Here is a 72,089-nt window from a genome sequence, read left to right on the forward strand (position 1 = left end):
TTGATGAAAGCAGTAGAATTACTCACAAAAAGAAGAAACAAATGGGAACTGGTAGACAAGTGTGAAAGTCTTTAAGAGAGGAAAGGGATAACGAAGCAATAAAAGTTAACATACACTAAAAAATATCTTGGATGTTTTGTCTAACTTCATTAGATTTTTGTTTGTTTGTTTGTTGTAATAAAGAAGTGGTATACCTATAATAACTGTCAAGAGGAAACCAATTAACTGCAGTGCTGAGGACTCTAGAAAAAAATGACAATCCATTATTCAAGGTATTTTTAAACTTCATGATTTTTTTAAGTTATAACATGAAAACTTTGTTACCATCAGTGTGATGCAAGAATTTTTTGCTTAGAAACTATCTACTGTGTTTGAAATCTTTACTCCACTGTATGGAAGGTAACACTCCATTTTATTGTTTATGATTTTCCCATTTCTGTTAGGTTTAAATATGTCGTTTCTTATTTTTATTTAGAAAATATTTCCTAATTTATGTAAACATTGTCACAGTTTTTTTTTCTGAGAGGCTTATTAAAGGGGGATATTTAGTAAAAAGCAGAAACCTTATGTTAAATACCAAATTATCAAGATGATAAACTGCAATGCCTGAATATTGCATATTGAAAAACATAAAACAATACTTAGTATATCAAAATTATCATAATGACTAGGAGCAAAATGTATTCCATGTAAAGAGTATAAATAAATTACAAATATAATACTAAATGTTAAATAACATTTATTAGTTTATGGAATTACTAATTTTAAGAATATAGACATGATCAAAAGGACACCTTATATTTTGCTTATTTTGTTGAGATTCATGATGATGTAGGACTCTTTCCATTGAATAACTCTCATATTCATATTTATGTACATTTTTACTGCTTTGCATTAGAGTCAGGCAATAGGCACATTTTAATTAATCAAAAACTTATTTGTGGAATGGGATAGTTACTGCAGAATTAGAGTCAGTAAAAAATCTTGGTTTAAATTTTTACCCATGTTTTATTTCTAAAGCTGTTTTTTGGTAGATTATAAATACTTTGCCCACATTATTTGCCTAGATTGAAGGACTGTGATCTCAGTGACCTTCCCCCCAGGATGAGTTAACTAAGTTGATTTAGAGTTCTGCCACACAAGCTACAAATCCTTGTCCAAATGTATTCGTGATTATGAGTAATTTATTAACATGAACATTTCACACAAAAGCCAAGAATTGACATTTTGTAATTTTAAGTCTGCTAATAAAATAAGCAATTTGTTCTTTATTGGATCAAGTATTTTATAACATAAATATTATACTTAATTTATATTTAAAAAATAAAGTGGCACAAAAATAAAATGTAATGAGCCTAAAATATAAGAATAGAATGAAACTAATCAATGTATTTCAATTTCTAAGTTATAATGTTATTACTTACTAATAAGACAAAGACTATACAAAGAGAACTTACAATAAATGTATATTTATTGTAAACATAATTTATTGTAGTTAAGTTTAGAAACAATGCATCTGATGGATAGGTACAATATGCACTCTATAAAATCTCAAAATAAAAACTCAAACATAAATATATATTTTTTCTCTTGTTAATTGTAAATTTATGGTGAAGTTTATTAACATGAAAAAATTATGAGCAAAATATTTTACTTTTTTCTCTTTTATTTCTGAAATCTCTTTTCCCTTATAATTTATTATGTTATACAGTTTGCATAATTTATGTGCATTGTTCTTTCTTTCTATCTCTTTCTTTCTTTAACAAATAGTCCACAAAGCTTTTTTACTTTATTTTATTTTTTTACAAAAGTTTAATAAATTCCATAATTCTCATTAATTTTCTTATGGAACTGTTTTGATGATATATTATGGCAATATATTATATGGTTACTATTGCACTACTATTTAAATATTGTAATGCATAAAAAGCCACAATGTTTTAGTATAGTACAAAACACCAGGTTTAGTTCTGATGTTACACTACAATAATAAATCATAAAAGTTATTCCAGCCGAACCATAATAATGGTTTTGTATTTTAAAATGTTCTGTTAAAAACTGAAGCAATACACTTCATTTAAGATGTGGACAAAATGAAAACTAACTACATATGCTACCGGTTTAGCAATAATTTGTACATATCAAAATGAAATAGAATTTTCATAGAGGAGTTTAATCATGTAGTTGGGGTGACTGGGCACTCATAAATTAAGTCACATGACTCTTCATTGGATTAATTACCCACTTCATGAACAATACAGTATAACCAAAGCAAACCCTGAAATATGCTGAAGTTACCATTGTAATAATTAAGCTACTTTTACTATTGCAAACTCTGTTCAATTTTTTGTGTAGATGTCCTGACACATTGCCATTAGGATGAAAACATATTAATATAATAATTGTATATGCATGAACTCAATTTTAATATTCACTTATGCTATTGATTTTATTCTTTTTAAAGATGAAGAAAGTCTACAAACTGGGGCACAATATATAATATAAAATATAAAATTGAAGTTTAATTTAAATAATTTTATCCAGGAAAACAAATTGGACACTTGTAACCATAGTGTAATGTAATATTAAAAAAAATGAAAAATAATTGCATTTGATAAATTTACTTCTTCTTTTTAACAGCTCATAAAGATTCTGGACTTTTTCTCAAGTAAATCAGAAGTCCCTGATAGGAAAAACTAGTCATAATTTATGTATATTAATAAATGATATTCAAATTTTCCTTTGGATAAATTACATTTTTTCATATCCTTGTGAGTTAGTGCCTATAAATAAAAACAATTGTTTAAAGAGCTTTGATAGTCACTGTCTAGAGCAATTTTATTTAAGCAACATTTTAATGAGAATTAAAAATATTGAAAGAAAAATTAAAGAAAAATATAGCAATATATTAAGGCTATTTAAACTTTAAAAGTGTCAATTTCTCACTATGTATGTATGTACAGACATCCATATATGATATATAGAGAATGTATACATTAGTGGAATATATTTACTAAAGTATGTATGTTTATATACTTATATATAATGTATGTATTGATTTGCACATATACATACATGTATATATGTATATTATAATTGTATGCTTGCCCTTAATTTTAATATTCACTTCTTATGCAATTGATTTAGATATATATGTATATATTTACATGTATATATGCAAATATAATAATATATGCAAGTAAATATATGATATATATACATGTATATATGCAAATATATGCAAGTAAATATGTGCATGTACATACATATTGTTTATATGTGTATATGTACTCATATACATATAATGTATATATACTCATTTAATAACATATATGCTTATATATATTATATATAATATTTGTGCTATCTATAACAATACTATAAATGTAAATTATACATGTATCTGTATATATGTACATTATACATATATATGTACATTTGTACATAGGTATATGTATACATGTGTATGTATTTTCATGTATATGAACACACATATTAATATATAAACATATATACTTAAATGTACATAGGTAAATCTATATTTATTAATATTATATATTTTAATTGCATTTAGTATAAATTGCATTTAGTATAAATCTCCTTAGGAAAATGAAATGCTTAGAAATAGATGGAATTTGCCTTGGTTGAAATACTTCTCAAGCCACAGTCAACATAGTCAATGTTACTTTCTTCAAACTGATCAGTTATAGGAGCAATACTTAATAAAAACCTAAAGTTGCAAATAATATAACAGATGAAAATGTAATTGAAAAAATAGCAAGAAATGCTCTAATTTAATGGTAAGAGAAATGCAGAGCTGGCAAACTCTATATACATTCAGGTGATAATTCCATGTGCTGTTGAACGGGAATTTGTATCATGTAGTTTTTGGAATGATGCTGAAAAGTTGACTTGATCTGGGGTGTACGTTCATTCAATTTGTGTTGTTGTTGTGGATTCTCTACTTAGAAACTAATCTTTAATGATACAGTATTTGTTTAAATAATCTTAAAAATATTCTTTGTGTGATTTTTAACTGTAGATATTGTATATACAACTATAAAAAAGTTTCCATTTTGATGAAGAGACAGGAATACCAACATCACCTTCAAGAACATGCCTCAAATGATGTCATTTCCTCCTCCAAACTTGCCTGCTAAAGGTTCTACTGCCTACCAATAAAGCCATGGACTAGGAACCAAGTCTTTAGAACATGAAGCTTTATGGAACATTTCAGAAATAAACTATGACACTGCTCTTGTAATAATGATTATTAAACATAAACTCCTTATTTTTCATTAATTTCATGGAGTCCAGATTCATTGAAAAAAAATTATGCTACTTTTTAAACTGAGAGTACTAGGCAAAAGATTTCATGAAATGGCTGAAAGTAGCATATAAAGGCTAACTAGCCAGGTGGAGTGATGCATGCCTGTAATCCCAGTGGCTCAGGAGGCTGAGGCAGGAGGATCATGAAGATCAAAATAGGGATGAGCATGTGGCTCAGAGGTTCAATCCTAGATGCCCCCTACCCAAAGCTAATTAAATGGTGAATACAAAATATAAATGGAGTTAGAAGAATTAATTTAAAAGTTTCATGGAACTCTTAGTGAAATTTAGGTAGGCTAAATTTTTATATATGTTGAAAATTATGATAATAATGACAATGATGTTATATTAAGTGAAATTTATTGTGTTTATAAATTGTGCTATCCAATACACATTTAATGAGGTATCTCAAGAAGTCTCATATCTACCCACTTAAAATTAGTCATAAATTGTCAAAATTTTTCCAATATTTTGTTGAATAAAACTTGATATATTTTCAGTATGTTTTAATTCATGTCAACATGTTTTGATTTCATTTCAATAATGCTTAGTGTGAAATACATGCATGAGTGCTTATAGATTGTTACTTATAATATGAAATACATAATTTAAAATAGGATTTTAAAAGAATTTTTAAATCTCTAAAATTCATGTAAATATACTTTATTTGCTAGGGAAAAGGTGTTGTTAATTTTTTTTTCTAAAACTGTAGCTTTTTTCTTTTCCTTTCTTCCTACAATCTACAATCTCAAAAGATTCTGAGAATATTATCTCATTAATCTGAGGAGATTTCTCTGACCTCAGTGACAAACGTTTTGCCCCCATTTCACAGATGGAGACCTTTCATAGATAAAGGTTAATTCATTCATGTAAGTTGACATATCATGTCAATTTGTAGGTTCTTAGAAAAATGTATGCTGCTTGCTTTCTTAGCTACAATATTACCCACTCCATCATTTCCACTACGTTGAGAAATAAGGTAACAGAAAAGGATCAAGTACCTTATAATCATTTGTTCCAAACCACCCTACATGCTTGAGGCTGCTTTTCCTCTACATATTCTCTTGCTAATTCCAATATTATTATTTTTTTACCTTACATCACATATCCTTAAAAATAAAAATGGCACAACAATTACATAACAGAAAGGAGTCTGGAGCAAGGTAAGAAGAAAGAAAGAAGAAACAAGAAAAAAGAGAGGGAGAGAGAGAGAGAAAGAGATGGAGGAAAACACAGGAAAGACATATTACCTTAGATCTTATAATTCATTCCTTGTTGGAAATCATCTACAAAGAGACCAGATACTCACAAAATAATTATCTCTCTTAAGAAAACTTTCAAAAATTGAATATGGGTAATTTTCTGTTTGAAACAAAACTGAGTAGAACATAATAAATAAAATTTGAAATAAGTCAGACTATAATAAATAAAATATTTGTTTCTCTGCTTTCCAAATAACCATACTGAAGTCCATATAAACAATCAAAATCTCTATTTTTATAAACCTTCACTACCTGGCAATGTAGCACAAGAAAATAAAATTAAATATTTAAAATTCTTAAAAAATTTATCTTTCGTAAAGCATTGTAAAATAGGAAGTTTAGGTGTGGTCAAGTATGTAACCATTGCAAACATATTAAAGTATACTTTTTTAATAAAAACAAATCCAAGACTAGGTTTATAAAACTTGTCAGAAATTAATAATTCCTAATTTAATCAATTCCTAAATCTAATTAATCCCAATTTATTAATTAGCTAATAAATGATCTATTCTTAATGTTTGTGTTTTAACCAATTATTAATCCCTGATTTAATTAATCCCTTAATTAATTCCTAATTTTATATTCCAAAATAACACTATCGATGCTTTCATTTCTGAAGTAAAAACTTTTCTTTTTTGTTTTGCAAACAGATGTACTAATGTTATGTTAAAAGGTGTTGTGGGGCTGGGGATGTGGCTCAAGGGGTAGTGTGCTCACCAGGCATGCATGGGGCCTGGGTTGGATCCTCAGCACCACATACATACAAACAAAGATGTTGTGTCCGCTGAGAACTAAAAAAAAAGGTGTTGTGGAGGCTGGGGTTGTGGCTTACAATGCTTGCCTAGCACATGTGAGGCACTGAGTTTGATCCTCAGAATCACATGAAAAAAATGAATAAATAAAATTAAGGTATTGTGTCCAACTACAACTAAAAAAAATATTAACAACATCAACAACAACAACAAAAAGGTGTTATGGTTTGGATATGAGGTGTCCCCTGAAAGCTCATGCATGAGAAATGTAGGACTGTTCAGAGGTGATATAATTAGGTTATGAGAGCTTCCACCTAATCAGTGGATTGATTTACTTGATGGTTTATTAATTACTACTGTATGGGATGGTGACTGGAGGCAGGTAGTGCATGGCTGGAGGAAGTCGGTCACTAAGGGTATGTCTTCAGGGTTATATTTTTTCCGTGGAGAGTGGAGCCCCCATGAACTCAGTGGCTTTCCTCCATCATGCCCATGACATTCTTTCTCACTTTGTGCTCACAGCAATGGAGCCAGCTCACCATGGACTGAACCTTTGAAACCATGAGCCAAAATAAACTTTTCCTCCTCTAAGTCGTTCTTGGAGGTACATTAGTCACAGTGACTCAAAGCTGACTAACACAACAGGAGCCACTTTGCATATATATTTAATTTAAGTGAGCCCAGAGACTCTGGAGGCTTAGGCAGGAGGATTGAGAGTTCAAAGCCAGCCTCAGCAATTCGGTGATCTCCTAAGCAACTTGGCTGGGATATGGCTCAATGTTTAAGTGCTCCTAGGTTCAATCCTCAGTACAAAAAAAAAAAAAAAAAATCAACCCTGTGGCAACCAGGGGACATTGTTATCTAACAGACTCACCCAACTCACTTGTAAATTGATGTTTGTGGTTTAGTCTTTTTTTTTTTTAATCTTTCTATGGGAAATGAATATAAATATAATATGGATAGTTGACTATTAGATACCAACCCATTCTCCTTAGCACTGCTACAAAGTTGGAGTAGAAGAGAGTGAAAAAACAAGTTCAAGCTGCACATTGACTCACAAATCCAATTTCAGGGGAACTCTGAGAAAGAGGAAAGTCACCTTATGCCTTGAGGTCACTGTCAAAGCCTATGTACTAACTTCTTCATTATTATCAAGGCCCTAAAGGCCCTTTGCATGTGTTCATCCTCCCCCCCACCACCCTTTTTTCCATTATCATACAGAGCATACGCCTGAGACATCTCCTTTCCGCCTCACCATATCAGATAGGTCTGATTCAGTTCATTGAGTCTGCAAAGAATAAGAAATACTAAGAAATATTTGATGATCTCTAGGTATATGAGCCTCACATAAAATGACAATTAGCTAATCCATATAAATTTGATATATCATTGAAAAAAATAAAGTATCTCATTTACAGCTCCATTCCAACTTTTCAATGTGTTTTCAATTTCTTTTGTCAGGAAAGCTTACCTCTCTATTGCTTAAACATTTGCTTTGAACAATTATTATCTAGTAGAAGTAACTTTGCCTGCACTCAGCCTAGGTCATTTCTACTCATTCTCTTAGAACCCTACCACATCATGTGGAAAATAAATGATGTCAGCAGGACAACAAGAAATCTTGTGGTTCTTAATATAGTTTACTGATTTATCCCAAATCAGGCCTTTGATGTATAAGAAAGCCCCCAAAAGGCCATGACATTTGTGCTAATTAACTTTTTGTGGCTATGATCAAAATACCTGATTAAAACAGCTTAGAATAGAAAAAAAAAAAAAAAAACTTGTTTCATGGTTTCAGAGGTTTCAGTCCATGTGGGGGCATGCCTACATTATTCAAGACAGACAGTTGACAACTTTGCCTGTGTTTACAGTTGCTGCTTACAGAACCTGACAGTTAGCTAGAGCTGAAGTATTTGGGCTACATCAGGTCTTTTGTAAACACATAGGTAGCCCTGGGCATGCAAACAACCCTTTACATGTGTGCCTTTGGGGATCCTAGATATATGACAGAGCTTCACAAATCCCTATGAACACCACATTCCTAAGCTTTTCATTTTAAGCTTTTAGTCTACTTTATTGATTGCTCCAGCTTTACGTGCTACTCAGGCAGGCACAGAGATAAACAATTGCCTTCAAGAAATTTCTCTAGAAAGAACTTTTTCAGTGAGTGAGCTCCAGGTCAGGTGAGTCAAATAAAGATGGGACTGAAATTGTGGTTTTTCCAGGAAACTGTCAGATAGCTCAAAGAATGTCAACTTTCTGAGACTGCATCTTTGAAAGAGCTCTGATCTTGTTTTGCCCACCTGGTGGCTGTCAGGCTGTTGTTTCTCAATAAGATTAAGGTATATTAATTTCCAGGACTACTGTAAAGTAGGCATTTGTGATATGAGACTAGGGCAAGTTAAAACTCCATAGAGCTCACTATTATTGCCAAAATACATCTCCAGATTACTGAAAAGTTTTATTAAATTTCCAAATTTCTGAAATTTAATGAGTGGCTATCTTATACATGGCATTATGTATTTTGAGGAATAGAAAAATGGTTATAGGAAAACAGTGAGTAAGAAACTTTAAAAAGAATTGCAGGTAAGAAGGTTTAAACAGCTTTCTAAGTATGCCATTAGAAAATAACAGATTTTGTTTGTGTGTGTGTGTGTGTGTGTGTGTGTGTTACTGGGGATCAATCTTAGGTATGCTCCCATTGAGCTACATCCTAGCCCTTCTTATTTTTTGAGACAAAGACTCATTAAGTTGCTGAGGCAACTTAATGAGTGATCCTCTACCTCAGCCTTCCAGTGACTGGATAATAAACATATACCACCACACCTTGAAAATGGCAGATTTTAAATAGATATGAGGTCTTACCTTTGGAATTATTCTTCTAGTAATTTTGGTATAATGCTTGCAAATAAATAACTTTTTTATTATTTTGGATAAAATGTTTATATATTCAATTTGACATCCACTTGACAGTTATATTATTAAAAATATTCTCTCACTATTTGTACGGTATGTTTGTGTGTATGGTTAGTTGATGCAAGAACTTACATATATGCATATGTATGTAATATATATATGTGTGTGTGTGTGTGTGTGTGTGTGTATATATGTATATTCATATATATATAATGTGTGTATGTGTCAAAGTTATCCATCTATATTAGATATAGATTGAGAGAGAGTAAGGAGAAAGAAATAACATTATATTATTCTGATATCTGAATATTCTTTTTTTAGTCTCTATGACATTATTAATTACAGCATCAATAACTAACACATACACATGTCTTGCACTCAAAATAAAGAAAGTAAGAAACTGTGGAGGTTGACGGTCAGAGGAAATAATGTTAAAAGAAATATCAAAGTTTATCTGTAGTCCAGTATTGGTTGAACTTAGTGATAAGAGAGGAATGTTTGAAACTAAGATTGTGGAGGCATTCGATTTTATGGTAAGGAGAGGCAGATGAATGCAAAAGTTATGCTTGGTGATACCTTATAATAATATGAAATTTAAAAAGGGGTGATTTTTTTTTTTTTTTTTTTAGAGAGGAGAAACAGAAAATACAATGGACATAGCAATGAAAATAAGCAGGACACTTCAACCAGGGAAATGCCGTCTGTGGAAGAACAAGAATGGCCTCAAAATTCTGCAAGGAATATTTACTGCCATTAGTGTAAATACAGGTTCACTGGAGTAACAAAGGGAATTCAGCTCTTACAGAAGAAGTTGAGCCTTATGTGCACTCTTATAAGGACGAAAACCTTAGTTCTGAAACGGAAAGTTAAAAAGGTTAGAGTATGGTTATAAAAATAAACCTAAAAATAAAAAGTAAGAGGATTAGAGTTTGGGCAAAAAGGGATTTCTGGGAGTTCTGGTAGTTTTTGATGAGTTGTATGAACAGGAATGAGGGTGTAGATTAAAAGGAATCATCCTTCAGGCATGTACCAGGGCAGAGCCTGTGAGGTTGGGCATATAGAAGGGGAATCTTGACAGGAAGATATAGGATTGTGGGATTTTGATTTTACTCTCACTGATAAAAGGATGAGTTTCTCCATAAGAATAATTTCTCCTACTCTTTCTACAGAACTCTAGACTTTTCAAGGCATCTTGTGCATCACATGATACTAACTGCTGATACTAAGTAGAGATTTTCATCTTCTCCTTTATAAACAATGAAAGGAACAAAATATATACAAGAATTGAAAATAATAAAATTTTTCAGAGAAATTACTCCTGTGATAATTTTTATATTAGATTTTTTAAATATAAATTCAAAGTTAAGAGTATACTATCATTCTAGAAAATATTATGGGCTTCAAAAAATTTCACCTTCATCCTTTTAGGTAGTGTGTAAGTTTAAGATTTATAAATTATGTGACAGCTACAGTCCAAGAAGCTTAAATGGCAGTAATATATAGAACGGATTAAAGGGAAAGACATCAGTGACAGTATGGGGCTGAGATAGTTTGTATACGAAGTAAATTAAGTGTTGTCATAGGAATGGGGAAGAATTACTAGAGGAACATTAAGAAGAACTGATGCTACCAAGGGAGAATAATTTCACATGAACATAAAATTATAAGAGCTGTGGAGCTGCAGTGTTCCACCAATTACAAAGCATTTTGGAATACAGTTGTTTATCAATGATAGTAAATGATATGTGCATTCAGAAGAGATTAAATTATAGATGCTTTAAGTGATGAAAGCTACATCTTAATTTAAATAAAAAATCTTGGGAAACATTTTTAAAATTAAAAAAAAAGTTGCAGTAAGATTTGGTAACATATTAGGTAGTTTTTAAGAAGTACATTATTATTGCTGCCATTTAGCAGTCTGTTAGCAGATAGCTCCCAAAATAAAAATTCAAATTCGTAGTGCATTATTCAGTCCTAAAGGATATTTTACTGGGGAAAATGTCGTATTGTGCTGTTCAAATAGAACATTTAATGAGCTCTTTTTTAAATTTTACTTTGGTTTTATAGCTATTGAAAGCATTGATTTTATGGGAGTTTCAAAATTATTATTCCTGCTGCTGCATTATAAGTAGAAATTGCACTAGTCTGAGTCACAGAGTTAACTTTGTTAAATTGGTTAATTGTGATCTAGTATGCACAGCTAGAATGTGGAAATAAATATAATTTGCATATATGTCACATAAAAGTAAACCTAACAATTTTTTATAATTCAAGGAAAATATATTTATTATAATACATTTATACAAGATTTACTCTAACAGAAATTAGCAATCCTATATACACAATATTTAACTCAATTTTTATGTCAACAAAGGAAATGGTAAATGTATTTCTGAAGTAATTCTTGCTATGCAAAAACAGTTAAGTCAAGTTTGGGGGAATGATTGAAACTTTTTAAAAAAATTAGGACCATCTCATCTAATATTTGTAATATAGCCAAAAATATTTTGAAAGGGACTGGTTTTTAAAGTCAGTTGAAATTTGGATTCCACTACTACATAATTACTAAACCTCTGGCAAATTTCTTTTTAATTCAATTTTCCTCTTTTGCAAAATAAAATAAGCTACACTTCTATAAGTTTGTTTGCAAAATTAACAGTGATACTTATAAAATGGAAATTACAGGACCTGAGATATTATAAGTGATCGGTAATAATAATATTAATGATACAATATATAATTTTTACCAAGTGCTTATTATGTATTAGTAATGACAAGAAGTGTCTCTAGATGTTTTTGTTATTTTTTTCACAAATAAATATATGGGGAAAATTATAGTTTAATTTTCACTTTACAAATGTACAGGTTAAACCTTAGAGTCTTTGAGCAAATGGTTTAAAATTATACTTACTAAAAAGAAGTGGATACAATAAAAAATGCAAACTTGTATCTGAACCAATCTGAGGTTTAATAAGTTTGATGGGTTACCATTCCCATAAATCTTATAAGTTAGTTTTAAAAAGAACATGTGTTCTGTTAACTGAATTTAAATGAAGCATACTCTTAAAGTTCCACAATTAGAAGTGGCAGAGTTGGAATTTTATCTAAGCAGGTTTAAATGTTAAATGTTAGGTTGACTGTTTATGACATTATTAGCTTCATTTTGTTTATACTTTAAAGTTAATTGCTAATTAATGTTCCATACTTTTCAATGTTCAAGTTCCTGTCTTCTAAATCATTTTCCCTTCCTACTATCCTTACTTTCGTTAATTAAAAGCAATATTCCTTCTTATAAAATGTAATCGTTAATGCCTACCTCAAAAGTTCAATCTTGAATATTGTGGCCATGGTTGAGTGATATTAAACTACTTACAGTCCCTTAAAAATGCTTATTACTTTATGCCTTTATGTTGGTATATTACATTGGCATGTGAACATTCATTAAATACTTTTTGAGTGACTTGAAAGAATGTAATTAAATACTTCCTCAAGAACTGAAAAAGTGCATAAAAATGTGTGACACCATGCCTACTACAAATTAAATGCTTATTACATGTTTATATTTTAACTTGTGGCACACTGAGGCCAAAACTTTGGACTCCTTTTTGGCTTCCTACCTTCTCTAACTTGAAAATGTTACCCAAATTTGCTCATTTCTTATTACCTCCATTGCTGCCACACTAGAGCAAACAAAGATGCTGTTATCTTTCTTTGGATTGAAGCAGTTAACTCTTATCTAATCTCCCATATTTTATCTTTACTGTCCTTTCTTGTCTCAAACAATAACAAGAATGATTCTGTGAAAAGGATAGATATATAGAAGGATTCTTTTCTCAAAATAAACTCCTTTGACTCCCCATCTCACATTCTCTCTTTTCCCTCCATACCACTACTGACTTTTGTTATTGTTCTTTGCACACACCAAGCATGATGCTAATACTGATATGCACTCAGGCAGCTCTGAAGTCCTAAAGTGCTCTTCCACTATTATCTGTATAGCTCACTTGGCCATTTCTTAGGTTTTTTTTTTTTTTTTTTTTTTTCCCCAAAAAAGTAGTCAGTTTTTCAAATTTCTTGTTATTTGATTCAATCTATCTAACTTATGAATCTCAGTCTTTCTTTCTGTCTTATATTTTGTCAATGTTCTTCCATAAAAAATATTAACGTCCAGCATTCTATGTCCTTATACCTACTTGCTCATTTTGCATCTCGCTGGATTTTATTTGTTTATTTTTATATCCTTAACATCTAAAACAAAGTCAGACATTTGAGAAACAATACTACTTATTAAATCTTTTTTACTAAAAAAAAAGAAAAAGATGAGTGCCAAGGCCAATGTCTCGGCTTGGCACCAGAATCACGAGGCACTCACAGCTTTGTAGGTTCAAACAGCAATTCTTTATTCCAGCTCTCACACCACCTCCACACAGGTCCAGGGGCAAACGCGTTCTGCTGTCTCCCGCATCATTCACCTACCCACGAGGCTATCTCCAAAACCCATTTTAATCTCACGAGAACTCAACGGGAACAAGCAGCAGGAACACCCTAATCCCAGCAATAATCTTCAACTTCCAACTTCCCTAAAACCCATTATCTTAAACTGGCAACGCCTTAAACTCAAGGAGCCGGTTACTTCCTCAAACCTGATCAGCTCTAAACCCGGATCTGCCTTGGTCCTTGAGCAAGGTCACCTCATTAAAGCATGCATGCAATGTCCCATCAAATGTCCTCTAAGCAGCATGGGGTACGCTTGGCAAGGAAATTTCGATGCGTCATTCCTACTTGGTAATGGCCCTCAGCATCTCCCCCCTTCTGATTAATTAAACAACAAGCAATGCGGCTTAGGACCGTGCCTGGTAGGTTGTCCAATTCAACATATGGTTCTTACCCGTCATCGGATGAACTGACCTCTAGGCGTCAGTCCCCTGTCTTAGGTTGAATCCACTGCAATCAGATCAACCCGTCGCTGACTACCGGTCCAGCATTCAGCCATGCTTGTGGATAGGCCTAAGCACCAGTGGGGGGGTGAGGTTCTTGCCTCACCTCTGTTGGCCCCCAAATTTAACCTTGATGCCAGTGGGGGGGTGAGGTTCTTGCCTCACCTCTGTTGGCCCCCAAATTTTAGACCATCACTAGTAGAAGGGAGGAAGATACAGAAATGCCACGACACCAAGCCAATTGACGGCTCCTTTGGAAAAATTGCATCACTGGTGACACCATCAGCAAAGATGCCAGCATTACCACAATTAACATGGGGTGCGCTGGCAAGGAAATTGCATCACTGGTGACACCATCAGCAAAAATATGCCAGCAGTACCACAATTCGCTGCACCAGACGATAGTTCACAATGCATGCAACTGATATATAGTCCAGGCAAGTTCTGCAGGCAGTTCAAATTGGAGGAGTCTATCAATATGTCCATTTCCTCCCAAAGTAAATCAAGTCCTTGATTGAGCATTACTTGTTGAGTTATAATCATTGATGCATCAGTTTATACAGTTTACTGTGGTAGCTATCATAGAAGCTGTAGTTTGGTTTTCTTTGTCTTCACCGGCACTGGGATGGAGATGGGAATTCTGGCAATGATGTTAAAGAGACATTATCCTGAACAGAATTATTAAATATGATGAAAAGGAAAAGTGAAAGTAAACAAACAGATCTGTTAATCACCTTTAAAAACAATAGTAAGCAAACAGATCTGTTAATCACCTTTGAAAGCAATCATTAACAGCTGTTTAACTAATTTAAATTAAACCACTTAAATCACGTGAATAAAAAAAAAAAAGAAAATTCGGATCCATTTTTTCATGAGCGCTTTTCATATAAAAATATGGACATACACACATACTGACATGCAACACAAAACAGTGCAGACATAACATACAACACATAAGACAATAATAACGGCCTTGTAGCTTTACCTAGGTAAAATCTCCATTGCAATGTTTAAAAACTCCACAGTCAAAAAATAAAAAACAGTCAAAAAACAAAACTGATCAGAAAAACATTAACCTAGGTTTGTATGAGCTCAAAATATGAAATAGAACTTTATGATGTGGGAAAAATGCAATAATAAAATAGATATTGAAAAAAAGCACCGTGGTTAATCACTGTCGCAGATGTAAGAATAGCCAAGCTGGAGCTCTGGATATCAGCTGTTATAGATTTCAGTCAAATCATCTTTTTCTGTAGAAATTGCTCTAGTTAGTGTCTCTGGAATCCAAATCGGCTGCTGTTCTCCCTGTGGAAACACAAAAATGGAACCCCGACTCCAGACAAACACTGGGTCAGGACCTTTCCATTGTCCTGTTAGAATCTTTCCAAAGTACCTTAGGCTTATGTACATTTTTCGGATACATATGTCTTTCCGCAGCACTAAGTCCTGATGAATCCAAATTTAGAAAGTTTAGAGTAAAAAAAGGGTTATTTTAAGTTTATCTTTGGGGGATATATACCCCTTTAAGATCCTTTTAAATTTAAGTCTTTCAAAAGCATTTTCCCTTAGTTTTTAAGATTACTTTAGTCCTTTTAATTTTTAGATGTGGATTTAAACCATAGTTGTCTTAGCCTATTGCATTTTCTATCTGAAATACCTTTACTTGACATTTTCAACCATTTTTTATCTTATTTCTATCTTCTACTTTTCTTCTAAGGTTTTTATATTTACCCTTAGTTGCTTTTTTCTCTCCTAGTTTTCTTTTGTTTCCTATTTTTTGGGTATAAAATTCTTGTCTTTCTACATCTTTTTTATCTTCCTATATCTTTTTTATCTTTCTACATCTTCTCTTTTTTTACCTTCCTGTACTTCTGTTTTTGAAGTTTTCCACTTCAAATTTTTAATCTTCTTTATCTAAATCTTTTATCTTATTATCTTCCCATTTTCATGGGTTATTTTTTTTTTCTCCATCATGAAGGCATCTTAACCACCTTCAATTTAACCTTTTAAACCCTTTTGCAACTTATTTAGACATTTTACAACTTTTTACTTTACCACACAAAGATTATCTCATCTCCCTCTTGTTTTGGTTTAATAACTAAGTTTGATGAGTAAAGCAATCTTTTATCCGCCATGAAGGTATCTCGACAACCTTCAATTTAACCTTTTAAAGCCTTTCAATTATCATCTATACTGTACTTTTAAATGTACTTTTCACCACCTACAGCTTCACTCTTTTAAACGAGGCTTAGATTCTGTTTAAATCGCTTTAATGTTAGTTTACATGGCTGCCCTTCAACTAAAGGCCTTTTTTTTTTTTTTACTCCATTGAGAAGCTTTGTCTCAATCTGCCATGTACAAATACCTTTTTCTTCTTTCTTCCTTTCTCAAGCTTTTAAAGTAAATCTAGTTTCCTCAAAATCTTTTTAAATAGCATTTACAACTTTTTAATTTACCACACAGAGATTATCTCATCTAGAAACATTTATTTAACCTTTAACCTTTTATATTAAAATATATTTCCACATCTTGAACCTTTTATATCCCTTTTTTAACCGTTAACACTTTTTATAAATTCACATTCTGAAACAACCCATATAAAATTACTCCACTTTAATAAGATGAAATACTTTCATGTTTTCTAAGGTACTATTATACTGTAATTGAAACCCAACTGAAACTTCTTATACTATTTGTATATAAATTACACATGATAGAATCTTAACACTTAGTAACCTTGTTTCATCAAAGACACAGACCAAAGCAATATTAAACCTTTTTCCATTCACCAATTTATGAAAGCACACATAATGTTTAAATATATGGTACTTAATAAGAGTCCTTGATTTTATATTTAGTGGTTAATATTTTAACACTTTAGCTTTGTAAATTAATCAGATGTCTGTAAAAACCAAGATCTTAAACAAGTATAGTAAACAGAATTAGCCATCTCTTTCTTGTTAAAGAAAAATCCTTCTACAGGATACCATGATGGCCCCTTTGATATACTTAATAACCCGTCTTTAAAAAGCCAAGGGCTACATTTTTGTATTGTATCAACATATGCCCTAATTTTTCTTGGTCTTACTGGGGTGCCTCCTTCCTCTAACAATCTATCTTCCTCGGAGGCGAAAAACTTCAAACCTTGAGTCAACCATTTTCCCCAGTTTGCCTGAGAAAGTTCTAGGAACAGGCAACTTGAAATAAAAACAAAATAAATCAAAACAAGAACACGTTGTTTTTTGAAATGGTCACCCATTTTTTTGCTCTCCTTCAGGATCGAGCAAATTCACTTACCCCCAAGCTTCAGACATCTCGAGTACGGGCCACCAAAATGCCAAGGCCAATGTCTCGGCTTGGCACCAGAATCACGAGGCACTCACAGCTTTGTAGGTTCAAACAGCAATTCTTTATTCCAGCTCTCACACCACCTCCACACAGGTCCAGGGGCAAACGCGTTCTGCTGTCTCCCGCATCATTCACCTACCCACGAGGCTATCTCCAAAACCCATTTTAATCTCACGAGAACTCAACGGGAACAAGCAGCAGGAACACCCTAATCCCAGCAATAATCTTCAACTTCCAACTTCCCTAAAACCCATTATCTTAAACTGGCAACGCCTTAAACTCAAGGAGCCGGTTACTTCCTCAAACCTGATCAGCTCTAAACCCGGATCTGCCTTGGTCCTTGAGCAAGGTCACCTCATTAAAGCATGCATGCAATGTCCCATCAAATGTCCTCTAAGCAGCATGGGGTACGCTTGGCAAGGAAATTTCGATGCGTCATTCCTACTTGGTAATGGCCCTCAGCAGATGAGCAATTTCCCATTGTAACTGCTTTCCAAATAAAATAAGTAATAATAGCAAAGTATATTGAGCTTCTTGCTGCAATGAACACAAATATAGATAACTATTCTGGATAAAAGTAAACTAATTTTCTCAATTGGCTTGCAAAGGTATTACTCTACAGTAGGGCCATCTGGAATCAGGGTCTCTACATCATCTGCACTCTGTGAGTTGGCTTTATTACTTTCCATGATCTCTATCTTAAAATATGCAGGACTGGCTCCTGAGTGAAAGACCCATGCAGTTGGAAAATACTTTGTTCTCAGAAAGGCCCTGTGTTTGGCTTAATATTCTCCTGTAGTCATCATGAAATGTGAACATTGAACTTTCTATTTTCATTTTATCCTAAACCATCAACATTAGATAGCTGGTCTTGAGTAAGCTGTGAACTCCCCATTTCTTAGAATTTGTCTATTCCCTCCCCACAAATTAAAAAAAAAAAAAAAGATTTTCTTCTTCCTCATTTGTCTGCCAGTATCAGCTTGTGATTTGCTGCAGATCTATCGCCAGACATCCAGACATGGTGTATTCCTACTGCTTTACAATTTATCGTGCTCAAAATCAGAGAATTGAAGTAGAAGAACGTTTCTCTTGGACAGGGGGAAATCCCAGAAAAAGATAAGGATATGTTCACAAGAAAGAAATTGGAGAAATGTGATGCTAATCCAATAAAGGTAATAGATTTGAATCACTTTGTATAATGGGGATGTACCACAATTTTGTTAATAACTTGTCCCTTATTTAGATAGCTAATTTGTGCTCATGTTTCAACATTATGAATATCACCACTATAAAATCTTCTTGCACAAATATTTCCCCACAGTTCTTATCATTTTCATAGAGCAAAGTACTAGAAATTGAATTTCTAATTTAAAACATCTGAATTAATTTAAGCTTTTCATCCATGTTTTCAATTTGATTTCCAGAAAGATCATGTTAATTTATCATCTCACTAGTCTTTTACAAAGGTCTTACATTCCTAGCATATTTAACAGAATTCAATAGTACTTTAAACATACCTTAGTAATCTGATAAGTAAAAAAAAATCCCAATTATCAAATTATGTTTATTTGAGTTTTTTGACTATAATAATGTAAAATATAGTTGTTTCATATTTATTAGTGGCATTTATTTTCTATTTAATAAATTGTCTATTTATAGTATTTTCTCATTTTTGTTTTTTTAAATCAATTTATAGGGAAAATTTCAATCTTGTTCCTTCCAAAATTGTGGCAATCAGGCTTCCATGCCATGATAATTTATATTTATTTACTTGTATGATGTTTACTTTGTAGCCAGTTTTTGAGGTGTCACATTTTGGAGGGATTGTGATTCACTATGTAACACCAGGACTTTTGTAATTTTTCAATTATGTAATCTCAAACATGATTGCATTAAATAAATCACTATTTTATTAAATACCATTAACCAGTGACCCAAATCCTCACTGCAACTCCCATGAAGCTGATATAAATTGCATGAATTGGCAAAGGAATGGATTGAATGTGTCCTGATTCTAACTCAGCAATTCTGTGTAGAAGACACACAAAAATCCATTAATCTTTTTGCCTTTTCTTACACTCTTTTCTTTCATTATTATTATTATTACTAAAATTGTACACATATAGGGAAAACAGCGTGATTATATATACTTATATATGTATGTGTATAATGATCAAATCAGCATAGTTAATATTTTCATCTTTTTGAACATTTAAAAATTACTTAACATACAATAATTACATATATCTATGGTATGATATTTCAATACATGTAGAAAATATGTACTGTTAAATTCAGGGTAATTAACATGTCTGTCTCCCTATTATTACTTTGTATTTGAGGCTTTCAGCTCTTCTCTTCTAGTTCTTCAAAAGCATATAACAGAGATGTTGAACACTTTTCATATATTTGTTGATCGATTGTATTTCTTCTTCTGTAAAGTGTCTGTTCAGTTCCTTGGCCCATTTATTGATTGGGTTATTTGGGTTTTTTTTTTTTTGCTGTTAATTTTTTGAATTCTTACATATATCCTAGAGATTAATGTTTTATTGGAGGTAAATGTGGTAAAGATTTTCTCCCAATCTTTAGGCTCTCTCCTCACATTATTTATTGTTTCCTTTGCTGAGAAGCAGCTTTTAAATTTGAATCCATTACATTTATTGACTCTTTATTTTACTTCTTGTGCTTTAGGAGTCTTGTTAAGGAAATCAGATCCTAGGCCAACATGAAGATTTGGGGCTAATTTTACTTCTATTAGGAACAGGGTTTCTGTTCTAGTGTGTTAAGTAATTGATCCTCTTTGAGTTGATTTTTGTGCAGGGGAGAGATAAAGGTTTCACTTAATTTTGCTACATATGGATTTCCAGTTTTGCCAGCACCATTTGTTGAATAGTTTATATTTTCTCCAGTGAATATTTTTGGCACCTTTGTCTAATATGACATAGCTGTATCTATGTGGGTTTGTCTCTGTGTCCTCTATTCTGTACCATTGGTCTACAAGTCTATTTTGGTGCCAATACCATGCTGTTTTTGTTACTATAGCTCTGCAGTATAGTTTAAGGTCTGGGACTATGATACCTCCTGCTTCATTTTTCTTACTAAGAATTGCTTTAGCTATTCTGGGTCTCTTATTTTTCCAAATAAATTTTGTGATTGCCTTTTCTATTTCTTTCTTTTGTTTAATTGTTCTGCCTAGAATTTCAAGAATGATGTTGAATAGAAGTGATGAAAGATAACATCCTTGCTTGTTCCAGTTTTTTAGAGGGAATGTTTTCAATTTTTTTCCATTTAGAATTATGCTAGACTTGGGTTTAGCATATATAGCTTTTACAATGTTGATGTATGTTCCTATTATCCCTAGTTTTTCTAGTGTTTTGAACATGAAGATGTGTTGTATTTTGTCACATGCTTTTTCTGCATCTATTGAGATGATCATATAATTCTTGTTTTTAAGTCAATTAATATGATGAATTATGTTTATTGATTTCTGTATGTTGAAATAACCCTGCATCCCTGGAATCAACCCCACTTGATTGTGGTGTACTATTTTTTAACATGTTTTTGTATGTGATTTGCCAGAATTTTATTGATAATTTTTGGATTTATGTACATGACCCAGCTATTTTACTTCTAGGTATATGTTCAAGAGAAATGGAAATATATACCCATCAACATACAACATAGTGTACACATATGTTAGTGGCAGAATTATTTGTGATAAACAAAAATCAAAACAAATGTACAAATGTATTGACTAGATAAATAAAATGTGATTTATTCATATAATGGAATATTATTCAACAATAAAAAGATGAAGTATTGATATATTCTAAAACATGAATTCACCTTGAAAATATTTCAAAATGCTAAGAGAAAGAAGTCAGTTACAACTGACCAAGTTATATTTAATTTATATAAACTATCCAAATGGGGAAATCTATAAGAAAAAATATATTAGTGGCTTATGGTAAAGGGGTAAGGAGGAATAATGTGTGACAGCTCCAATATGCAGGGCTTATTTTTGGCATAATGAAAATATTCTAAAATTATTATGGTTATGAGTGTGTACCTTTGTGGAAAAGCCAGTGAATTGTGGACTTTCATTGTGTGAATTCTATGGTAGATTAATTGTATTTCATTAAAGCTGTATTTTTTTTTAAGAATGGGAGTAAACAGTTAATAATATTCTCTTAAACACTCCTTTGGAGCAAGTACTATTTGAATGCTTAACTTGAATGTTTATGTAATGTTAACTCATGTAATACTATTGCATATAAGTATGTCACTTAATTATTTTATGTATTTTTTACATATTCATTTTATATAAAATCAAATTAAGACCCAAAAAAGTATCTTATTCCTTCTATCTAAATGTGTGTGGGTACCCATGTCCAACTTCCTATTATCTACTCTCACCCTTCTCAGCCTCTTAAAAAAATCACTATTATACATTCTGATCTGCTTTTAAAAAATATCTTCTTAAGAAAGAGAACATAAGATATTTAATTATTTTAAAGTAATTTATTTGGAAAACAAAGGGAAATCTTGTTCCTCTGTAACATTCTATGAAATACTTAGCAAAACCTACCAAAAAAGAAACAGTAAGATATACACTTTTTCTTTCCAATTTTCTCCCAAATAATTAAAAAACATTTCTTAAGATGTACTGTCTTGCATGAAAGATGGAAGGAGACCCTCATCTTATACAGAATACATGTATGACGATGTGAGGGAAAAAAAAAAGTGTGTCACATTAGATTTGGTAGAGAGAAGTGATGGGAGGGGAGGGGAGGGGAAGGGCAGGAAAGGAAGGGCAGCAGAATAAAATAGACATTATTATTGCTGTATGTATATACGTGACTGCATGACCAATGTGATTCTGCAACTTGTACACTCAGAAAAATGAGACATTATACCCCATCTAATTCAAATATATGATATGTCAAAAAAGTATAAATTATTGATCAAATATATATTTTGAAAATTAAAAAAAAATGTAAAACCATGGGCTGGGGTTGTAGCTCAGAGGTAGAGCACTTGCCTAGCATGTGGGAGGCACTGTGTTTGATACTTAGCCCCACATAAAAATAAGTAAAATAAACATATTATGTCCATATACAACTAAAAAAGCACATTGAAAAAAAAAAAAAAACACTGTGGAATAGGGCTGTAACTTGGTGGCAGAGCGCTTGCCTAGCATGTGGAAGGCCCTATGTTTGATACTTATCATGTAAAAATAAAATAAAATAATTTAAAAACACAGATGTACTGTCTTCAGTCATTAAAACTAATGCTTTATCAGGTTGTTACCCATGACTCAACTGAAGACAGTCAGATTTGTACTAAAAAGGAATACACGCAGAAATAGATGAGAATCTATTTTACATTCAAACTGTGACCTGTAATGTAAATAAATAAAAACTTATTTATTGCTCTTAACTGAGAAGAATAAAATATTTCTAATACTTCCAAGTTATTGTCATAATCCTCTTCCATTTTTCACGATGATTTATCATTAGTAGCATGGCAGCTATGGTATGGTTGCACAATTTTAAGTACTTCACATATGCACATTTAATTTAAATACTGAACCTGGAAATTAGGTATTTTTATTATCCCCATTTTTTTCTGATTTGAAATTTAGGTCTACAGAATTTTGTAATGAAAATTAAGAAGTGTTTCAAATCCAAGTGTTGGTGATTATGTGTACAACAGAAAATCTCCTACAATTCCAGTTGAAATTTAGGATGATATAACTGTTTTGGAATATTGATTGACCTTCATTACTAAAGCTAAGTATAAGTACACAATGAATCAACAGTACACTCAAGGATCACAAATGTCCATCAAAAACCATTTAAGAATTTAATTGGCTTTAAACTATAGGAAGTAGTTGCCCATCTATAATGGATTGGGTGAAAACAATTAGACATATTTGCATATTTGATTATTATAGAGCATTGGAAGCAAAAAGAAACTATTGACATGTAGCATGGGTGAACTTTAAGGAAAAAAATTCAGAAGTATTTTTTTTTCTTTTTAATTTTGAGTTTTTCTCTTTTCTTGGTTTCAGGAATTGATTAATCACTTAGTCATATATTCAGACCTTTGTCAAAAAAATATTTTATTTTAAAATAGTATCTTGCCAAGTTGCTCAGGGTCTCCCTTAGATGCTGTGGCTAGTTTTGAATTTGCAACCCCCTGCTTTAGCCTCCCGAGTTGATGGGATTATAGGCATGCCTCCCCAAACCCAGACATGTGTGATTTTTTTTTTCATTGAACTTTTTATTTTAAATTACATTAAATTTAAAAATAGACTAACATAATCTATGGGTCAAATCAGAAGGAGAATTATCCTTGTAGGAGTTAGTATTTGGAAGTCTTTGGGTGTTAGAAATGTTCTGTATCTTCACATGGGTGGTAGTTGAACATGTCTATAAATATGTAAGACTTTCCAATGTGTACTTAATATTTGTAAACTCCGTTGCTTATTAATTGTTTCACAATAAAAATAATTAGTATCCAAAAGGAAATTGAATGGTATTTCCTTTCTTGTTCCCTTAGCATACATATTGACTTACACTCTCACTTTGGGGTTACATTTAATAAAACAATCCTATTATTATTGCAGTATAATCCATATTGAATTTTTTTCAAAAACACAAATAAGAAAATGACTGTTGACCTAAACTAATTAATGAATATTATATATGTACTAGAAAAATCCTGTTAGGATCCATAACTTCAACCAACCATTAGCCACTTGATGATTTTCAATAAATAAGCTATTCCCTGGATTCTTCAGTTTCCGATGTCTCAAGAATATGTCTTTTTAATCCCTTCTTCCCTCAGACAGTGGAGCATGCAAGAAATTTTACAAAGATTCTTCTGAAAGGGGACAAGAGAATTATTTTGTAAATATCAAATTATGAATACAAACAGCTCATTTTGCTTTCATTTTTTTTCTCCAAAAAGTAGTGAGGGAATACATCTACATAATTTCCCTTTAACTCTGAAAAGGTCATTGTATATTTATAGTCCTCCAAAGATTAAAACTGAAATATTAGAGACTATTCAACAGAATAAAATGTATGCATATTAAAGAGGAAAGAAAATAGGATTTCTATTCCAAATGACTTTATTTTAGAAAGGATGAAGGAGTGCTAGTGAAAGATGTGCAAAACAGATATAAATAAATAAATATATGTATATATATTAAATTGAATCTGTTAATGATCTTATTCTTTGCTGACAATGTGCACTTTGAAATTTTTCCTCTTTTGTATTGTAGGTTTTCTTGATAATTTCTTCTTTCCCTTTCACACATTTAATTATAAAGAAAATATTTATTTATGGCATTGATTTATTTAGCCTGAATTTATGGCTTAGTCTCTGACTTCAGCAAAGAAAAATTGACTAAGTGACCAAAAAATTATTACTTTATCCAATCAATATAGTTCTATCACTCTCTGATCAATTCATAGCAAAAAAAAAGGATACCAAATTAAAAGTATTCATAATATAGGATTTTACTATTGGGGAAATAAAATGCTCATTTTTACTTCTGGAAGATGCTGAAAGTAAATATTATTTACTAGGTTGAGAAAGAAATTGAAGTATAGGGAGATTATGGAGAAAATTAAGTGAAAAATACAGTGCGATTAAAGAGAAAAGAGACTAATGTGGAATCTCAAGGAGAAAAGAGATTAAAGTGGAATCTTGAAGACTACCAATAATTTATTTGGTATTAATAAATAAAGAGACTATTTCGAGCACCAGCAAAGTCATGAAGCATGGATGGTCATTAAGAAGAAAGAAGCTTGCTTATATGACAACTTTCAAGTATGAGAAAGGCATTAAGCAATGAAAGAAGCCTGTTCATACAAGAATTGGTAACCTCACAAGCATAAAATAAAAAATCAAGGTTTATAATTTATTTATTATTTTATTTTTCAAGATGGAATTATTTAATTACTTATCAATTGATAATATTTACATTATACAGAGCATGTATGAACTATTTTTCTCTCTTAAAAGTAATCCCTGCCATATTATTTACTTGCTTTCATTTATTTTGCTAATGCTAAAACTTAAATTGGGAAGATATAAATTTATAGTGGTAAAGCATCAAAATCACTTACATAATGCTCAAAGATACAGCTAACATATCTGTGCATTTTAAAGTAATATATTCCAAAAGGAAAGCTACAAGTTACATCTCAATTAATAAAAAATCTAATAATAATCATGATAGGTAAGTACTGATAGCATTTTATGAACTAAGATCATGTAAGTGTAATTTATTCTTCTAAATTTCTTTGAGGAAAGTAGTTGTTACAGAAGTATTTCTCAGGAGATCATCAAGTGGAAGTAAAATAGAGAGGTCTCTGGAGAGAAAAAAAATAAAAATAAGGAAACACCTCTATGAAGACTGAAAGAAAGCTGGCTTAAGTAAGGAGAGAAGTTGATATTAAAGGCTCTAATTTTCTAATGCTCTAATAGCATGGGAAATTCTAATAAATGTTATGGCATTTCAGAATAAGATAAGTAGGGAGGCTTTTCTAAACCCACAGGTACCAGTAAATGGAAACTTCTGAAAGAGGCATGACCTTTGGTCAGCACTGTGGTTTTCTTTGACAAAAATAATTTCATTAACTTTGTGAAATCAAAACAAGGTAGGCACTTATACTGGCCCCTTTGGCTAGAATATTTTCTAACAGTATTACAAGAGGTAGAGCCCAAATTGAGTACTGAATGAAAGTGTTAACAACAAGGTTTGTCTACTGACTGAACTAAAATTGGCAGAGCATCATTCTTGGTAGTATGCTTTAGCTATCTTTTGGTCACTGTGACCACAAGACCTGATGAAAACAACATATAGGAGAAAAAGTTTATTTTGGTTCACTATTTCAGAAATTCAGTCCATGTTCAATCAGTACCATTGTTCTGGGCCTAGTGTGAGGCAGAACATTATGGCCTTTATGGCTACAGGGTGAGGCAGAAGAAAGCTACTCAGCACACCACAACCAAGAAGCAGAAAGAGAAACTCTGAAGTCATGCCACCAGTGATCCATCTGCTCCAGTGACATCCTACCTGTCCAGTTACCACCAAGTTAATTCATATCGGTAATTAATTCCCTGATTATGTTATACCTCTCACAATCTAACCATTTTACCCTTGAACATTACTGCATTGTCTCACACGTGGGGACTTTCTCATATCCAAATCATAACAGCAGCGGAAAATATTCAGAAGAAAGACCCAGGTCAAGGTACCTGTGTTTGAGTTTCTTATCCTATACTTAGCTGAGGATTGAGCAGTATGTGGGTAGGTGAGACTCCATTAGACTTCTGAAAAGACAAAAGAGGAAAAATAACTTAATGCCAAATAATGCTAGAATTTTGGTCCTGCCAGGGTAGAGATATTTTATTAATTCCCCAAAAAACTTAGAAGAGACTCCAGATATATCACACCTTAGGAATAGGGATACTTTATACCAATTCTAAGCAAAATTAAATCAAGACATTGAAACAAGAAAAATTGTCTACAAAAAAATAGGCTTGCATTAAAGTATTCAATACTATAATAATAAAGATAGCATAATCCAAAACTAAGGATTAGAACTGGGAATTTAGCTCATTGGTACAGAGTTTGCCTAGTATACATGAGACCCTATGTTTTCAACCCCTAGGATATATGTACATGGATATGCCACAATGAAACCTATTTACTATGTACAATGTTTGATAACAAATACATTATCAAATGAATAAGCGTGGAATAGACAAAGTCATAAGCAGTTTTGAATGGACAAAAATGGGATAAGAGATATTAAAATAAATCTCTTTGATGCAAAAGAAAAAAAACAGTGATATGTAGGAATATATCTAGAAGTTCAGAAGAGAAAGCTAGGCCAAAGTATCTGTAATATATGTTTTAGAAACAGAACATAGAAATACAGTAGAAAATAAAATATTTGAAAGCATAACTGAAAATGAAACATTTTTATTAAAAAATATATATACATATGTATATCAGTAAACTCAAATATTCCAACATGGTGATCAAAAACAATCAACTTAAGAAGGTTAAAAAAAGGAGGAGGAGATGAAGAAGAAAAAAAAAGAGGGGTGGGTAAGAAAAAGAAATGGAGGGAAATATGAATGTAGAGAAATGAAAAATGATAAAACCAGGATTTTATGTTCAGCAAAAATGTCCTCCAAAAGTGAAGTGAATCCATTTTCAGATTGAAGAAACTTAAACACTAATAAAAATTCTTTGAGCTCCAGGACAGTTCGCCCTTATTAAAAAACAAAACAAACAAACAAACAAACAAAAACCTGACCCAGTAGGAAACTAAAGATCACTAAAACTTGTGTTAATCAGTTTTTCATGTCTGTGAAAAACTACCTGACAAAACAACTTAGAAGAGTTTCTTTTGGCTCACAGTTTCAGAGGTTTAGTCCATGCTCCATTACTCTTGCCCCAAGGTCAAGCAAATAGTCAAGGAAGAAGGACATGGTGGAACAAAGATACTCATTTCATGGTAGCCAGAAAGCAGGGAGAGAGAGAGAGAGATCAGAACTCCAGTGACATACCTCCTCCATATGCTCACCTGCCTACAGTTACTACCCACTTAGTCTATTCCCACTAGGATGGACTGGTTACATCATAATCAAATCAATTGACCTCTGAATATTCTTACATTTTCACAGTAGCTTTTGGGGAACACATCATATCCAAAACATAACATTCTGCTTCTGGCCATCCAAAGCTAATATTCATCTTAAAATGCAAAATGCAACATTTCAACTTGAATGGTCCCCATGGTCTTAACAGTTTAAGCATTACCTAAAAGTTCATGTCTAAAGTCTCCTCTAAGACTCCTATAAGGCTGTGAGCCCTATAAAAAATGAAAATCAGGTTACCTACTTCCAGTATATCATGACAAAGAATAAACACTCCCATTCCAAAATGGATGAATACAGGTATAGAAACCAGAGATGGAAAATGTCCATTTTTTACCAATGTCCTGATGCTTTGTGAGGCTGAGTTTAAAAAGGAAGGACTAATTAATCTGGCGGAGGTAAATCTCAAGGCAGAAAAAAATATCAGATAGTTGCATGGATATTGTTTTCAACTTTTAGATAGGTTTACTATGTGAATCAGAAACAGAAGGATTTTTAAAAAATTGTAGTTTTTCAGGAAAAGTGAATGTAAAACTGGGTCCAAGAAGGTATGGTTGTTAAAGAGACTACAGGAACTAAACAGATACTAAGTACTTTGCACAGAAACAGTATGAAAAATGACCTAGCACAACTCAGGAATAGGTAAGACCACATCTGTCAAAAGTTCAAGGGTGTAAAAGTAAAAATTCATTTGGAAAGAGTTCCAATAGGCCCTAGAAATTTGTTTCACCTTGCTTAGCTGCCCAGGCACTCAGAGGCCACTATAGTCCATGATCACAGGGGGTCTAGTTACTGCTGTAGTTGGTGGCAGACATCGGCATTGTTTATGTGGTGCAGGTGCTAGAGGAATACAGGTGCTAGAATTAGGGCCTCTGAGAGGCTTCTACTGAAATTTCAAAGGAAGGCCTGGGAGGCCAGGCAAAGTTAGCCAAGTATGACATTTCCTCAGAACAACAACAACAAATGACTGCCAAGTGATGTAAAAATCCACTAGTTATATATTCAAAGGAAATTAAATGGATGTGTCAAAGGACTATCTCTACTTTATGTCCATTGCAACAATATTCACAGTGCCCAAAATATGCAATCAACCTAAGTGCCCATTGTAGAATGAATGATGATATGTTTACATATTAGAACACTATTCAGTCTTTTAAAAGAAGACAACTCTTTCATTTGCATTCATATAGATAACTAGAGAACATGATATTAAGTGAAATGAACCAAGCACAGTAAGACAAATACCATATGGTATCACTTACATGTGGAATTAAAAATACACACATAGACACAAACACAAACACACACACACACACACACACACACACATATATATACACACACACAGGGAGAGAGAGAGAGAGAAAATAAAGTAGAATGGTGGACCTCAGTGCCTGAAGATGGTTGATGGGATCATGAGCAATGTTTTGTCAGAGGTTCAAAATTTTGCTTAGATCAGAAGAATAAGTTAAAGAGATTTGTTTTGCAATATGATGATTATAGTTAATAACAATGTATTACTTTGTTGAAAATTTGTAAGTATTGATTTTTAAATGTTCTTACTACAAAAATGATGTGTACTAATGTGTATGCTAATTAGCCTAGCAGAGACATTCCACAATGTATATGTATTTCAAAACACTGTACAAAATAAATATATATAATTTTTATTTGTGATTTAGAAAAATAATAAATGGAAAAAGAAATTGAAGCAATAATACAAACTGCAGTACTATTATTTCATAAACTTTTAGGCAATTTCCAAACATTGCAACAGAGGTACCCCATGATCCAAAAAGTCTATTTCTATCCAAGATACTAACACATACGCCAAAAAAATAAAATAAAATAATTTAAATGAGGATATTCACAGTAGCTTTACTCTTAATAGCTGAAGATTTAGAACAGTTTGAATGTTAATAAATAAAAGAGTTGTAATGTATTCGTGTACTGGATTTGTACAAAATAATAAATTAAAATATTGAGCAACCAACTTGTACACCAACATGTATAGATTTGATTTTTTAAAAGAAATGTTTATTTATTTAAGTAACAGGGATTGAACACAAGAATGCTTAAACACTGACACATATCACCAGCCTGTTTCATTTCATTTTTTAAAATTTTGACACAGGGTCTTGCTAAACTGCTTAAGGTCTTACTAATTTGCCCAAGTTGGCCTTGAACTTGGGAATCTACCATCTCAGCCTCTTGAATCAGTGGGATTACAACTGCACAACTATGCCCATGCCTGTGTAATAGGTTAGTACAAAGCAATAAATTAAAAGAATGAGCAACCAACATACACACCAACATGGATAGATTTTATAGAAATATATTGAAGAAAAGAATTAAGAAACAAAGGAAAGAATAACTGATTTCATTTGTAAGACTTTCATTAATGAATGGATGTAATCTTTGTTGATAAAGAATAATTATTTCTGGGAAGGATTTATTTATTAACTAGGGTCTGGCACTGAGAAATATTCTGAAGTTATTGGGGTGGTTCAGAAATATTCTGAAGTTATTGGGCCATATCATATTCTTATACTTTTTATAATACCTTTGAGATACAAATTGTATGCTGTTATTAAATCCAACTTGGTGTTATTTTCTATGCTATTTAATATGTAACATACTATTTGTTATAAAATATTCTAAATCTTTTCAATTTTTTTCATGTTTTAATTCATTTACATTTTAATATTATTGAGTTTGAATATGATGTTCATGATTTTTATATTTACTACTTGGATGGTTTACTTTCTGGCTTGTGAAGCAATTATAAGGCTGTTGGCCTTATTTGTAGTGACCAATATTATACTGACAATATTATCAGAGTCACTATATGTAGTCAAATACTTTTAATGAAAAAAAGGAACTTCTAGTTTATTCTGATTCTATGTTTAATACTTTCATTCAAGTCTTAGAGAAAAATCATAGTTCTCACATTTCCAAGCAACTATGAACTAAAATACTGAATAACATTTCCTATTTTTAGAAAATGAATACATATTTACCTGCAGCATTTTTACCTACATATAATAATCTGGTAGGGAAAAGACAGAGACAAGGAATAGCTTTAAGATGGGATATTTATCACCAAAATGACTGGGAAATATTAACAGGGACTTGTAATTTTCTAGTACTGAAATTGTTTTTAAAGGTAGGGACTTCATGCTGTGGCCATTTGGCTCCCTGCAGATTTCCTGTGACACTTATATTCCTCTGTTCACCATGAAAAAGATAGGGAGACACAGCTATGGAGAAACTATTTCTAAACTAATCACTGTTTTTCAATAAAACAACAGTTGGGCTCCAAAGTACTGTAATGAAGTTTCAGAATACTGAATTGTTGTGAAATGAATTTTTAAGAATTATCCAGCATGCTTTTCTTTTACTCCAAACTATGTTTGTAAGGAATCATGGTATTGAGGTTTAGAACCTAACATGAATCAACCATCACTATCATAGTATGATCCTTATGGCAATCTTCTCTGAGTATTGGTTCATTAACCTGCATTAGCATGAACTTAACCCACCAACACTAATACTGGCCTGTAAACCCCAAATCATATGTCCCTGGGACATAATTCTGTCACACATTTGCAGAAAACTTTGCAGAGGCCACAGAGATGCATGGAGCTGCCTGATCTTTGCCTTTCAGACTCCAAAATTGTGAGTTGAACAAATCTCTTTTATTTATAAGAAACCCAGTTTCAATTATTTTGTTATAGCAACAGAAAAGTGTTTAAAATAAACTACAATATATAAATACCCTATCAAAATTAACCACAAAGACTGAAAACCAAAACAGGCTATCAAAAGAGTATCAGATTGAATCAATTAATTAAAAATTCCCAACAAAGATGGGCTGGGGATGTGGTTCAAGAGGTAGCGCACTTGCTTGGCATGCGTGGGGCGCTGGGTTCCATCCTCAGCACCACATAAAAAAATAAAATAAAGATGTTGTGTCCACTAAAAAATAATATTCTCTCTCTCTCTCCCTCTCTCTCTCTTTAAAAAAAAAATTCCCAACAAAGAAAAGCCCAGGATGGATGATTTCACTGCAGAATTCTACCAATTATTTTAAGGAAGGATAAATGCTTATGATTATCAAATCATTCCAACAAATCAAAGTGATGGTATTTCTTCTAACCTCATTCTATCAGGCCAGCATTATTCCCATATTAAAACTAGACTAGCACATGATGTAAACAAAACAAAGCCTACTATAGACCAATTACTATAATGAAAATAGAGCAAAATTTCACAACCAAATAATACCAAATAAAATCTATCGTCCTATCAAAATAGCATTCAGTATGATCAGCTGTGATTTAGTCTAGTGATAAAAGGATAGTTCAACATATGCAAATCAATTGATAAGTACAATGAATATAACACATCATACTAACAGAATGAACATCATAGGATTATCTCAATAAAGTTGAAATAAGCATTTGATATATTCACCATCCCTTTGTGATAATAAGCCTGAACAAATTAGGTATAGAACTAACATACTTTAACATAAATAAAGCTGAATATAACAAGACTATCAATATCATACTGAATGGAGAAAAGATGAAATCTTTTCCTCTTAGATCCACAATTAGATAAGGAAGTTCACTTTTATCATTTTTATTCAATATGTATAACACTGGAAAGCCTAAGCAGAGTAAATTAAGTAAGAATATTTAAAAAAGGGGCACTGTTATGGTTTGGATATGAGGAGTCCCCCAAAAGATCATGTGTGAGACAATGGAAGAATGTACAGAGTTGAAACGTTTACATTATGAGAACTGTAACCTAATCAGTAGATAAATTCACTTCAATTGATCAGTTTGGTGGTAAACGTAGGCAGTAGTGTGTTGCTGGGGAAAGTGTGTCACTTTGGGCATGGCTTGGGAATTTTTATCTTAACCCTAGCATGCTGCTTTCTCCACATCCTGGCTGTCATGAATAAGATTCTTCTACCACTCCCTTTTACCTTGATGTTTGGCCTCATCTTGGGCCCAAAGCCATGGAGCTGGGCAGTCATCGACTGACTCTCTGATACCATGAGTTAAAATAAACTTTTCATCCTCTAAATAGTTTTAGTTAGGTATTTTGGTCACAGGAATGCAAAGCTGACTGAAACATACAAATAGGAAGTGAGGAAGTGAAATATCCCTGTGTTGCAGATAATATGATGCTGTATTTAGAAAAAGCTAAATATGCCACAAAAATTATTATAACAGAAAAAAAAACAGTAGAGTATACAAAACCAATATACAAAAATCAGTAGCATTATTATTGTCCAATAATAACATTGCTGAGAAATACCACCATGAAGGAAATCCCATCCACAATACTACAAAAATAATAATAATAAAAACTTAGCAATAATTTTAGGAAGACTTCTTCAATGAAAATTGCAAAACTCTCATGTGTTAAAGAGTAAAGGGCATAAAAAAAATAAAACAGATCTCTAAAATTCGTGAATTAAAAGAATGAATATTACAGATGACCAGATTAATATTGAGAACACACAATGAACTTAAAAGCTCAATATTAATAAAAAATTTGATAATTCTATTCAAAAATGAAAAAGGGGTATGAATAGTCATTTCTCAAAAGCCAAATCTGAGGAGATGTAACATCTTTAATATATTGTTTTCTAATTCACAAAAAGGTGTGTTCCCGAATAGATTTAGCTCATCTCTAATTTTCTTTATTAAAATTTTAAAATTTCAGCCTACAGGTATCGTGCATGTCATGTTCATCTTAGTATTTTAGTTTCTTTGAAGTCACTATAAATAATGCTGTGTTTCTAATTTTGATTTAGATATACTTGTTTGTTGTTCAAAATAATTGTCTTTTAAAGAAGGTGAAAAGTAGATATTCATTTGTTTTATCATCCCACATATATGCAAATCCCATGATTTCAAATATTTAAGTAAGTTAGAGTTTCATTTGTACATACTCGTCTTTCACCACAAAAAACAATTTCCATTAATATTTTTGAATTGCAAACCTTTTGCTGATTGGTTTTCTGCTTTGTACATTTGGAAATATCTTCATTTTCTTTCAATTTCAGAGGATCTTTTCAATAACTGTAGAAATAATAAGAAATTTTTTTTTCTTATTTTTCTCTGGCTTTTCCTCATTGTCTTCTTTTACCACTTAATGTTCATCTTGGCTTTCATTGTTTTTCATAAGAAATATGTGATTATTTGTATCCTTGTTCCCTATATGTAAGTCTTTGCTCCCATCTGCTATGTTTAGTAATTCTTTATATTTGTTTTTAACAATTTGAACATGGTGTAAGCTGGAGACTTTACTTTGCATTTTTCCAATATTTAGTTTTCTATCCTATGGACTCTTAAAAGGTTCATGAATGCTCTTAGATTTCTGAATTAAGTATTTTTCATATTTGGAAAGGTTTATGTCATTGTTTATTTAAGTTGTTTCATGTCCCATTCTGATACACTTCTCCTTCTGTACTCTAATTAAACCTAAGTTCTATGAAATACTATACATACCACAGAAGTTCTGCCTTTTTCTTTTTCAGCTTGTATATTCTTTGTACTTCACAATGGAAAGAAGAAAAGGGAAACAAGGAGAAAGAATTATTAAATTAATTGTATAACTATTATACTAGAAAATTAATAGATGTTGTCTAAAATGATAGAGTGTATTAAAATTTGTTTATAATAACATAAATGTAAACATAATAAATATATTCAAAAGAATCATTAAATAAATGGACTGAAAGTGGAGAATTAACAAAAACGCCAGCAAGCATAACAAAATGGTAGAATTAAGAGCAAACACATTAGTCATATTAAAGATGTCAACATTCAGTTATTAAAGGACTCATAGAATTAATGTTTTAAAGGAACTATGAGATGAGTAAGATATCAGTGTTGAAAATTGTTGACTACTTGAATCAGAGAACCTATCAACACCATAGTTGTTTTTTTTTTAAGAAATCTAGATATATAAATGGAATCCAAGTGCCTCTTTTTATCAACTGAAGTTTATGGGAATATATCTTGGCAAGATATTTATTTGATTTTTAATAATTTCATGCCAGTAGTTTTATTATTCTGAGGTTGGAAATTAGGAATAATGTTTTAATCACCCTGATTTCTGATAAGCAGGCATTCTAATATAACTGATAAGAAAATGATTATTAAAATAACTTAATCCTATGTTAGGAATATGTAGTGGACCTCCATGAAAAAGACATGCAATTTATTTTTATCTTCCTTACTTAGATATTCTTAATTTGAAAGAAATAAAAAGGAACTTTACAAATATAATGAGATATTAAAATGGATAATTGATTTTTAAAAAAGCTTCAGCATATTTTGTATTAGCAGTTAAAAATGTGGAGAAAAAGTCCAACTCATTTGGTTGCATACTCTGAACTTCTGTGCTTATATTTAGCAGTAATAGAATTGTATTACTGAATAAGGGCGTTTTGAAGAATATCATTTCCTCTACTGAAGAATAGTTTGCTGAACAGTATTCACCAAGAATTTTGACTCATCTAATTAAAGCTATAATAGTCCAGTCACACTTCTCAAATAGTGCCCCTTATTAGCCTTTCAGGGAGTTTCCTTTGCAATATAGCAAGCTATGGCCAGGTCTGGGTTAAGGAAAATTTGATTCATTATGACAGTGATGACAAATTATCTTCTGCAAGAATTGTTTAACACAATGGGTCCAAAAGAGAAGACACTAAACAAAAGAATGGAATAGCATAAGAATGAATGAAGAATAAAATCACGTATTTAAAAACCAAAGCAATAGAAGAAATTTTAAAAAATGAATAAAAAGGTAATGTAAAAATGTAGGCATAATGAGCTGTTCTTGCCATTAGAGGTTATTACATTTTCATTTCTTTTATGATCATATGTGACATTCTCCAGTCTTTAAGCACTCCCAACATATTTAGCAAATGCAAATTATGCAAAATTACAGGAAATGCTTAGCTTTGAAATATGACTTACGATCAATAATGAGCCACTAATTTTCTATGGCAAAAGTTGATAGCAGTTTGTATCCGTTAAAAGTTCAGCTGACCTAGTTTTGATTTGTTCAAAGATGAACTTCATTACATATTATATAAGCACTTTCCTATCTTTCCAAAATATGTTTTGCCAATACCCAAAACAAAAAGGGGATTTTAATAGTTTTTGACAATTCTGTTTTATGCATGCACTAATGATTTTCTAAAATTTATCTCAGGACAAAGTCATCCCAGGCATACTTAATATAAACTGGATTTCAAATGATATTTGGATACAGTGCTAAGTAATATTACAGTGTTCAAAATAGAATTGTTAAAATTATTATTTTAACACATTGTATAGTGGCTTTAAGATAACTTGAGAAATAGAACATTCAGTACTATTGATTTATTGCCAACCTGTGAATCTTCTAAAATTTATTTGAATAGAAATCAAAGTGTATTTGGCTTTTTTAAAAAAATTATGATATAGATAATACATATTTAATTATAATTACTATATAAACAAAGAAACAAATTTTGAGATGGTAAAACAATCTTTTGGTATGTTGTAATTATTCAATAGTTTAACAAAGATTTATGGTTATCTTTCATTAATAAAAGTACTCTCCTTTTGTTCAAAGGTTATTCGATATAAAATATGTAAAGGAATATGTAATATATGTATATATGTCGTATATAGTATGGAATATAGAACACATTAAATCAAAATAATATACTTCCTCTTCTACATAGGTATGCTTTTAGGCACAAATTACAAAACTAAAGATATCTTTTTCTTGTATTATTGTTAAACTAAATTTCATAGATCAATATAGTCAACAGTTTGTGCCTTGGTAGGCTGAGAAGCAAGTCAACATATTAAGATGCACCTTATTAATAAAGGAGGAATGTTTGCAGATTGCAGTTTATTCACTCAACAATTTTTTGAGTATTAAATTAGGGAGTTGCTATAACTCAGTAAAGATGAATTGTCTATCTATATACCTTAAAGTCAAATTCTATGTTTTATGGTAGTTTCAAATAAAGTAACTGTAAAAATTGGAAGGATAAAATCAATACAATAAATGATTTTTTTGAACATGTAGATACTATCTACACCTTAGAAGGATGGATGCATTTTGAATACATGAAAAATTTTTAAAAATGAGTAATTTCTCTCTAAGACAGTGATATGAACAAAAAATAAGAGAGGCCTGGTGCAGTGGTGCCTGCCTGTAATTCCAGCAGCTCTGGAGGCTGAGGCTTGAGTTCAAAGCCAGAGCTTGAGTTCAAAGCCAGCCTCAGCAAAAGTGAGGCACTAAGCAACTCAGTGAGACCCTGTCTCTAAATAAAATACAAAATAGGACTAGGGATGTGGCTCAGTGGTCGAGTGCCCCTGAGTTCAATTACCAGTGCAAAAAAAAAGAAAAGAAAAGAAAAAAAAAAACAAGAGAGAAGAAATGAAAATAATTTGTGGCCATGAATATAGAGAAAAGAATCTGAAACAGGGTATCATTTAAAGATAGTATTAGATGGAAATGGTATTAATAGCTGATAAATTATTTGGGTTTTGCAAAGGAGAATTGCATTATAGACACTTTTTTTTCTCTAGAAGGATGGTTTGGACTTTAAAATGTTTAGTTACTAGAAAATTATACAAATTATTATGTGGAATTCATTTGGGTATAGCAGAACAGGTGAGAGTCAAAGTTGACCTAACCTGGGTTGGTGTTGGTGTGATTATGGAAGTTGAAACAAATTCAAGGGATTGCATATGGTAGAATAAATAGAAATTAGTAGATTATATGAGTGGTGAAAATATTAAAGACAGTAAAGAAATCAATCAATTATCTATAAGCCTCTACTTTAAGCCTTAGTTGGTATCTTGCTACTAGCAATGACATTAGGGACTGACATTAATATTTATGTAATGAAAATTGTTTTGACCTCTTATTCTATTTCAAGTTTTTGCTAAGGGTTAGGATAATACCTATGGTTAATGAACCTATTTTCACAGAACTTACAAAGGGGCAACACTGAATAGTAAACACTTTCCAATAGTTTAATATATTGTCATCACTGATCTAAGCACCTTATGCACATTATTTCATTTAATCCTGAAAGAAACAAAAACAAATAAAGGAAAGCTTGGGGTTATGTACACAGACTATTTTTAAGGTGAGAAAAGTGAATCATGAAATATTTTTGAATCGTGCCGTAGGATAAACATCTTGTAAATTGTTGGGCTTGGGACTGAGACATAAAGAGCCAGACTCCAAAGGCCATATTCAAACACCAGCTGGTATTTTTATAATAGATGAGGCACAATATGCTTCCAAAGTAAAAAGAAAGGAATGGAGATTTAGAAAATCCAGGAAAAGATTTCAGAAATACTAAAATATGTTGTGTATTTGAGAAACAAAAGACATTAAATGCGGCCTGAGATTCAGCTGCCAGGTCAATTATGAGAAAAAAAATCAAATTATTTGTTAGATAACTCAGCTATTTTCAAGCCCAAATAAAGAATCTGGGGTTTAACTTAAGGACACATGAAAGGAAATATAAAACAAATTTTACATGGGAAAATAACAAACAAATTTGGAGTTTTAGAGAAGGAAATGTAAATTTTCTTCTAGATATTCTGATTAAAGATCAGAATAGGACAGTTAGATAGAAGTCTGAAACAAAGCCTTTAGAAACAAACAATTATCCTCAGGAGAAAAATATAGTTTTTGTATATGGATTTTGCTTTTTCAGATGGCAACTACTGACCTTTGAAGGGGATAATATGCCAAGGTCTGGCTGATGAAAACAGTTGTACTCAGACCTTGCTACAAGGGCTAGGAGAAGGAGGGACATAGTGCAATGCTACACCAACCAAACTCAATTTCCCCCAGAATCTGAAAGTCTTATGATGTAAGCCTTCCAATATTGGTGTCCAGCCTTTTTTTATTAAAGCATTTGTAGATATTTTGCCAAAATGGAAACAAAAAAGAACAATTTTACAGAGAACAGATTATGGATGAAATCATTAAAACAACTAGACACTGGAGTGATTGAAGCCAGCAAGATTCCAAGATCATTTTCAGTTATTGAACTAATTATTTTCTCTACCTTCCTTTGAATTGTATTACTATGACATATCCTTAATAAGATACTATCAAATATGAGAATCACTCACATAAATTTTTATTTGGAAGCCACACAATTTTCAAAGACTTATATAAAGCCATCAATAAAATTTTGAAGTAAAACAAAATACCAGAACACTGAGAAAAGTCTTCATGAGTAAATACAATGATTCAAATTGCAAAGATATACAATACATGTTGTTTTCAGAAAGCCAAGGTAACAACCTTTTACCTTTTAAAATAGGGAAAACTGTATTTAAGAAAACTAGATGTTAAAAAAAAATAAGTAATCTGAAAACAAAGGAATGCCAAAGGAAGACATTTTTGGATAATAAAAAAATTTGAGTGCATTAATATCCAACATAAATCTATTTCAGAGAGAAAATGAAGATATTGTGCAAAAACTGATAATAAATTCTATAACCACATAAAAAGTATGGATTCAAAGGGAGAAATACAATATATCTGCTAAGAATTTTCTCATTGAATATCCTAAAATTTTTCACAAATATGATTAACTCTATTATTTTTTTTAACCTACAATCACACTGACAGAAGCTCATGACATTCTTGCCTTTTGGGTCATACTTTTTATATAATAAGCCAATAATTTTCAAATATTTACTGATAGGTTGTATCTAATCATGATTACATTTAACTAATATTGTAAGAGTTTTTTTTTTTTAAGCCAAAGATGATTTAGAGATCTTATACAGAGTAAAATTTGTTTTCCTAAAGGATGGGCATTATCATTGCTTTTATCAAATGGATACATGTTCTCAATATATATTCTTATTTTTATAATTAACCTAAAATAAATTATATGAAAATTAAAGTAAAATATAATTTGATTCAACAATGAAAATTTATTTTTTGTTACCTGTAATGTTTTTGATGTATGTGCAGTTAAGTGTCATAAGATGACTTAGTTAAAAAAAATGTTTTATTTTTAAACTACAAAACTTGAAACAAAATCTAAGAGTTTTACCTTTTGATTTCTTATTGAGTGTTTCATATACTTTCTTTTATTTATTTATTTATTTTTAGATTTACTATAATTCAAGATTTTGGAATCTAATGGGATTCACCAGTGCATTTGGATTCTACACATCCAGGATTATTTAGATTGTTATTTTATTCATATCCATCTGGTAAAATTATTATAACCATTTTTCTCAAATATAGACTCCACAACAGATGTTACTTTTGTCTCTAGATGTCATTACATAATACACACAATTTTAAACAGTCTAGATTTAGTTCTAATTTTAAATATTAAAACTAACGTCACCAAAATAAAATAATTAATTCTTAGTGTGGCAAAATTGACTATATTATTTTGCAGATTTGGAATCTGTATTTCTAGGTACATCAGGGTTGAGAGTTAATGTGGTAGTTAATATTACAAACACTATCTGGTGGGAGATAGAAAATAATGAATCCAGGATAAAGAATAAAAACTGAAAATTATAATTAGAGGTGAATAAAAACTGGAATGTGCAGAGAGGCCTCTCACACCAACTAGCTGTTTGCTCATTTTTGGTTTGGTGTGGTCTTTATTGTCAATTCAATTATGTTTTAATTCTAACACAAATGCTTGGATACATAATGCTGGAAAGCAAAAGTGCTACTTTGCCCATTGCTTGTGTTGTTAAGAGAAGGTGTGTGGGGAATTCTGTAAAAAGCAAGACATTCATGTTTTCCCCTTCATATGTATGTATGTATGTGTGTGTGTGTGTGTGTGTGCGCATGCACACATATGTGTGTTATATATAATACACACACACACACACACACACACATAGGAAATCAAACTCAGGGTCATACAACCAGTGAGCCACATCCCCAGCACTATTTTGTAACCCCCTTCCTTTTTAATACTTTAAACTTTACAAGTTTGGCCCTTATCCCATCAATACAAAGCAGCTGGTTTTGTACAGCCTGGCAACAAAATGTGTGTGAAGTCCAGTACAAAGAATTTCCACCTTGCCATTTTCTGCCAAGCATGCCGTTAAACTCTACCAAGTCTCAATTGTCTAATTTATCTAATGGTATTCTGATGTTTAGCTGCCTTTAAGTCTAATGATCATTTTTATAAAATTCAGATTCTTAGATTCTTTCAAAACCGGTAACTTTTCTACATATGATTGTGTGCACATGTGTGGACTCAAATCTTCAATTTCATTAATATTTAGGATAAAATATAAGACATTATTTTGAAAGTTGTTTTTAAGCTGGGCATGGTGGCCCATGCCTGTTATCCCAGCAACTCTGAAGACTGAAGCAGGAGGATTACAAATTTGAGGTCACTTAGCAGGCAATGTCTCAAAATAAGAAGTAAGAAGAGTGTAGCTCCATGGTTAACCATAGTTTTAGTCAGCTTTTTCTCTACCATTACTATATAGTACAACCAGAACAATTTTAGAGGAGGAAGAGTTTATTTGGGGACTCACAGTTTTCAGAGGTTTCAATCCATAGTCATCAGATTCCGTTCCTTGGGGCTCAGGTGAGGTAGAATATCATGGCAGAACAGTGTGGCAGAGGGAAGTGATGAACAGGAAGCAAAGATAGAGATCTCTACTCAACGATGCAAATATATACCCCAAAGCCAATCCCTCAATGGTCCACCTCCTCCACCCACACCCCACTTGCCTTCAGTTCCCACTCCATTAATCCCATCAAGAAATTGATCCACTGATTGACTTAAAACTCTTATAACCCAATCATTTGTCCTCTAAACCCTCTCACATTGTCTCACATGTGAGCTTTTGGAAGATACCTCACATCCAAACCAGAATAAGTTCAATACCTAGTACCACAAAAGATATTTTTAAATATATAGATCAATTTGATGATGTTCCCATTTTATATAATATGTGCTATATATAAGTAGTACACACACATACACACACACACTAACAGACTTTAGGAAAAGTATAGGTCATTTATACACTTTAGAATTAAAGTGTACTCTGTTTCAAGCATTTCTACAATTGCATACTAGATCTCAAACAACCTCTCCTGGGAAAATATAGCAGAATTATGAGAGATTATTTGCAGTTTAATATGTTTAGTTTTCTCTCAGGGAGCAGTATTTGGTTTGTATACAATTTCCCTTCTACTTATTTATTCTAAGTTCTTCCTTTGTTTTATGCTGCCTCTACAAAGTCAATGTTTATGATACATTTAGGTTATAAAATCATTAGTAGTTTGTACACAGAGCACATCTTTTTTTGATTGTTTTTTAAAGATAGTATTAAACTTATTTGTAGGTGTAGATTCAGTTGGGGATATTTGAACAGTAGCTTCTTAACTTACTTCAAACAGTGCTCCTAAATTTGAGAAAATTAGAAAGAAAATAATCATGTTTAATGCACTTAGCTTTACCGTCCCTACAGCACAGGGGCACAAAAAAAAAAAATGTCCCTAAATGCTCCTTTTCTGTTCCCACAAACCTAGACAAGTTAAGCCAACAATGAGAGAAGGCTTGAGCTGTAAAGTACAGCTAAGTGTCATCTTGAAGGACCATGGCTTTTTCTTACTCACACTGGGAAATTGGCAAATTCATTATTAACTGTAGAAGCTGCTTTCTTTCATGTGCACCTGAACAGTTTTTCCTTGGAATGCTGATCATGCAAGCAAACTAATGCTGATGATGTAACTGCATCTACAGCCAAACATCTAAAACCGTTTCTGAGTAGGGATAGGTGTGGAACTGAGGGCACCATGGAAAACAGACTTGTCACGTGCCCAGCCAACTGCCACTGGACAAAACATCAAGAGGGAAAGGAGACAATGATTGTCAAAGTGCAATGAGGGATGTGCTATCTGCCAGCCTGTCCTCACAGAGCTCGTCTTGGAACAGTAACCGATCTCTTACAAGCTTTTTCCAATAAATCACTTGTCTCCCATGCTGTCTCCTGGCACTTTCTTTGGCTTCTGTGATACCTACCCCACTGCCCTGGCACAGTTGGGCTTGGATGAGACACTAGCCATTTATATTAAATACTTTTGTGCATTATTTATATTCATTCTCATAAATGTCTTATGTACAATTAACTAATTCAAAAATTGTTTCATAGAAATTGTGTATTTCCATATTTCACATAGTAACTATTATTATTTATTATATTATTATTATTTTGACCACATAATAACTATGTGATCAAAATAATAATCAATGTTATCAAATTAATAATCAATGTTATCAAAATCTAATGGGTAATTATTAAATATGTATCAATCTGCCTCTTTCACTGTGCTAATGATCAACAGTGAGTTTTCCAAGATAAAATAGATAATGACTTTTACATTGTTAAGTCAAGATAGTAAAGAAACTGGTTGAATTTTACATATTTTTATGAACTATAACAGCTTAAATCTAAAAATGTGAAATTTAATCTTCCTTTATGCATCAAAAATATAGGTGACAATATTTTATACGTGCAAGGATTTTTGAATAATTTTTAAATGTCAAATATATATAAATTAATCTGTTAAATCTTTAATTGGCAAGCTTAATTAATTTTCACAAATATATGAGAGACATAAAGGAAAGTGAAATATTTAGACAAGTTTCTAATAAAAAAAATTTCTAAAAATAGCAAATATGTGTAGAAAAATAACAACTAAATAAAATTCATAATCCCATCATTCTGAATTATTTTATAAGTAGATACTATTTTTCTACATAGAATTAAAATTTTCTAAAGTCACAAGTGTAATATGTATAAAATATATGAATAATTTTTTATTCTGATTTTATCAATTGTAAATTTATTTTAAATACTCCTATTCTATTCTACCATTTGTTAAAATTTTTATAATGATGGTGGTTCAAAATTTTGGAATCAAAATTGTTATGTCAAATACATTAATGCTGTTCTGTTTCTTGGTAAACACTATAAAGATGACTTCTGTAGGAAGAAGGCCAACAGCAATCAATATGTGCACCAATTTAGTTAAAATTTTAAAATTTTAGGGTTTCAATTGCTTTTATAGTACAATTAGAGAAGAATCAATTTAATGCAGATTACTCTCCTTATTCAAGAACATGATGTATTGATCTAATTATTCAAATAATAAAACATATTAAAGTAATATTTTTATTTATTAAAATTCCTGCACATATATCATAATATATTCTATTCAATTAGTAATTCTCTATGTTGATCATAAGTTTTCTAGGTGGATCATAATTTATAAAAGGACAGAATACCATGCAATTTGTCTTAAATATAAACTTTAAGGAGAATGTTAAGTACTTTATATAAAGAGAAAATCTTCTCTCAATTATTAATTACATCATATTTTTAAACAATGTAATTTATATTAGTAAATAATTTTGTTTTAAATCAGCTTATTTAATGTAACATTGAAATTCATCACTCTACTAATATCTGATTATCGTAAGAATGCATATCTTGTATATAAGCACTGATATATTTTTAACTGCAAGAACTTTAAAATTAAAAAGTCTAAAAAATTTGGCAGGGTATATTTTCAAGTCATTGATTTTTTTTAACCTGGACTGCCATTCAAAATCATGCTTTGACCTATGTTGTTGTATTCATGTACAAAGTTCATATTGGACACTTTCTATATTGTGTTTATTATAATTTGATTATCTACCATGATATTGAATCCCCTCTTTCTACTCTTTCTTCATGTCCATCAGATTGTAGAACACTTCATTGATTCCCATCCAGTTATTTCTAGATTTTTCTTGTGCTGCATCTCATTTTGGGAGTAGAAAGGGAAAAGGAGATTTAGCATTGAGGAAACAATGAAAAGGGAATTTAATGCATTTCTCAAATATCACCTATTCCTTCTGCCTTTGGCTATAATGTTCATTTTTCACATATAATATTTAGTTGTCTTCTTAATCTCTTTGACTTAGTATCCATTGAATGTTAATATTTCACTCTATAATGTAGTTATATTTTCTATGTGGGCTGTTCTGTGGGCATCCCTTCTACCTTTTTCTGTGACCAACTGAAAACATGAGAAAATGACTCAGCACTCATATACCACTCTAAAATCATAGGAAACTACATACGAACTCTTACATCTATTTGCAGAGGGAGCTCAACCAGTTACCTTTATTTTGTGGTCATTTTCTTAGTATGGCCCTGTGGAGAATGCATGTAGTATGTTGATATCCAGAATTCCAGCTATGTATGGAACACTGAACTCTTTAATTTTCAATTGTTTCTTATTATTATTCTCTTTACACAGGCAACATTTTCCTATTCTCAAACACAGGCAACTTCAAATCATACTGCTTTATTCTTTGAGTTTTTTTTTTTAACTCTTTACTATTTCTGGAAAAGCAAGAAATTTAGTCTCTAACCCATGTAATTTTGGTACCCATGAGAGTCTTCCAAAAGTCCAAGATTTTATATTCAAACAGGTCCTTGACTTTTGATATTATGTTTTCACTACAAGTTTCCCAAGTTAACTTTAAAAAGAAAATAGGTGAATGTTGACTATTCTTTTTTTTTTTCACTTTTTACCGAAGTATCTTACACCAGAGCCAGTTAGTACAAAATTTTTGATTGTGAATTAAATAGGAGGCAATGTATACAGTATACTAATATACTAAGGTAGAGGCACATTAATATTAAAATGTCATGTTTATCTTTAAAATAGATAGCATTTTTGTTATTCATTGTAAATAAAGCTCTAAGAATCTTAATTCTTGTAGAGTGTTCTTCCTTTTATATTTTAATCATTATTTTTGGATATTCATGGTCTAGATTATACTCTGCATGTTGTCTTGGAAAAGTTAACTCTGTAAGTGAATGAATCTGAATATAGGCTTCTTCTGTCTTTATGTCATCAGTGGCCAGATTTTTTTTTTAATTTCAATTGAAGTTTCACATCATTTTTATTTAAGTATTCTAAAATACCATTTCAGTGATTTCTGGTATCTAGTTTGTAAACAACAACTAGAATTTTATTTTTTTACGTTTAAAAAAAATTCTTCCTTGAAATAATATTCTTTAAAGAATTATAATTTTTCTTTATTTTTAGTAATTTAGGTTATACACAATCACCATATTTTCCCAAGACCTAGATAAATTAATTTAGCTCCATGTTTGATTATTAAATATGGTCTATTAGGCCTTTTTCCTTCTTTTGGATATTTCTGAAAGTAAATATTGTTCAAAAGTGATTGAAGCTCACTAGATTACTTGGGTAACTAGTCATGTGAGAACTGGGCATCTGATTTTCTCATTGGGAAGAGCTGAGATCAAACTCATTTTCTGTATATATATATTTTTCCCAGTCTTTGCTCCCTCACCAAATCACATAAAGGACTACAGAACTTCTTAGACTTAATGGCACATTAGTCTAAGGTGTTTAGGAGTTGGCTTTTCCTTACAATCCCTGTAAGCAACTGATTTTTGGATGCAGATAGAGAAGCATATCAATTATCTATTTGTTTTTTCCAGTTATAAGACTATGTTTTTCCTTATTGTATAAGATGGAAGAGAGAAACAATCTTTCTCACTGAGTACAAATTCATACTTTAGTAGAGGTCTCTGGCTCTTCTGTTGGAAGTAACAGTAAATTGAATGGCACATGGTTTCTCTTACTTAGGGGAAATTTGACCTACAAATTTCCAAATGTCCAATTGCTCAGTTTTCAGCCTACAATGTAATAGAATTTGTTCCAGGAACTGTTTTCTGATAGTTGTGATAACAGTCTTGAAAATAAGAATAGGGTCTTCATTCCCCCTGTGTTGAGGCTTAAACACCTGAAAAATGCAGAAGCAAGAGTAGAAAATGAATTTTATCTAAAAGAGTGTGTGTGGGCGGGAAGGGACACACCAACTTCCAGAGAGAAGTCATAGGGACCTAAAGCTGGCACCCATGGGAGTAGGGGTGTCTTGCCCCTTTCTAGATTTTAGGTTTCCTTTATTTCTCATGCCCTCTCCTTTTATCTTGCCCACCTGATCAAAAGGCAGGAGAAGAGCCACCCAGTGTGATTGCTTGTGTTGAAAAGTGTGATTCTTCCCCTCCCCCTGAGGTGTTAACAATCAGTTGATGGGGAAGTGCTATCTATCCATTTCCTCTTTGATAATCAGCTACATGTCCTTTGCCCCAGTCTCAGGTGTAATCATAAAGGAACTAAATTTTCATGATGCAGTGCTTTTTATCTTCCATTACTGCTATTTTAACTCACATTTTTCATCTAATTGCTTCTAAAAGTCTTCAGAAATTAAGCGCCAAGTAGTTTAGGGGTAAGAGTTGAAAGAAAGTTCAGGTTGAGTTTTAAGAATATTTCAAAATCTGGTGCCATTATTATGTAAATGTTAGTAATTTGCCCTTGGAAGGGATTATACATGATGCTTCTTTCAATTTTGGTAGTTGTTTTAGTGGTCATCAATAAATCATGTCCCTTACTATGCTTGGCTTTTGTAGTCTGACCCCTTTAAGGCAGATTGCTGACCTATGTCTTGTTTTAACCGCACCTTGAGACAGAAATAAACTGTATCTATTCCAGTTACCTAAACATCACTGAAATCAGTTTTGTTATTTTGGAATTTCTGAGCCACCACATAAAAGTTGAACCAACTTGCTGACAATCAGGCAGAGAGTAAATTCTTAATATGCCAGGACCCCATAGAACTTCAGTTCAATTCTCTTGCATAAGTGAAAATGGCAGGAACACATAACAAATGTGTAGAGGAGCACAGTTCACATTGTAGAAATTTAAGCAAAGAAAGGGGTGTTGTCATAAGAAAATATGTAACCGGTGAATGATTGAAAGGCAGGTGCTTTGAAAATATTTGAAAAATTCCATAATTTGCTGCAAATGAATTAGTTGTGAAAATACTAAGGTATAATTCTGTAATAAGTGATAACACTATCCTATTTATATACATTATGATATACTCTCACCTACTGGATTATGATTAATCAATTCAACCCTTATTCACTGAAAGCCATTTTGTTATGTAGATGTGATGTTTTGATAAATCACCAGGAAGCAAAGCCAATAGTCAATTTTTGGAAGCAAAAAGGAAAATTTCCAGCTTCTTCGCAGCAAAAGAAACAAACAAGAATGTGTGAAGAGGGAGCCTACAGAATGGGAGAAAACTCTTTTAAAATTTTTACCACATGTACCACAGATAGAGCATTAATCTCCAGGCTATATAAAGGACCCAAAAATCTTACCACCACTAAGACAAATAACCCAATCAATAAATGGGTTAAGGAACAGAACAGACTTCAAAGAAGAAGACATATAAATGGCCAACAGATATAATAAAAAAAAATGTTCAACCTCACTAGTAATTAGAGAAATGTAAATTAAAACTACACTGAGATTTCAATTTCACTCCAGTCATAATGGTAATTTTCAAGAATAAAGTAACAATAAAGGTTGGTAAGGATGTGGGGGAAAAGGTATACTCATATTTTGCTGGTGGGACTGCAAATTGGTGCAATCACTCTGGAAAGCAGTATGAAGATTCCTCAGAAAATATAAAATGGAAACACCATTTGACACAATTATCTCACTCCCGGGTTGATACCCAAAGACTTAAGGTCAGCATACTATACAGCCACATCAATGTTTATGGCAGCTCAATTCACAATAGCTAAGTTAAAGGAACTAACCTAAGTGCCCTTCAATAGATGAATGGATAAAGAAAATGTGGTACATACACCCTGTGGAATATTACTCAGCCATAAAGATGAAGGAAATTATGGCATGTGCTGGTAAATGGATGGAACTGGAGACTATCAAGCTAAGTAAAACAAGACAATTCCCAAAAACCCAAAGGTCAAATGTTCTCCCTGATATGTGCATGCTGACTCACAATAGATGGGGATGGGGAGGGAGGAGTATAGGTTCACCTGATAGAATAGCAGGAAATCCTGGAAAGGGAGAAAGGATGAGAATGGGAGAAAGACCGCAGAATAAATCTGACAGAACATTTCAATTTTCATATTTGAATACACAACCAGTATAACTCCACATACTGTACACCCACAAGAATGGTTGTACTCCATGTATGTATGCTATGTCAAAATACATTCTACTGTGAAGCATAACTAAAAAAATTGAGAAAAAAGAAAAAGAAAATTTCCAGTGGCATCATTACTATGAACACAAGTCTCATAAACTATTTGAATAAAAATTCTGTTACATAACAAAGCACCATAAAATCTAAATAAATGTTGTAAAGTCTTGTGAAAAATGTGGAAATTGGTAATATAGTAGTTAAAACTAGATATTAGGGGCTGGGGCTGTAGTTCAGTGGTAGAGTGCTTGCCTTATATATATGAGGCACTGGGTTTGATCCTCAGCACCACATAAAAAATAAAGATTGTGTCTATCTACAACTAAAAACATATTTAAAAAAACCATAGATATTAGACAGAGACAAACCTTGCTTTGAGTACGATTTCTCCAAGTACTTTTGATTAAACACTATGAAACATTCTTCTATTAGTTCAGTTTCCTTGTAGGTATTCCATGAACAATTATGGAACTAATTCTTTAAATTTGTTATGAGGATTAAATACAACGATGGCTATAAATTCTCCGTATAATATCTGTTACACAGTGGGCTAGCTAGCAATGTAGCTGTTCTCATTACTATTTTCTAGAATATAATTTTCATAGAAGTTTGAGCATACAATACTCTGTGACCTATAATAATTATAGGAGGAATTTGAAGTAGGCAGCAAAATATGGAAATAATCAAATATAAAGTGATCAGGTGTTAAGATATTATGATGTTTATGTTATGCACTTTATTACTAAAATAATGTGGCCTTGTGCTTCTCCCTTGAAATTCTATGAATTACATATCAGAAACAAGTGATGAGTTTTGTGAATATTCCATAATATTTGATATTTTATGCTCTTGATATTTATGTGCCCTGGCAAGGTTAAGAAAAAGAGGCATTTATGTTTTTGAAATCAGGAATATAGGATACATGAAATGAAACATTATCTCTAAATATAAAAGTTTTTATATATTGTTGATAGAAAAAAAATAAATGTATCTACAATTTAAAAAATAAGGAAAAAATAAAATAAAATGACACTCCTAAATTAAAAAAAAAAACAGAGCTTCATACTTCAGAGGTAAAGAAATCATAAATTCAAGGATGTAAGAAGTTATTAATTACATTACAGCTATAGAAAATGGAAAAGTAGCTAACACTGAGATTGGTGTAAAATGCTTTCAGTTTAAAGGGCATAATCTTTAGAACCAAAATAAAATCATCATGGAGGATATTCAAAGTGTGTGTGTGTATGTGTGTGTGTGTGTGTGTGTGTGTGTGTGTGTGTGTGTGTGTGTGCGCGCGCGCGCTCATGAGCGTACTAGCTACAATACAAGTAAAAAATCTTGAGTATTGGTAATTTCACATAGTTCAACCTAAAATTAGCTTTGCATTCTCATGTTAATCTTTGTGTTAGCTGTCTGTTACTGTAACAAATACCTGATATAATCAACTTATAAAGATAAAAAAATTATTTTGGCCCAGTTTTGGAAGTTTCATGTCACAGTTAGTTGGATTTATTGCTTTGGGGCATGCGCCTCTGAAGCAGCACATAATGGCAAGAGCAGATGGTACTAGAACACTGTCAACCTCATGACTAGTATGATAACAAGAACAACAAAATACAAGAAACCAGAGTATCACAAACTTCCTCAAGGGTATATCCCTTTGCCTTCAAACTTTCTACTATGCTCCATACCTTAAAGACTTCAATACCTCCCATTAGTTCCATCTTGGGGACCAAGCCTTTAACATATGGGCATCTGGATGATATTCCAGATTGAAGCTATAGTACTTGCCAAAAAAATATGTCAGAATTTGGGTAATTATCAGTCAGGGGCTAGAAAGTGTGAAAAAACACTTAATATAAAATCAGATTTAGCTTCAAATCATGAGAATAAATAGTGTTCAGACATAGTTTATATTCCATTCAAGAAACCCTACAAATTCAACTGAACTATATATCTCTTCTAGATCAATACATGTGCTAAATCAAAAGTGCATAATTAATGCCTGTGTTTGATGTTTAAATGGATATGATGAGATATGGGGGGTAATTTGTATTAGGTAAAGGGGATTACAGTATTCAAAAGAAAGAATTTTTAATGACGTAAATGTTAAATGACTATCTTGCAATAAATAAAATAAATATTATCCATAGAAATGCAGAGTAAAGAAAATCTACATTCAGAATATATACATATTCCCTCTTCCATTTATTTATTTATTTATTTTTGATTCCATGTGATTCTGGTAGGGCTACAGACATTCAGTCTTTCTTTCTCATCAGAGTAATGAGAAGCTCACCTTGATCAATCCTGATAATTCTTTTTAAGAATTTGAATAGATTGGATCAGAAAGTATTGTGTTTTATTTTCAAAGATAGTGTAAACCTATCCATTGAGTGGACAACTTTTCTGTCAAGTGGAGGAAAAGGATTTTTTTGTTTTGTTTTATTTTTTCCTGAACAATGGATACAAGACAGAAGTGGTAAGAGTCAATTTAGAAGAAGAATCAGCCATGAATAAAAGGAACCTGAATTCTTGGATTTATCGCCACAAGTAACAGTCTTTTTTTCCTTCTTTTTTTTTTCCTTAATGTAAGTTGAATTGGAATACTCAAGAGAGTGAAAATAATATATTTTACTGAGGAGGATACATGTGAGATCCACTTTTAAAAATAAATATTTTCAAAAATAGGAAAAAAGCATAACATTAAAATATAAGTAATCTCTTATAATAGGATTACAGTAAATGTGGAATGTTGTCTGGTAGAGAAGTAATACAAATTGGGGAAAGATTATGGAAGAACAATGCTTTGAATTTTGTTCTAAAAACAAGTCATATTACAGTCTTTCAAAAAGAAAGATATATCAAATCTCCATAAAGAAATTAAAAATCTAAATATGAATAAGTTAGTACCACTTGAGACTCTATACTAGGAAATGCCTAAAGCAAGAGAAAAAAAATCTAGGACGTTGATTAAGGTACTGGTTCATTTGTAAAGATAGAAATTTTATTCCTATAATAACTTGGTTGAGACCATTAAAACCTACTACTGCTCTCGGGTGTAAGACAATGTATTTTAATTTTCATGTATATATTTGACACATATTTTATGTCAGCTAGAGACACAGATAAATTCTTAAATTGATCCATATTATTAAACTAAAGGACACTCTGTATATGTTATCAAGTTCAGTCTTAGAAGTGCAGAGAGGGTTATATTTTATTTTTTTTCATTTAAGTCCAAAGATTTAAAAATTAATTAGTATGGATTTATGCCAGAACTGACAGGTCTGGTGGTAACTTCATTCCCACATTTGCATATATAGTAAATTGATTTTTTTGATTGATAATAGTGAGCAGCTTGGCCTAATTGAAATCTTGTTATACATACATACACATATGTATATGTGTGTGTGTAATACCTATAGTATTATATATGTCTATAATGTATATTAGTTCCTGCTAAATTATGTGATAAAGAATATATAGCAAGAAAAATAAAGCAAAAGTAATTATCAGTTAATAAAAATGAGATAACTTGAAACAGAGCCTGAATTTTCAAAGCTGAAAATTATTAGTGAAAATTTCTGTCCACATTCCTTAAGCTTGATTACAAAAAGTATTCCATGTAGTGTAACTTTCTGTCTGAAGTGTGGTCAAGATATGTCAGGTGTCCCCAAAATGATCACCAGCATTGGAGATTTTCCGGAAGGATTCAGAAGGACTCAGCATATAATTGAATTCATGGCTAATATTTATCACAGTGGAAGTTATACAAAGCAAAATAAGCAAAGAAAGAAGGCATATGGGTGAAGTCCAGAGAGAGAACACCACAAATTCAATGTCCTTTCTCATGGAGACATACAGACCTGTTTAATATCTCTACCAGTAAATTGTTATAATATAACTGAAGTGTTGTCTATTAGGGAACACCATTTAAGACTGTTCATTGGGAACTAGCTCGACATGTATTAAAATTTTAGCCTCTAAAAGCACAATGATATATCTATTGTTAATGGAACTGATAAGATTTTTGATACCTGGTTTCTCTTTAGTTCTGGAATCCAACTATCAGTATCTTTTAAAAATATTCCAGTTAATTATACTGTGCAGCCAATGTTAAGCATGACTTAGAGTGATTTAGTAGATATTAACAATTGGAATTCAGGAAACAAAACTGTTGAGACTGAGTGCCAGGCTGATGAAAGCTTGACTGGAATATCAATCCCCTACAAAACTTCACACTTATGAACCCCATAAAAGAGATTGCTCACTCATTAGCATGTTGTTAGGATTGTCTGTCTGTTCTTTAGAAGTACTTTCAGAGGAAGCAATGTAGGTATATTCTAAGAATTCAGTTCTCACCATAGGATCTAAGTCTATTAGGTATTGTTAAAATTTAAAACCAATAAACTATGTAAAATGTAAATGTCTAATTACAATATCAAAACATCCTGTCACCATCACGTTTTTATGAACCCAAATACGCTAGTAAATATTTATTGACTAACTCTTCAGGCATCAAGTGAGATACCTGTAATACCAACATTAGAAAAACAGCATCCCCATCCTCTAGGTGCATAATAGGCTGACAGGTTTCCTAACTGGGTCTCTGGTGTTCCTGTTGATCTTGCAGTGATCATTAATACTCTTCCTTTTTACTTTGCAACACTTCCATACAATTTTTGTTTGATTTTCCTTCCAAAAAGAGGTTAATTTCAGTTAATATCTCAACTAGTCTTTCTCTAGTTAGGTCACAAAAAATGCTCATTTTAGTCTCAAGGTTTTCCATCAAATATCGTAAAATATGAAATTCTAAATGTTTCTCAGCAGATTGGGCAAAGGGCCACTAATTAAATTTTGTTAATGATTATGCTGACTATAATGATTTTTCTTAATTAAATGAAAAGCTGTGAGGTCAGGGCTAATTATTCATCTTATACTGCTTCCAAACAGGAAATTTTTTTTTAACATTCTTCTTTCATTTGTTTCTCATTTTCTGTTTTACCTTCAATCAGTCCATAATTCTCCAAACCAGACTAAAGTAAATAAAAATAAAAGAGAGAAACATTAATTATCTTCTCTTTTATTTCATCAATCTTAATCATAGTCATTCCATTACATGAAAGAAGGAAACAACTTTCTAAACCTAAATATTGAATTTTCCATATCTTATATTCTTAAGGACATGGAAAATAATATATCAAAAACCAAAATGTAAACTATTACTAATAAAGATTATAAGTATCTGTCCTTACAGGAACCACTTTTCACCGTGTGTATTAACATAATTTTTTATGTTCTGTGTCTTTTGAAAAAATCAGGTTTATAAATGTTTTTGATAATTTTATTATTCTTAAACCTTCTTAATCATGTAACTTCTATTTTTTTGTGTCATGTATTTATATTCCATTTCTGCTCTAGGACAAAGTACTTGAGGTTGGGTAATTTATACGTAAAAATGGTTTATTTAGCTCACAGTTTTGGATGATAAAAGTTCAAAAAAGATGACAGTCTTTTGCTGAGACCACTCCTGGCTCTGTCATTCCATGGCTGACATCATACTTGGATTCCATGAGTGAAAGAGAGATCACCAGTGATAATAAAGAAATCAGAGAGTGGGAGGGTCATGTTTACCTAATTACTTTGCATTAGGACCCACATTTAAATACCTCTCCCCCTGCATTGTCACACTGGGGAACCAAGATTTCACCACATATACACTTGGGGAACAAACATGAATCCAAAATATAGGAATTGCTTTTTCTCTTTTGTTAATTTGCATGTTTCTTATAATTTAGCAATACCTTCAGTATGGTGGTTGAAAGTATTGATTGCTATCATCTTTGTTCTAAACAATCTATATTTCTACTATAAGGCTCAGTATGATTTTCACCAGATTATGTTACTGGATCTGTGAGATCTAGTACGAGAATCACATAACCTGCTGGTAAAGACCTGACAAATTCTCTATGTTAGTGCAAATTAAGAATAATATATAAGAAATCCTAAGTAATAATATTTTATTAATTCCTTTGACTTGTCAGAAAGATAGCATTATGAAGTGTAAAGTACAGAGATAGAGATAAAAAATGTTGACTTATTACCTGCTTTTTCTTCTCTTATTTTACAACCAGATCTGTGATGGAGCACAAGTAGTATCTGATCATTTAATTTGAGAATGTTTCAGTCCCAAAACATCAAGATTTTGTTCATATATACATTTTTTCCAATAAAAGTGTAAGGCATTGTTTTCATATGGTAAATACTAACAAATATTTCAACATCATTTCTGATTCTATCTGGGCATCTTCTCTGCTACAGTCTACTAAAGTCTATGTCATCCACCACACATCATTTGTTGAGTTAATGTATGTGAAAAAAATATGAAAATTATAAAGTGTTCTTCAAATATTTTTGCTCTCACAATGGTGATGTTTCTGCCTTTGTCATGTGTGAAACTTAGCAGGTCTTTTTTCCTGCTCTTTAAAAAACATGCCTCTCAGTTCTTCATAACTCAATTTAAAACTCAACTTTACTAAAATAACTAAATGTGTGGATTTGATATATTTATATATTCATGTAAGATGAATATATGTAGAATTTGTTTTTCCTAAAAATACAAGTCAGAATAAAAGTAAAGTTAAAAGAAAAAATTACCAGAATTTGAAATGGTTTTACTGAAAGCTTGATGAACATGCAAAAGTCATGCTGAAGGTAAATGAATCTGCTCAATTACAACTATGTGGCTTCATTGAATCCATTAAATTAATGTAATCACATTAATATAGTAAAAACCCCATAAAACACATAAGAAAACATAAGCATTTTTGGTTTAGTGATGCCAGAAAGCTTGGAAACTTGAGAATGTCTCAGGATTATCTCTTGCAAATGTCAAAGATTTACTTTTTCTACTTAAACATGTGGATTTATTTATATTCTTAAATATTATATTATACATTCTACTATCATATAGAATTAGAATATTTAATACTTGACTTCAAATCCCATAACATTTTGTTCCTTATTTTTATAACTCTAGTCTCTGAGTAGGTCTAAGAAATATTGATTGCATGATTTATAGATTATATAAGCCACTGGTAGTGGTTCTAGTCGAGAGGTGGTATATTAGAAGCAAAAGCAAGTGATTCCAAGAAAAGGTACAAATTAATATTATGTAATAAGAATTATGGAACAAAACATTTGGGAACAAATTTCAAACTACTGCTTTTTTAAAGTCAAAACATGCAGAATATCATGGCATTTATAAACAGTTTATTAAAAGGAAATAAGTCAACACTTTTTTGTTTTATATTATTTAAGTAATTGAGGGGTTTTTTTTGCCCTACAGCATGAAAAACATTCACCTTTTGAATTAATAGCAGAATTTCATTTTAGATATCTCATCATTCATTCAGTAAACATAATTTGCATCTGTGTAGGATTCTGAATGTTATATTCCAATAATTACAAAATAAGATAAAATTATGGTTAAAATTTTATAGTTTTGGGGGATTTTTTTGTTCTTTCCAAAAGCTTTTCTTTAACATGTGTGTTTGGTCCGTTTTGGAAAGTATGTTTTGAGAATTCTATAGAAACTACTCCAAAATAAAGTTCCCTGGTAGCTTGAGGATCAGGAGATCATATATTGTTTGGGAAGTACATTTATCATGTAAATTTAACTATCGAGTCATAATAAAATGCAATGAATGTTCATATAATTAAAGTATTTCAGTCTAAGTGAGAAAAAATAACTTATAAAGGGTAACTGTGGAGTCAATAATTCTGGAAGTTATACAAATTGACCTAGAATCAACACTCATTCTAGAGAACTACTTCATTAGCAACATAGATTAAATATTTTGTAGATGACATGTCTTAGTGTAGAAAATGTGTTTCCTTTCTTTGAAGCCTTGCATGCTTGTCTATTTAGCAGTAATTTATTTGACATTTCTTGATATTTCAAGAGATAGATTGTTTTTTTCATTTTAAAGTATCATTTGATCGTGGATAAGGCATTTGTAATTTATTATTGTTATAATCTCCAATAAAACTCATTTCATCACTTCAAGAAGATCTACATAGTTGCTTACCAAGTGACCTATGAATATCCCATCTGACATCGATCCAGTGTTTTATTTACATACCAGAGGTAAAGAGTTGTTCCTCCATCAAGACCTCTTGCAATGCAGGATCCATATGAATTTTTCTACTTATACTCCCTTGCTTCTAGCTTTTAAAAATTAATCAAAGTCTTGCCTGTTCTTTTGTTCAATTTTTGTCCCTCTGGACATTTAGTAGGAGTATCCTTTTGCTTCTTGGATATTTGCTTGTCTTCTGACCTACTTCATGTAGCATAATAACTTCTGCAGTTGTGCTCTTTAATTTTCCTGTTTTCAGTTTTCCAGACTTCACTATGCCCACATTCTTCCTTTCACTTAGATAAGAGCAATTCACTTCACATTTTTTCATCATACTTACAGTCATACACAATTATGATGATGATAGTTAATTTTTCCTGATTAGAAAAATTCAGTATTTTTACTTAATTCTATTAACTAAACTTTTTTCCCTCTGAATCTGCATTTTTTTCTGGACAATACCTAAGGAGCCAATTAATAAAATTCAATTCTTCAATCACACAAAAATTTTAGTACAACTTTAATCATATTGCTTCTTTGGTCTGAATCTGTCTTTTCAGTACTCAAAGAGTGAGAACATGCTTTCCAATCAGTTATCAAGGCTCTCCACAACTTGACTAATCTATTTTAACTTAACATTACTTGAGACTGAATTGTTCTTTGTTTCCTTAATAAGCAAATGAATTTCAAACTCTGCATGTGTGCTAACCTCTTTAAGAAATAGTTATTACATTTCTAATTTTGGTTTTCATTAACTCCCAGATTTAATTCCACCAGGACTTTTTGAATAGAATATCCAAATAATTAAAATTTTTTCATTATGTATGTTGTTTAAAGTGGAAGCATTCTGTAAAATTCTGGTTATCTCTTACGTTTATGGTCTTGTATCTTATCCATAATGCTGTAACCTACTTGAAAGACATCAGCATATTACATTATTCTTCTAAGGTCAACTCAGTTTTAAAAAAGTGGGATCTCAATTTATGTGGTTTATTACTTTACTGAGTAATGACTATGCATACAATTCAACTAAAAACAGTTTTGCTTGCAATATTGATATTCTTTTAGAAATTGTCTTTAATATAAAAACTTTCCAGTTACATGTTTTACTTGAGATATATTCTTTGTGGTGTAACTTAGTACATATTACCTTTAATTCAATCTTTTTAAATTATTACTTAGATTATTGTTTTAAAAATCATTATTGTTAAGATAGATGACTAGAGTAAGTATCCAAAAATGAGCAGAAGTGTTCATTTACAACACATAAAATGGAAGATAATGATAAAAATTCAAACAATACATGAGTCCAAAAATTCAAGGCTCATGTTTTCTTCCTCAAGCCACTCCCTAAGGATGATGATGGTTTGTTTACTATTATTTTCTCTCTCAGAAGTTATTTTACAGTCATTTGAACGTATTTTGCTCTTGCACATAGATAGTTGTTGGCATCTACATTTTGTCATATATATATATATATATATATATGTATATAATCTATAAACACATATTCATAGATTTATACTAGCAATTTAATCTTTCCTCTATATGTATAACTACCTATGTATGATAAAATAAAATAAGATAATAAATTTTATTATACTATTCATATTCATCTTAATTAATTTTTCTCAGTGAATTTGACATAACAGTAAATATACTATTAATTAATTTTGAAGTAGCTGCATAGTATTTCATATTATTAATATACTATAATTGTATAATTGTAGGTTATATTATTTCTCAAATGCTAAAAAAAGTTCTTTTCTTTAATTAAGATTTCTACTGACTTTTTTCATACTACTAATTATAGAAGGAAAAAATGGTATAATCCAAGGTGAAGATACAAGTAAAGAGTTAGACTCACTTCTCTTCCCAGGGCTCCTGGAGTTTCTACAAAAGGTGATCACAGGCTACTTCCTCTACCTGGAATGCTTTTGCTGTCCTCATCAGGCACATCTTACTCACCTGCCAATCCTCAACTCAATGCCAATATACAAGAGAGGGTTTTCCTGGCCAATCACATCAAAAGACTTTGCTGTCTTAAAACTTCAATACTTGACACATCTCTTATCATGATTTAAAAGATATTTGTATACTCTTTAACTAGTTTCTCTCCGCTCTTATAAGACTATAAGTTCCATGAATATATCAATGTTGTAGCATAGTTCACAACACACAGCAAATCCTCAACAAAAAATCTGACATTTATAGAATGAATAATTCAATTAATAAGATTTTAAAAATTGTAAACTTTAGCCATGTCAGCTGGCACAATCCAGACGGAGCCACTTTCCACAAAGCCATTCAACATGATAAACACCTTTTAGGATTTACAATCTAATCTTTACTATTATGCCCCATGTATATTATTATTGGAGTGTTTTGTAAGGAAGCTCAGTTTCACATCAAGGGCACTTGTTCAATCACAAAAGTGATACAGAAAAGATAATGAATTGTGTCAATCAGTGAATGAGTGCCTACCATGAAGTAGGAGCTGTACAAACTCTTTTATTATATTTCAGTTAATTGATATACCATTTTGCTTTTTCTTAAGTCTTATAAATCTATGTTGAACTTATGACTTTGTTAATTTGTAATATATATAATGTATGTTCAAATTTGTAATTTTCAAAATGAAGTACTAAAATAAATTCCATATAAATCCAGTGTAATTTATATTATCTGTTTTATACCAGATCTTTTATACTAGATATTTAAATTTATATAAATATACATTTTATTGCCCTGTGCCATTGACAATTTTAATACTCTATTAGGTTTCTGACTACCAAAGAAGATCCAATGAACCGTTTATAATTTATCTTTTTATGGATTTCCAAGAGCCTTATTAGAATTTTGACTATGCTGGTGCATGTAAATAAAGTTTCAGGTGAAATAACCAAATTTAATAAGATACACCATATGTTTAAAATGTTAAGCAATATTTATTTACTGAGATATTTTAATTAATGAATGTAAATTGCATTCATCATGGTAACCGTTTACAACAATAATGGCAAAATATTCAATAGTTAAACTCAATAATTCACCTATAAATATTGTAGATATCCCAAACAGTGGTAAGAACCATAATCAATGCATGCTATTTATAAGAACTACCAGAATTGGAAATAAGTTTAATTTAAAGGGCTTCTAAAAGATATATCAAAATAGTGAACAGAAAAAAACATGATTTTAAAGAAATTTTGTCGCATTTAACATACTATATTGCCTAATAATTTTAAGTATGAAGTGAGCCCAATTTTAAATAGATGATATAAAAAAGTTAAGATCCAACAAATATTTATCCACTGTCTCAAATAAAAAATGTGATATGCTGAGAGTGGGTGTAGGAATAATTCTCTCACATACTATAGTATATTCAAGTGAGCAGAAAAGTATTAAGTCATCTCCAAGCAGACAGTATATTACTAAAATATAAACAGGTAATTATAAAATAGAGGATTTATATTTTGTTTCTAAATTGTTCCATTAAGAATGTATCCAATATCCATCACTTCACTTTACATGTAGTAAAATGGATAACATGATTTTTTAAAAGAAGCAGAAATAGCATTTCTGGTGAGGATATGGAGAAATTGGAACATTAGTGCACTGCTGGTAGGGATATTAAATGGTGAAGAGGCAGCGAAAATAATATTGAAGTTCCTCAAAAAATCAAACAAAGTTGGCATATGATCTAGCATTTCCACTTTTAAGTAGATACACTCTCCCTTGTACACACACACACACACACACACACACACAATTGAAAGCTTGAAAGTTTACGGGTATTTGAGAATGTAGCATTATTCACATGGCAGCATTATTCACAATGGCCAAAATGTGAAAACAATGCTAGTGTCAATCAATATATGAATAAACTAAATTATATAAATATATATTTCTATATATATGTATATATATGTTTGTATATACATATATATTTGTGTGCATATATATATATATGTGTGTGTGTATATATATAGATATGTTATTCATCCATAAAAAGGAATAAAACTGAAGTATCCTACTGCATGTTTAATACTTGAAAATATTATGATAGGTTTAGGGAGATGAGTGCACCAGGGCAAGCACAGTATGATTTCATTTTAGGAGATAACTAGAATAGTTAACATTTATGGAGACATTGAGTCAAATACTGGTGACTATGGAATTGGAGGACAGATAATGGGGTGTTACTTTAATGGGTAACAGTAACATACAGAAAAGAAAAGGAGAGTGGTGATGTTGTACAATGTCTGTGCCATTGAACTGTACGCTTTAAAAGGGTTAAAATGGTGTTGAGGCATGCTGTAATCCCAGGGTTTGGAGGGCAGAGGTAGGAGGATTGAGTCCAAAGCCAGCTTTAGCAATTGTGAATTGCTAAGCAAATGAGTGAGACCCTGTCTCTAAGTTAAAAAAAAAAAAAATAGGGATGGGGATGTTGCTCAGTGGTTGACTCCCTCTAAGTTCAACACCCTGGGTGGAAAAAGTTAAATGGCAAATTATGTTACATGTATGTAAACACAATAAAAATTATTTTAAAAAGTAGAGGAAGAAATAATTCAGGATATCAATATGTGATGGCTATAGAATTTAAGCTAGCACTGAAGGAAGAGATGACTTAAGAGAATTAGGGGAGAAAAGAAAACAGTTGAGCAAAATTCAAATTTATAAAGTTCACAGAATGATAACATGTTTACTGTGAATGAATCATGAGATCTACATATGAGCAAACCGAACTCAGCAAGAAATGTTGAATCCAGATATGGAAAATATGAATGTCAACTAAAGGTTTGGACATAGCTATTATATACTAAAGAGTGGGCAGCAATCCTTTCACACATTTGCAAAAATAACAACTAACAACAGAAGCAGAACCAGCTGATAAGAGCGTAAGAAGATATATCTGTGTGTGTGCATATACAGATATATATTTATATAAAATATGAACTATCAGAACATGTACATGCTAATGCATTCATTTGTGTATATATACCTTTAAGAAAATATGAAGAGTTGATTGATTAAAATATTGTTTATTGCTCAGGTACCTAAGAGTAATCATTGGGAAAATTTGGAAATCTGGAGATGAATCCTAGAAACAAATTTGGAATCCAATCGCACAAAGAATTAAAATCAGATTCATGAATTCTGCTCTGATGTTCTATATAAGAACTAAATTAAATTTTAAAATGTTCATTAAGCACACTCCTTCATTCACTTAGCATATTCTTATGTAATATTACTAAAGGGAGATATCTACTTTAGGGTGAGTGATACATCAGGATGTAAAATGACATACCAAAAACCCTTATTTATATTAATTTTCTTATCTTATATGTATATTTTTTCTGAGTTAGATAAATAAGGTAATAATGCACTCATACATGTTTTTTAATAAACACACAATGGTGAGCTGGTATACAAATGTTAAATGTGCCAATAAAGTTTTACAGATATTTATCTCAAATGCCAGGATTTACACAGCTTTATTCCTTAGCTTGAGGCCAAGATTAGATAAAAATAAGGAGATTCAAAAGATAAAGAGTAATTTTCTCCTACAGTGTACTTCCATGATTAATCATATGCATGTATTTGAAAATAAGTTCCCAACTCCAGTAAAATAAAACAATGTTTTAAAATCTCTTGGAATTTTGTGTCATATTCCCTTCATCACAGTGTATAAATGAAAATACTTTATAGCATGGCAATCTTTAGCAAATGTGCTACTTTAAAAAAATACTAATTTATGGTGGAACTTATTGAACTGGTTATAAAATGGGAAGAATAGTCAGCATATTAGTATTTTTGTGCTAAAATTAAACATGCAATTCATCCCAAAGCCATATTTATAAAAATTCTTCCTCAATTTATCAGTATAGTCAGACATTTTATTTTTTCATTTAATGTGAATTTACTTCTACTTCTTTTTTTAAATATTTATTTTTTAATTGTAGTTGGACACAATACCTTTATTTCACTTATTTATTTTTATGTGGTGCTGCATACTGCATGTGTGAGGCAAGTACTCTACTGCTGAGCCACAACTCCAGCTCCAACTTCTATTTCTTGAAATGTATGGTATACTAAGTTTTTAAACAATGGGGAAAACCATGATATCAAACTACAAAAATATAACATATATTTCAGAAGTATTTAAATGACTGTATTCCTCATGAAATATAACTTGAGACAATCTCTTGAGTAGTATTCAATTCTTCTTAATATCTTTTACATAAATTACAGTACTTTGGTCATCCTCATCATTAATGAGATTTCTAAAATATGCCTCCATTCACACCTGCCAATCTAATGTAATTCTTCTGATTCTAATTTTCTGTAGTCTCAATAAATCATGTTATGAGAATAAGGTTTAACTTTAAAATCTTAAATTATGTTTGATTCTAAACATTTAACAAAAAATAGATTTTTATAATTGAATCATGAATTTCCTAGGTTTGATTTTTATTATTCTCAGAAGTTTCTGTTGTATTTGACTTACTTAGCTAAATATCAAATGAGCTTCCTGAAGAGAAGTAGAAACAAGAAATTGATTCAAAGAGATACCTTGAAAATGAAGGTATAAAGAAAAAAATAAATGTATAGTTCTAGTTTAATTTGATTTCCCCTTCCCCCAAACTCTCCAAAATAGTCTATGAAATATTGTAAAATTATAAGTTAAAATTAACAAATATAAATATGTATTTGGGGGTGATCACAGAATATCATTTATTGTATAGAATAAGGATTAGGTTAGCTAATAATAAATATGATGTTTTGTTTTTCCAGGATGCATCAGTAGATAATAAATAAATATGACTAGATATCTAAATCCACTTGGTCAGCTATCCTGTTAAAAGTATTCAATATTTGTTATAGAAATGTCAATATTTCATTATACTGATTAAAATTCTAATTATCTTTTTACATTATTTTGAATGGAAATTTATGTATGTAGAATATTAAAATCTGCAAATATAATTGCTTTATTTAAAAATTTAAGCATTGACCTCTAAATAACATCAAAATATATTATTTAGATTACATATATATATAAATTAATTTTAAAATTTTGGTTTCTTTTCTTGAGTATCACATTTGCTATTTTTTTTTTAAAGAGAGAGAGACAGAGAGAGAATTTTAATATTTGTTTTTTAGTTTTTTCAGTGGACACAACATCGTTGTTTGTATGTGGTGCTGAGGATTGAACCTGGGTCGCACGCATGCCAGGCGAGTGCACTACCGCCTGAGCCACATCCCCAGTCCTTGAATTTGCTATTATGTAATAACTAAATCATAGATATAATTGGTTTACATGTAAAAGCTATGACATGCTACATATAATATTTGATAAGGGTGATTTATTCTGAGCATTCTACCCAGTTTGTGATTTTTCACTGAATTCTTATTACTCAAATAATTACACTATAAATAAGAATGTTTATTGGCACTAATATATGTATATCATTGAAGTGTCTATATAATTGCAAGTTCTTATTGTTTTCCAAGCTATAAAGTAACATAATGAAATGATAAAAACAGAAACACTTTACTATGAAGCCTTACATAAGGAACAAGTTGTAAATTGGGGATTTATATTCATGCAAAAATGTGTATTAATATTTTAATATATTCTAGTAATGAGATTAAGCCAACATTTGAAAAACATTGAATGAATGAAAAAAAGAAGAGCTTTCTCTTTCTCCATTTTATATCTAATGCTAATATTTTACCTACATACTATGTAATTGTATTAGTAGCCATATTATTCCCTATTATGTACATTTTATCTAATTTTACTGTGTTCTAGTAGAAATCAAATTAAACTAGTGCTTACCCACTGGTTTAATAACTATTGCAGCAGTCTGGTAGTACATAAGGGAACCACAAATGGGGAAATTACTTGTTGGCTCATTCTGAATAGTATATTCTTTGACCCTTAAACAACTATATAGGTCATGTAATTCAAATTCACAGTAAAGTTGAACAAACTAAAAATTGCAGTGACTAATGATTATTTGTGTTAGTGTTAGAAGAGATACTGTAGCACCAATCTCACTTTTTGCTTATAGCTTTAATAATACCATTTGTGACAGAATGTATTTTAGAATACTGGCTCTTGAGACATTCCCTCTTGTGGTATTTCCTTGCACATACTAAGGCAATGAGAAGACCCATCCACATAAGAGGCCACCTCTAGAAACTTTAATGGAAAATCCCAGCTAATCCAAACCTTTCCAGCCCAGATACATGCCAGTGAAGAAAATATTTGGGAAGTAAATCCTCTAGATCCAATTGCTTCAGCTTTTAAACATTCAAATGTTTGAAGACTCAATATCATGAAGCAGAGAAGAAACATCACCACTGAGACTTTTCTCAATTTCTGTCCAAAAAATCTGCAGCATTGTCAAATTTTTATGATTTTGTACCACTAAATTTAGAGTGATTTTTATGCTACTATAGTAACAGAAACACCACTCAACGGAAGACACCTGTTCAATGTGAAAGTTGGAGGAGGGCACCAAATTTTCAATTTGTAGCCACATGTTATATAAAGTAGAAACCTGAAGTGCTGTACTTGGTGGTAAAAATAATGATTTTCCTTTTCTTCCACTTCTACAGGAAATGGTTATTTGAAAATGAATGTGTTTAAAAAGTATTTCCATAAATCATCATCATTTTCCCCTGGTTTACTTCTGGAAAATATCCCTCTTAAGCAGATAATATATACCAATTATTCACATATTTAAGGATTCAGTTAACTTTTTTTTTTATTGATACTGGGAATTGAACTCAGGGGCACTCGACCTCTGAGCCACATCTCAGTCCTACTTTGTATTTTATTCAGAGACCGGGTCTCACTGAATTGCTTAGTGCCTCACTGTTACTGAAGCTGGTTTGAACTCACAATCTTCCTGCCTCAGCCTCTAAAGCCTCTGGTATTGCTCAGTTAATTTTTATACAGAATTTCCTATTTACCAATTTCTATTCACCAGATACTCTGTGGGAACACACACACAAAAAGAACAATTAACCAGTCAGTGCATATTTGTAGATACAAGAGAGATTTAAAAAAAAAAAATCAAAACAAAAAAAGAGAGAGATTTCCCATAGAATTGAGCTTTGTCTAGAAGTGTGAATGTTCATCGTGCCTCACTCTGAATTACATTTGTGGTAAAAGCTGGAATTGATCTCTTTCCTAGGCTTGTGTACATGGTACACCATGTAAACATGTCCGTCAGAAATACATGCACATACACACTCACACACATACTGACCTCAGGCATTGCTTAAATGGCTTCTCTGCTTAGGGTCTGATCAGTTCACAAATCAAGTTTGTGAGGGCTACATGTGCATCAAGGTCTCAGCTGGAGAATGATCTGATTCTGACTTCCCTCCAGTGTTGGCAAAATTCATCTCTGCATGGTTGTAGGATAAGAGCCCCACCTCCCAGGCAGCAGTTGTACCATCTCTCTTAGAGACTTCAGGCAGGCCCTTGCCAGGGAGCCCTCTCACAGCATGGCAGCTGACTCTTCAAAGCAGCTCATCTCTCCCTCTAATATTCTAAGCTAGATTCTCATATAATACAAGATAGCCAAGATGGTGACAGCCTTTTTCCTTTGCCATATAACATATCCTAAAAACAAAAGTGTCATCCTGTCATCATTCCCCTATTCTATTGGCTTAGAATCAAACCAAAAGTTCTGCCCACCCTCACCTTACCCAATAATTACACAGGACTATGACTTTGATTTAGTCAACTTACAGTACATCTATCACAAATGACTTTTAAAGAATGCATTCAATCACATCAAAAAATGTGATTAAAGACAGGGAAGCACGAAGGCAATGTCTGCTTTCTAAAGAAGAGGCACTTGAGTGTATACTAACAATAATCCTCAGAAATTATTTTCTCTTTTCATCCTTTTCAGACAAGGGAATTGACAAATATCAACAATATCTAATATTTGAGCATTCCTGTGTCAGATACTATTCTATGTGCTTTAAAATGTTTTAATGATGGTAACTCTACACAGTTTTTATTATCACTTTTAAATATAAAACTGAAGCCGTGGGATTTTTATCAATTTACTTAAACTCACATAGCTAAGGCATGGCAAATTGAAATTTGAAGAAAAGACATTTTTATACATCCTTTACAGTCTTTTCTCAGAAGAGCTAGAGATCACCTCCATTAATTTAGGTGAAATGTATTATATTGAATAGACTTTTTAAAGTATTATATTAAAAATAAAATATTGTATGTTTTATATATATATATTATTTTTCCTTTATATCATTGAAATTTATTATTGTTGCATAAATATTGGTTAATGTAAAAATAAATTTCAATGGGTATGGAACCTTTATTTTGTACTAGTGCTATACCACAGTGAATGATGCAGAGAATATAATGTTGTATTAAAATCCATCTTGTGCAATTTGCTACAACCTGACCTTTATCCCCCTGTTGATAGAATCAATATCACAGAATATCTGCTTTTCACATTGTATTTGAAAGTGGATTACAACATATTCCTTGACCTTTTTATTTCCTTGTCTATATATAGTACCTGCCCATCCTGTTTCAATCCCTGTTTCTTTTTAAGCACTGCATTTCTTATTGGTTGCTCTGTCCCTGTTCTCTATCCTAAGTTATCTTGTCCCCTTCAATAAAATCACCCATGACCTGCTGGGTTATTTTAATGAGCTAGAAACTCAAGGTTTCTCTTTCCTTCCCTCAACTCCATTTCTCTTCTTCTCTTCCTACTCTTCACTTTTCCCTTCTCCTTTCTCTCCCCTTCCCACTTCTCTCTCCCCGATAACTCACTCTGTATCTTTCTTTCCCTTCATCTGGGACTCTCTCTCTCAGCTTCCTATTGAGAAGTTATGTTTTTCAAAGGAAGTGATAAAGAGTTGTACATGGTTGGTGCAGTTAAAAATATATGCTATAATTACTTAATTTAAAAAAGGGGGGAGGAAGTGGAACACTTGTCCTGTCATAATTTATATTACCATATATCTATACTAACTTATTAGAATTCAAATTATTTTTAATAGCTGAATCCATGTTGCTTTAGTGTTGCAAACAACTTAATTTTTTGCTTTTGTTTGTTTTTGCATATAATCTGCTGACTTATGAAACAATATAGCAGCAAAACCACAACTGCAGCAATACAGAGAAATAAAAATAAAATCCTTGTGATATGGGTATGGGGGGTGGTTCTGGAAGATTAAGAAAGACACATGAACTTCAAGAGAAAAAGCTGGTATTAGGTGGGAAAGTGATCTTTGGTTGAGAACAGTGACCCAGAGTTGGCTCAGCATGTTTATCATATAAGTTTTATCATCAAAGGGTTAATTTGGTAAAGTTTTGCAAAGCAGGCAGGCTTCAAGGCTATAGCACTGATGAGATATTATGGTTATCTTTCTATGCTCAGAATCCCCTATCCCCACGGGTGGGGTTAAGTGTCTGAGTTTCAAGTTAAGGTTGATAACTCTGAGCCTTTGCACAGTTTCCATGGGCAGGGATTCACTGTAGCAACTGGGCAATCTTAACCTGGACCTTTGCCCAGGGAATTCCCAGTGCCACACCACAGCCACAATGAAATCCAAAACCTTGATCCACATCACCACTTCCTACACTCCCCACTAAAAGGTCTTTCTTAAATTTTAATATTAGGTCTGGTTTTATACATTTTCCACTTTTTTGTCTTATGTTGGAAATAGAATCTTAAAATAATTTGATAGCTAATTTAACACATTAAGTCATGATTCATGCCACATGCAAATCATTATGGCTCTCTGAGAGATTATTATACTTTCCTTTTGTGTAACAATATATGTGTTAGCTTAAAATATCTTTAAGAACTGACTGAGTTAATAAAACAATCAAGAAATTCTGTGTCTTAGACATTCAGAAAAAATGAAAATGCAACATACTCATGAAGAAACATGAAACTATTTTAAATAGTTATTTGGTATCACTTAGAAGATTTAATCAGATTACCTTTTCACATATAAATCTCCATAATACTGATTTGACCTATGTATATTAACTTTATTTAAATTTCTGTGTACTACAGGGGTTTAGTCAGCTATTTTACTACTGTGACTAAAAGAATTGACAAGAAATATTTTGGAGGATGGAAAGTTTATTTGGGGCTCACAGTTTGAGATGTCCCACTCCACAGATGGCTGGCCCAAAGTGGGCTGAACGTCATGGTGGAAGAGTGCAGTGGAGGAAATTGGATCAGAACATGAATCAGAAAGAAGAGAAAGAAACTCTATTTACTAGATAAAAATTATATACCCTGAAAGGCCATGCTCCTACTGTTCCACCTTCTCTAGCCACACCCTATCAACTTACAGTTACCACTCAATTAATCCCTATCAGGAAATTAATTCACTGATTAGCTTAAAGCTCTCATAACCATACCTGTAAACCTTGCATCGTCTCATGGATGAGCTCTTGGGAGATACCTCATATCTTAACCATAACATGCATCAAATGAAGTGAAGCAGGTTTCATATCTCCAAGTTCTCTAACATTTAAATACTTCTAATTAATAAATTTCAATAGATCCCATTTTTTATTTTCATCGTTATAATTAACTTGTAATAAATATCTTTTCCTCTATGTGCCTAAATTATTTAGATATTCTATTTACCCCTTTGATTCTAAATTGATTAGTCCCTATATTAGACCCATCTAGTTCAAAATATTTGAACACTGTATGACAGTGTAAATGTTAATAATAGATTTGGTACTTTTATTTTTCAATTAAATCAGTGTGTTGAATACCTACTAAATTTTAGCTTCTATGTATATAAAAAGAAAATAAATTTTATATTTGGGGAAAGTAAAACACATAATGATTTTTTTTAATGGGGGAATACCTGGGATTGAACTCTGGGACTTTGGGCCACTAAGCCACCTCCCCAGCTCTATTTTGTATCTTATTTAGAGACAAAGTCTCATTGAGTTGTTAGCATCTCATTTTTGCTGAGACTAGCTTTGAACTCAAGATCTTCCTGCCTCAGCCTCCCAAGTCTCTGGGATTACAGGTGTGCACCACTGAGCTCAGCACAATGAGTTATTTTTGAAGAAGGAGGTGAATAAATGGATGAAAAAGGAATAAAATAAAGCAGTATAACCTTTTTCTTTTTCTTAAAACTGAAAGAAAGCTAAAATAAGCTAAGAAGCGCCATTTATTTATTCATTTGTACAGCATATATTCTTGAAGCACTTATCATATACCATTCCTGTAAGAAATGAAACATATCTCTGTTTATTCTGTTCTACTTATAAGAGCCAGTATATAATTACATTTACATTTATAAAGATATCACTCATATTGCATTTTTGGAAAGAGTCAGTAAATGTTGGAAACAGATGAGTCGTTGTCTGGGTATAGAGTTAGGGGGACATGGAATTGGTTATACATAATCATACATATTCTAAAGGTAATATAAATCCACATGCAAAATTGAAGTCAAGTTACTATATGTTAAAATAAAATCCTAACAGATGTAACTTTTACACTAATTAGAATGTTTAAAATTAGAAAAACTGACATGTTGTCACATTTTGTGCAACAATTGGACCATTCACTCACTGATGGTAGATGACTAAATTCATTTAAAAAATTTGGAAAATTCTTTGGCATATCTACTACATACATATACCATGTAACCACAAAATTCCTATCTTAGAATATATACAAGAAAAAAATGCATATATAATAACTAAAAATTATGTAATGTATTTTAAACATCATCCTCCATAAGAAATATTACTTTATGTAACATATTTGGAAGACAGAAAGAATGTCAAGTTAATTTTTTAAATTTATTAATAATTTTATTTTTACTAAAATTTTTGAAATATTTTCAATTCCATTTCCACTTAAAAATACACAATATGACACAAAGATTTTATAGTTTTTAGAACTGAAGATTTTGAATATTAAAATGTACTAAAATATAATCAGTAAAACAACAGTCTACCTAAATTTAGTTTTTTCAAATTGAAGAATCAACTAAACATGCATTCTTTCAAAAATCCATGCCTTTAAAAAGTCTGCTTCTGAGTTCTACATACTGACATATGAGACAATGGCAAGTATGATATTGATAAGGGAGCTTTAAAACACAGTAGCTGAAACTGAGTATATGTTTATTTTGGCTCATGATTCTGGAGGTCCAAGTTTGGGGGCTTGCATCTGGTGATAGCTTTCCTGCTGGCAGAGTAGGTCAGTGTAAGGCATCATATAGTGAGTGACAGGGGTATCTGTGTTGTGTGTGTTGTCTGGTCTCTCTCCCTTTTCTTGTAAAGCCATCAGAATTCACTTGTAACAGTTAAACCTTAGTAACTTATCTAAACCTAATAAGCTTTGAAAGTCTCCACCTTGAACACTATAGTGTAATTAAGTTTTCATCCCTCCAATACCTCCCAATGAGAATTAGTTTCAACATATGATTCATTAAGGGACACACTCAAACGACATGCAAGCCAGAGAAGGTAGCATCTT

Source organism: Ictidomys tridecemlineatus, chromosome 7 (assembly GCF_052094955.1).
Source record: "Ictidomys tridecemlineatus isolate mIctTri1 chromosome 7, mIctTri1.hap1, whole genome shotgun sequence".
NCBI classification, from domain to species: domain Eukaryota; kingdom Metazoa; phylum Chordata; class Mammalia; order Rodentia; family Sciuridae; genus Ictidomys; species Ictidomys tridecemlineatus.